Source organism: Adiantum capillus-veneris, chromosome 15 (genome assembly GCF_014529385.1).
Source record: "Adiantum capillus-veneris isolate H3 chromosome 15, ASM1452938v2, whole genome shotgun sequence".
Lineage (NCBI taxonomy): Eukaryota > Viridiplantae > Streptophyta > Polypodiopsida > Polypodiales > Pteridaceae > Adiantum > Adiantum capillus-veneris.
The window spans coordinates 340,553-408,466 of record NC_140945.1 but is presented as its reverse complement, the minus strand read 5'-3'; the positions used below and the strand labels follow the sequence as shown (position 1 = coordinate 408,466).

The 67,914-nt window shown below is 39.2% G+C and overlaps 1 protein-coding gene across 1 annotated transcript; it reads right to left on the bottom strand.

The window, feature by feature from the left end:
* Nucleotides 1-25,660: 25,660 nt before the first annotated feature.
* On the bottom strand, nt 25,661-26,005 carry LOC147440145 (uncharacterized). The gene has a single exon (XM_086483479.1). The coding sequence runs from the start codon at nt 25,916-25,918 to the stop codon at nt 25,661-25,663; it is 258 nt and encodes an 85-aa protein (XP_086339605.1). The 5' UTR covers nt 25,919-26,005.
* Nucleotides 26,006-67,914: the final 41,909 nt, after the last annotated feature.

Sequence of the window (67,914 nt, the reverse complement as noted above, 5' to 3'; positions counted from 1 at the left end):
GAGAGAGGGGGGGAGAAGACGAAAAGAGAGAGGTAAGGGGAGAAAACAAAGAGAGAGAGAGAGAGAGAGAGAGAGAGAGAGAGAGAGAGATAAAGTAGAGAAAATATGAAATGAAATGTTATATTAAGATTTAGGGTTAGGTTATATTTAAAATTAGGTTAGATTAAGATCTAAGATTAAGTTAGATTACATTTAACTATATTTAAAATTTATGGTAAATTTAAAATTAGGTCAAACTTAAGATTAGGCTAAGATTTAAATTAGATTTAAAATTAGGTTAGATTACATTTAGGTTTGAGTTAGATTTAGGTTTATGTTGAGTTTAAGATTAGATTAGATTTAGATTTACGTTATATTTAAAATTAGGGCAAGATTTAAGGTTAGCTAGGTTAGATTTAAGTTAGATTACATTTACGTTTAGTATTTAAGATTGGATTAGATTTAGGTTTATGTTGAGTTTAAGATTAGATTAGATTTAGATTTAAGATTTAAGATTAGATTAGATTTAGATTTAAGATTTAAGATTAGATTAGATTTAGATTGAAGTTGGATTACATTTAGGTTTATGTTAGATTTAAGACTAGATTAGATTTAGATTTATGTTGAGTTTAAGATTAGATTACATCTAGATTTATGTTATATTTAAGATTAGATTTAGGGTAGATTTTATGGCATGTCAATGAAGGCTTTGCCCAAAGAGCAAACACTAGGTACACAACAATATGTATATTCCCATCAGAATCTGACACCTATTAACCACCCACTAACCATGTTCAATTAGCTCAGAATCACCATATGTACAATTAGGTTAGATTTAAGATTAGATTTTGGATTTAGTTTTTATATTAAAGTCTACCTTCGGAATTACGCAAATAATTAGAGTTAGGCAAACGGTGATCCCTCTCTTCCTCTCTACGGATGCGACCTTATGTTGGAAAGCTTTCAATGGCATGATACTCAGATTGGAGGCCAACATGTAATGTGCTAAGTAATCCCTCGAACAAGGATCTGTTGTGAAGAGATGTTAAGATGATGTGAATTTCTACAGCTAGAGAAGAGGCAAAGGGGTTTTCTCCACTACATGCACTATCATGTAGTCGTAGGTGTGTAGATTTCTCATACCCACAAATATAGGCATTGACCAATAAAGACAAGATTATAACCCGATGGTTCTGATCTCCGTGCACCTCTAGACTCAGGTGTGCGAGGATCGGACATGACTAGAGAATGTGAGGTAGTTTATAGTATGAACACACAGAGAGAGAGAGAGAGAGAGAGAGAGAGAGAGAGAGAGAGAGAGAGAGAGAGAGAGAGAGAGAGAGAGAGAGAGAGAGAGAGAGAGGGAGGGAGATAAAAGACGGAGGATGCCAATAGAAGATTAAATTTATTTCTAAGTTATAAGGTTTTTACATTCATTATGAGTAGCGACGAGCATGTGGGCCGTCCAACCGAAACATCTATCTCTCAGCAAGGATCTTATGTCCTTGTAATCAATGCAAGCATGCTGTGCGACGGACAAGGCGCGTTTGTGTGCAGCACGTTTGCAAATTTGGTGAGTTTGATCCATCTATTATAGATCGAGTTGTTGCCAATTATGACTCATCGGACTCTGACGCTGGCCAACAGGCAGCAATCTTGCAACCCAACAGACGTGTTTGTGGGCGCTTTGGTCAAGCAGCATACGTGAGCCTCTGACAGCTCGGAGGATGATCATGTAGACCACATTCCCAACGAGGCAATGTTTGAGCCCGAGATCGATGAAATGAATGAGATGATCATGGATTCAGAAAGGCTTATCTATGATGATATGAAAAGTGAAGCCGATACGCCATTGTATAATGGAGCATGTTTGTCTAGATTGAAGGCGCTCCTGGTTCTTCTCAACATGCAGGCAAAGTTTGGATGAAGTGATACTAGCGTCACAACACTTTTCAGGTGATCTATTACAATGTGTTTACTTCAATAAAAAACTCTAGATGTATAATGATCTGATAGATTACTTACACAAGTGTACCGCATTTTTTTCGCTGTGTAGATTGCTCAAAGAGCACATACTGCCAGCTAATAATGTGATGCCAGATTCTAGAGAGGAAGCAAGAAAGATCTTGCAAAACTTGGGGATGGATTACAATTTGATTCACGCTTGTCCTAACGACTGCATTCTTTTCAGAGGGGAATACATAGACATGGAGAAGTGTCTGAAATGTGATTCCAATAGATATCGAGTAGATCTCCACGGTCAAAAAATTTGACAAAAGGTTTTGCAATATTTTTCTCTGCTTCCTCGCATCAATTATTTCTTTGAATGTAAGTCCATGGCCACCCTAGCATCATGGCACGAGGAGAATAGATCTTCGAATGGTGTGCTATGGATTCTTGCAGATTGCACAGCCTGGAAACATATAGATGATACATGACTGGATTTTACCAGGGAAGCTCAAAATTTGCGCATAGGCCTGGCTATGGATGGTGTAAATCCATTTGGTCAGATATCAACATCTTACAGTGTATGGCCCATTGTCATAGTCAACTACAACATTCCCCCGTGGTTGACTACCAAGAAGAATCACCTGTTTCTTAGCTTGATTGTGTCGGGGCGGCATAAAGTGAAGAATATGGATGTGTATCTTCATCCACTATTGGAAGAGCTACAACAATTGTGGATTAGCATAGAAGTGGTGGATATGAGCCGACACACAGGTCGACGGAATGCTTTGATCAGAGGCATTCTAATGTGAACCATGCATGACTATCCCAAACTAACAGAATGCTCAAGTGATTTACACTCAAACACAAACAATATAAATCTTGGTTTTTCTCAAGCTTATCTATTGTCATGTGTATACATGTAGGGCTTCAAACAAGCGGATACAAAGCATGTGTCACATGTGGACCTAGACTTAATGCACGTCGGGCGCCCTCACTAAAGAAGCAAATCTACGAAGGTCATCAAGTATATCTTCCAGAGAATCAAGAGTTACGCGACATAGCTAAAGATCTGTCGCAAGTAATCAAGAAAACTATGGCAAATAGAAAAGAATTTAATTTATGACCAAGTGTCTTGTCACAGCTACATATAAAAGGCATGTTGTCCAAGACATAGCTTTTACAAGAAACGTAGAATGCACACGGGAGACAAATTCACAAGAACTTCACAAAAATCTCTCTACACAGGAATCCCTCCCCCTTTATGAGTCCTCTCTCTCTCTCTCTCTCTCTCTCTCTCTCTCTCTCTCTCTCTCTCTCTCTCTCTCTCTCTCTACACAGGAATCCCTCTCCCTATTATCTATAGTATGAATTATAACTTGTCCATGTTTTCTTCTCTATTCAATATTACGATAAAATGTTCGTGTATTTAATGCTGGTATGGATGATGATGAGTTTCTTTCTTCTTTGTCACCCCAGCAGAGGAGGTGGTACAAGGAGCGTCATTCCACTCCTTCAGCGTCTCCCTCTGTTTTGGAGCATTCAGCACGCTCCGAAGCTTCGGTGTCAACTAGACAATCTTCACACTCGTCTAGGCACCAACGCTCTAGTGGTGGCGCGGCAGTTGCTGTGGCGATGCCACCGTTGATGCCTTGACATTGCCTTGTGTTTGACGAGGATCCTTACCTTCCCCTTCTTTTCTCGCCCCCACCCTAGCCACGACATCCCCATCTACGCCAGGTTTTGCGCGGCTATTAGCCGTTCCTGGCTACACACCACTAGCTACTTCGTCGGGAATCTCCCCAGCCAACACTCCTTGCTTCAAGGTCCAGACTCTAGTGAGGACACCTGACATCCGTACTCCCATCAAGGTGACTCTAGAGACCCCTGCCGTCGAGACACCCAGGTTCACGCGTCACAGGCGAGAGGGCTTGTCGTACTCAATCAACATTAGCAGTGACATCATCTTGGATGACGAAGGCAAGAACGTGATCTTGTGCATGTGCAGTCTTTGCGCTCAGGTGTTTAGACACTACATACTAAACACCTGAAGTGAAGTGCCAAATGAATTAAAAGACAGAGTCATCAGCATGCTGCATGACAAGTTGCCCGTGTCAAGTCGAGATGAGCGCTTCAATGAAGACCTGATGAAGGTTCAAATGCGCGAATACTGCAAGAACAAGCGTTCTGAAGTACAAAAAGCCATAAATCATGGGTGGAACAGAACAGATTGGTTGGCCACAGAAGATTGGAAGAATGCGAAGCGAGCAGCACGCGAGAATCCTGACAAGTGGAAGCAGCAAAAGGAGGCAGCCAAAGCGTGAGTAGAGGTAGGGAGCTTGCACCACTTGGGGAGAGGCGGGTGGGCATTATTTGAGGCCAATTTTGTAAATGTTTTTGAATTTCTCTTTAGGTTGGTAGTTACATATATTTGTACTTTTAAATTCTAACATAATGCATTCTTTGTTTGTTTTGAACAGTGGTCGATGACAAGACGTCACCCCACACCGTATGAGCACAAGTACGCAGGCAGAAAGGGATTAAACGCCCTGATGGACATTCTAAGTTCTCGCGGTGACATGGTTAGTATTTCACTTTACTCTTTTATATTTGTTGTATTTTAATGATAAGCTAAGAAAATAGATTGTTTTGTAATTATATGTTTATACTTACAGAAAGTCTTATTGTTTTTTTCTGCAGAATTCGACAAATACATCGCTTGGACGTGATGAGATGTCTGATTAGATGACGGCAGTCTAGATAGCATTAGTTTCCTTTTGTCATAGCATGTATAATGAGATGGCGTGTATACGTCTTTTTGTAACTATTCAAAAACCATGTATTTTCTCAATAATGACAATTGTGTTGTAACTATTACATTTAAAGCTTAACAATCAAGTGATTTTTCATATGATGTGTATAATTGTCATTGATTTATTTTTGTCAATTTACTTTCATCCAATTACTTTTGTCAGTTTTGTATTATTATTCTGCAAACAATACTATGCATGATGGAGTTAATGGTTATATTGTCTTATGGGTGACTACTTTGGGTCTATACGTTGCACTTTCTTTCAAAGGTGAATCTGGGCTTATCTTGGATTCATTTAGGTTTACTCTATTCTGGAAACATTCAATATGGTTGATGGGTGGCAGGGCATTCAATGTCCTGCCAAACAAAAAATTTTACTCTCGGGCGTCGCTATAAGCGTCTGTATATAAGGTTCTGCTACGTCGCTACAGAAGGATTGTAATCATCGTTGTAATCACCGTTATATAGTGATGCTTATAGAGACGTTCCCATAGCGATGCTATTAGCGACGTCTTAGCGACACCGGAGAGTATAAAAACCCAATGTATTTCTGTCGCTAAAAGCATCACAAGTGCACATAATCTCTTGTAGTGTATGAATATTGTATATTGTTTTTTCAATATATGATATTTCTAACATAGAATAGTAGTTGTTGTTTTTGACAAGTATGATTTGCATGTTCTTATCTTAGCAATTGAGGCTGGTTGCTTTCTAATGGAGAGGTATGTAATGGAAATTGATATATAATTATTTATTGTAGCTGACGGATGGAGAAGGCATGACCGAGCTATGGGCCATGAGAAAGGATCACATTTATGTATATTTCATTATTCAAATGCTCTTTATGAGGTATGTGTTGGGGTATAAAGCCCAATGTGGTCGCCCAGGTAAGTGGGCAGGTCTCCAGGTATGTACATATATTCTTTTGTAAAAACCTAATAAGAACTCACTATGCTCTACACATTACATTAGAGCGAGTTCACCATATCGTTGTGCTCTTCTTCTCGCACTCTCTCTCGCGTCGCACTTCCGCTCGTACTCCTTTAACTGGTATCAGAGCTCAGATCGAGGCTCGGGGCAGCACTGCAGGAGGCTAGAGTCACCAACTCAGATTGGAGTGAAATTCGACAGGCGAAGACACGGCCCCAAATCTTGTGGGCGAACCCGAAGGGCCTGGTGTTGTCAGAATTTCATTCTGAGGTCATCTCGGCCACAGTTCGGCTTCGAAAAAGGTCTGCGTAGGCCATTTTCGACTACGTGGTCTCGACGAGTGCAGATTCGACTCTGCAAATTTGGGGTTTTCGGCCTACGACTGTAGGTGCTGAGGATATCGACACTCCCAGAGTGTTGATTTGTGGCTGTCTAGACATCGAAGGACGGCTCACAGTTCTTGGAGGCGTGTCACATACGACACGGGCGCATCTACACACAGATTGTAGGCGACATCCACTAGTTCATCAGGTTGATATTGGTTCAGAGGTCAGTTTACAGGGGAAACTCTGCCGAATTTTTCCCAGGAAGATAAACCACTGTGAAGCGTAGCTATGGCTGGATCACAGGACACTGCTCTTTACAATATCAAGAAGTTGGATGGAACCAATTTCCCATTGTGGAAGAAGCAGATTTGGCACGTGTTGGTACAAAAGAAGCAGATAAAACATAAAGCTCAAGGGGATAAAACCAGAAGATATGGACGAAGATGAATGGAGCGAAATGGATGAATCGGCACTTTCTACCATTATGCTAACTTTGGCAGAAAGCGTTTACTTCAATGTAGCAGATGAGATGTCGGCTTATCAAGCATGGTTAAAGGTGAGTGATCTTTATGAGAAGCAGAGTGCAGCTTCATAGGTTGTCATAAAATCGAATATCTAACCAACCCAAATGACTTTCTCATATTAAATTGATCACTTAATGTGGGAGAATAAATGGGAACAAGTGCTAAGATATAGATATGTGATTATAGATCTATCTCAACACGGGGCCAATAGTAAAGGGGCCCAAATGGGAGATGGTCTATCAAGAGCAAGTCTAACCAATGGAGCATAATACCTTAGGGTTAGCTTCATTGAATACCTCCAATAATGTGTGTAAAAGTCCTTTGACCTTAGGTAAGCTAGGGCTGAGCTTGAGGTGGGAACCCGGCCCAAGCTCGAGGTGCTTGACCTGCTTGAGGTGCTTGTCGTGCTTGAGGTGTTTGTCCTGCTTGAGGTGCTTGATTAAGGTGCTTGAGGTGATTGAATTACTCCATGCTTGAGGTGCTTGACTTGCCGCTTGATTAAGGTGCTTGAGGTGCCTTGACATGCTTGCCTGAGATGCTTCTAGGAATACCCCCTAGTCCAAGTGCTTTGTCATGCTTGATGACTAAGGTGCTTGAGCTCCTAAAGTCAAAAGCATCCCTACAAGAGGGGGGGTGAGCACTTTTCCTAGGGATTAGAGAGAGAACACACACTCACACTCACAAGGGAAGCCCCAGCTTGAAGAGGCAGCGAGGACACATGTCAGGTCCCTACCCATGTTACCTTCATGTGTTGCTTGAAGCCTATTGGCTAGTCTTCAAAGGGGTCCAATGATAAATTAATTGAATTATCTAATTGTTTTTGCATTTATCAAGTCCTCTCTCTCAAAGGGGAAATGGGGACACTTGTCCCAAGGCTATCCCTGTTGCTTGTAATGGCTTCTGCTTGTGATTGGCTAGGCCTGGAGGGGTCCAATGAGCTTCAAGCATGAGCTACAAGGGGGGGTCGACCCAACAAAGCTAGGGGGGTGCTTAGGAGGTATACTCACCCACACACACTCACAAGCACTCTAATTGTGTGCTATGAAAAGTGGAAGAGCTCCCTCTCCAAGCAAGAAAAGGTTGAGAGCCTACACCAACACTCTTGGCTATGGAGTGCAAATCCAACCAAGAGCCATGCTTCAATGCTTAAGCTTGCCATCTCCTTCTTCTTCATTACTATGCTATTATGTATGCTAGCAACAAGAGTATGATAAGTGAGGAACTAATTCTTTCTCCTACGAAATGTTTCTTCTTCCTCTTCCCTACCCTCATTCCCTGCTAGCTCTCTCCACCTTCGAAGGTGTTTGAGGTCTTGGGACTTAGGCTTGGTATAGTTAAAGCTTTCTTCAAGTTTAGGTTATGTTATGATGGTGATGCATGAAGCTTTCCATCTTCATTGCTTCACCTAGGTCACAAGGAACACAAAGAATGTATTGTAACAAGTCTCTCTTTATGGGAGAAATCATAATACAAATGCCTATTGGAGGGGGGACCGGCTCCACATAAATCCGGTCCTCAACTGTTGTCATGTTCTCTAAATTCTCTCTCTTGCAAAAGTATTGTCTATGCCAAGTTAACTAATTGCTATAATTATGTTGCTATCTTCAATTATGTCTACCCGCTATGCTCACAAAATCATTTCTTGAAAGTACTCTCATTAAATACAATGGACTCAGCTCTTCTTATAGCATCTGATGGAAATGCACTGAGTGACTGGATTATAGACTCAGGGGCATCACTTCATGTGTCTCCAAACAAGGAGTGGTTTACTTCTTATGTGACCACTAAAGATCATGTTCGGCTAGGCAATGGGCAGACATGTGAGATCTTAGGTGTTGGAGATGTTCAATTGAAGTTTCAGAATGGCTCTTCTTTCACGCTGAAGAATGTGAGACATGTTCCCGAAATTACAAAGAGCTTGATCAGCACAGGTTTACTTGATGATGCTGACTACGTCACCACTTTTGGACAGAACATGTGGAAGATATCCAAGGGTTCTATGACAGTAGCACATGGAGTAAAGTCTGGAGGACTTTACATGATTTATGTATCAAATGTCTCTAAAAATGTAATCAATGTAACCGAGCAGCCGAACGTTTCTTTGTGGCATAGCCGGTTAGGACATATGTCCAAGAAGGGAATGGAAATCTTGTCTCATTCTGGTTATTTGCCTGGCTTTTCATTTAATGATTTTGAATTCTGTGAACATTGTCTGTATGGTAAGCAAACACAGCAGCCACATAAGCATAGAAGCAGTAGAAGAGATACACAGTTGGCACTTGTTCATAGTGATTTGTGTGGACCTATGCCTAACCTATCTCTAGGGGGAGCTTCTTACTTTATGACATTTATAGATGATTACTCGAGGAAAGTATGGGTTTACTTTCTCAAGCACAAGGATAAGCGTTTAGTGTTTTCAAAAAGTTTGTGACACTTGTGGAGAATCAGAGTGGCAAGAAGCTTAAATGCTTACGCACTGACAATGGTGGAGAGTATGTTTCAAAGGCCTTTCAGGACTTTTGTGAGTCAAAAGGTATAAAACGTGAAATTACTGCTCCTTACAATCCTCCTCAAAATGGTGTTGCTGAGAGGATGAATAGGACCATACAAGAGAAGGTCAGAAGTATGTTGTCTAATGCACAACTGTCAAATGGGTTTTGGGCTGAAGCTGTATCAACAGCTGTTCATCTTGTAAATAGATCTCCTAGCAAGGTTTTGCAGAAGGATTCAGTGCCAGAGATGGTATGGTCAGGCAAGGTGCCCTCATACAAGCATCTCAGAGTCTTTGGCTGTGAGGCATATACTCACGTTGCAAAGGAATTTAGGAACAAACTTGAGCCAAAGAATAGAAAGTGCATCTTTCTAGGCTATGGTAATTCTGGTGAGATGGGGTACAGACTTTGGGATCCCGAATCCAGAAAAGTTATCCGCAGCAATGATGTTCACTTTAATGAAGCCAAATATCATTCTAAACCAGAGAAAGTTGAGGAGATTAGAAGAGTTGTCTTCCAAGAAGATGGACCTGCACGTGCAAGACAAAATGTCAGGGCTCAAGAGGAGCAAGGACAGGATAGATTGGAACCACAGGTTGTGGCTGAGCCTGAGCCACCTATTGTGCGTAGATCTGGACGTGTCACGCGACCTCCTGATAGGTTTGTTCCATCTATGAACTATGTCATGTTGACTGATTGCAATGAGCCTTCATGTTACAAGGAAGCAGTGCAAATGAAGGACTCCGGGAATTGGCAATTGGCCATGCACTCAGAGATGAAAGCTCTGCATAAAAACAAGACATGGAAGTTAGTTAAATTACCACAGGGCAAAAAGGCTCTACCTTGTAAATGGGTTTACAGGTATAAGATCACCGCTCATGATAGTCGGCCAAAGTACAAAGCAAGGATTGTTGCCAAGGGCTTTAAGCAAGAACAAGGCATTGACTTCGATGAAGTCTTCTCTCCGGTGGTCAAGATGACTACATTGAGATGCTTTCTTGCATTGGTTGCCATATTAGATTTGGTGTTGCACCAAATGGATGTCAAGACAACGTTCTTGCATGGTGATTTAGATGTGGAAATTTACATGCATCAGCCAGAAGGGTTTGTTGAGAAAGGCAAGGAAGATTGAGTATGCCAGTTGTTAAAGAGTCTTTATGGCTTAAAACAATCACCGAGGGCATGGTACCATAAATTCCACAAGTTTATGCTTTCTCAAGGCTACAAACGTAGTGAGTTCGATCACTGTCTATATACAAAGAAGGCTAAGGATGGTAGTTGGCTGATCCTTATTTTGTATGTGGATGACATGTTGATTGCTGGCAAGCACTTGGAAGAAATTTCAGCTTTGAAGTCAAAGATGGCAAAATCATTTGACATGAAAGACATGGGTGAGGCAAGTCATATACTTGGCATGCGCATTGAGAGAGACAGATCAAAGAAGTTGATTTGGTTATCTCAAACAGAGTATATTGACAAGGTTTTGCAACGTTTCAATATGGAGAAGGGAAAGGCATTGAGTGTTCCATTGCCACCATATGTGAAACTTAGCAAACAAGATTGTCCTGTGTCTGAGGAAGAACAGGCTGAAATGGATAAGATTCCATATGCGTCTGTAGTGGGTAGTTTGATGTATGCAATGATTGCTACTCGCCCAGACATTGTATTTGCAGTGGGAGTAGTAAGTCGATACATGTCAAACCCAGGCAAGAAACATTGGGAGGCAGTGAAAGGAATATTGAGATACCTGAAAGCTACAAAGAGTATGCGTATATGCTATGGGAGTCAGGAGCTAAGTGTAAAGGGTTTTACAAACTCAGATTATGCAGGTGACTTAGACAACCGAAGGTCTACGTCAGGGTATGTCTTTACATTGGCTGGTGGAGCAGTATCATGGCGTTCTAGATTACAAGATTGTGTTACTCAGTCTACTACAGAGGCTGAATATGTTGCAGCATCAGAGGCATGCAAAGAATCAATTTGGCTTAATCGACTAGTAACAGATTTGGGAATCAAAGAAGAGATGCCTGTGTTATATTGTGATAGTGAAAGTGCTATACAATTGGCTCGCAATCTAGTTTATCACTCAAAGACAAAGCATGTGGATGTGAAGTATCATTTCATCAGGGAAATGCTCGAGGATAAGCAACTTAAGCTTGTCAAAGTTCACACCACAGAAAATCTTGCTGATCTACTTACAAAAGGACTTCCCTCAGAGAGATTTGCGCATTTTCGCAAGCAGTTAGGTGTAGGGTAGTACATCACTTCTCTACATCTCTTGTATATTAGCTTGTATAGTAGCTTCTCTCACACTTAAAGTACCACATTGGACTTTAAGTGGGAGGTTGTTGGGGTATAAAGCCCAATGTGGTCGCCCAGGTAAGTGGGTGGGCCGCCAGGTATGTACACATATTCTTTTGTAAAAACCTAATAAGAACTCACTATGCTCTACACATTACAGTAGAGCGAGTTCACCATATCGTCGTGCTCTTCTTCTCGCACTCTCTCTCGCATCGCACTTCCGCTCGTACTCCTTTAGTATGAACATTATTATGTCTGACTGAGTAGTCTGTATCCCTTTTACGCATTTAAAAAATTTATAAATAAATTCGTGAAAGAGGAAAATGCTCTCTTGCACAGGGGGGAGTTGCACCCAGTGCATATGTCCTTCTTCTCTCTTCTCTTCTCTCCTCTCTTTCCATGCGGGTGTAGCACTTCACTCTAGGAGATTAACATGCATGTGCTCCTTTGCTCTCTCTCTCTCTCTCTCTCTCTCTCTCTCTCTCTCTCTCACACACACACACACACACACACACACACACACACACACACTCTCATCATATATCGTGTTGATTACGTGCTTGTGGGATTCACGAGGTATGCATATATGCCTTTTATGGCTTGTATTATATTGTTTTTCTATTTTGCAAGGCTCTCGTCTATAGAAAAAACATAATACAGGCCATAAAAGATAGAATTTCATACTTGGCAAATCCCACAAGCAAGTAATCAACATGATACACTATCTAAGAGAGAGACAGAAGGCAAGATAGAGGGAGGGAGCGTGTGTAGGTGCACCTCCTAGAGCAGAGCGCTTGACCAGCATGGCAAGAGAGGAGAGAAGAGAAGATACAAGAAGGACACAGGCACTGGGTGCAATCTTCCCCCGTGCAAGAGTGAGCATTTTCCTTGCACGTATCTATTTATAGATTTTTTGAATGCTCAAAATGGATACAGACTGCCCAATTGGACATCATAATGTTCATAGCTCATAAATTACTTTTGTTGCTCTAATATTACTGCTATAGGAAAAACGCACAGAGGGCCTACAAAACACCAAAAATAACATACTACAAGCAATAAAACGATAGACATGTATACTTGGCAAGTCGCATATACGCACAATCAAGCATTATGCATGATCTGAGAGAGGTAGATAACAAGAAAAATCATGAGAGCACGTGCAAGTGCACCTCCAAGAGCGGAGTGGTACACTAACAAGGCGAGAGAGAAGAGAGGAGAGAAGAGAAGAATAACATAGGCACTGGGTGCAATATCCCCACGTGCAAGAGTGAGCATTTTTCGCCTACACGTATCTATTTATAGATTTCTTGAATGCTCAAAATGAATATAGACTACTTGGTCAAACATAATAGTGATCATATCTCATAAAGAGAACTTGAATAATAAAATATACATAAATGTGATGTCATTTACCATAGCTTGGTCATGCTTTTTTCACTTGTTAGCTATAGTAAATAACTATAGATCAAATCATATTACATGTGCTATAGGCAGAAAGCATAGAGGGCCTACAAGGCCTACAAAACACCAAAAATAACATACTAAAAGCCATAAACCAATAGATTTTCATATCTTGCAAGTTGCAAATATGCACAATCAAGCATTGTGCATGATTTGAGAGAGGTAAAGTTCAAGATAGAGCATAAGAACATGGGTAGGTGCACCTCTTAGAGCAAAGTGCTACACCAACACAACAAGAGAGAAGAGAGGAGAGGAGAGGAGAATAACATAGGCATTGGGTGATCTCCTCCCATGCAAGAGTGATTATTTTCCTCTTGCACATATTTATTCAAGGATTTCTTTGAATACTAAATGAAAACAGACTGCCCGCTCAGACATAATAATGATCATAGCTCATAAAGAACACTTGAGTAATTAAATATACAAAAATGTGATTTCCTTTCCCATAGCTTGATCATACTTAGAGGTATGTAATGAAAATTGATAAATATACGTTTATTGCAGTTGACAGCAGCTGGAAAAAGATTTCTCAATGTATAGCCTATGTGAAAGGATATCACATTTATGTACATTTTATTATTCAAGTGCTCTTTGAGCTATGATCATTTTTATGTCCAACTAGGCTGCATGTATGCATTTTGATCATTCAAGATATCTACAAAAATACGTGCAAGAGGAAAATTATCACTCTTGCAGGGGAGAGATTGCACGGAGTGCCTATGAATTTCTTCTCTTCTCCCTCTCCTCTCTCGCCGTGCCAATTTCACGCTCCTCTCTAGGAGGTGCATCGACTTGTGCTCTCCTACTCTCTCTCTCTCACACTCTCTCTTGCTCTCTATGTTTGTATCTAGCTTGGATTACATGCTTGTCTGACTCTTGAGGTATGTAGATCTATCAATTTATGGTTTGCATTATGCTAATTGCAATATTTTACAGGACCTTTTACGTTTCCAACTATAACAGTGTATTAACATTGCTAGCACAACACTCGACAAGTGATCATATTTCCAGAAATCAGCTTAACATTGTAATGCTCATAAAATAAATCAAATAATTCATAACAACTTAATAAAAACACCAATTCCATTACATACCCCGGGGTTAAAAGACAATCGTCCTCAATTGTTTTACCAAAACCAAACTAGCATCAATGGTGGCCAGCCACTGGTAGAGTGGTTCAAAAATTGGTGTTATCTATAGTTCGTGGTGCCTAAATCGGTGAATTTACACTAGTGTTTTCTAAATTGATGGATTTTCACTTTGAGTTCATACTGCCTAAATCCGCAAATCTACACTAGTGATACCTAAAGTAACAGATCTGCACTTTGAGTTCGTGTTTCCTAAATCAACAAACCTACATTTAGTGCTGCCTAAATCCATGGACTGCTCTTTAAGTTTTGTGCTACCTAAATCGGCGAGTTTGCACTAATGTTTTCTAGATTGGTGGATGTGCATTTAAAATAGAGGCATTGTCTAAATCGGGGTGAATCTGTGTCTCTAGGTGTATCCTATGTAAGTATTAAGTGATGGTAGTGCCTAGATCAATGAATCTACACTAATGTTGTCTAAATTGATGGATGTGCATTTTAAAGAGAGGCATTGTCTAAATCAATGAATCTGTGTCTCTAGGTGTATGCTATGTAAGTATCAAGTGGTCAGGTCATGGTCTAAAATAATTACGGGATTCAAAATTTCTTCCACATCCTCGAGTAATGGGGGGTCAGTTGTGGAAGGAATATCGGGAATAGGTCCTTTATATGGTCTTACTAAACTCACATGGAAGGAGTTGTGTATTTTCCAGTGTGAGGGAATGTCCAAGAAAACGCATTGTCATTGATCTTTTCAAGGTTTTTGAATGGGCCATAGAATTGGGGGACCAATTTTACTTTGGGATGTTTTTCTTCACTTTTCACGTGTCGTTTTTCTAGTTTGAGCCCAACCAGATCATTTTCTTTGAAAGGTGCGGGTCTTATTTTCTTCTTAGCTTGTGCAGTGTACCTTTGTAGTGCACTTTTGATGCACTTAGTTTCTTCTTGGAAAATATTTGTGTGCCTCTTGCTAAGGTGTCCACTGTTAGGACATCAATGCTAATAGTGTACATAAGGATAGGGAGTTTATTACCATAGACAATCTCAAAGAGTGCTCGATTTGTGGTCCAGTGGGGTGTGCTGTTGTATGCAAATTGCATCATGGGGAGGTGTTGAATGTCCCAATTTGTAGTATTATTTGTCGTGTATAATTTAAGAAGGTCCATGATGGTCTCAGGGGGTGCACTATGTAATCATGCTAATACCATGTGAGTTCAACAAGAGGGGCTTTAAAATGCAAAAATATTAGGCAATTTAATAGAGATACATTAAAGTAAGGGATTTTTATATTCAATTTTGTAAAAATTTCCTAAAATAAGGGTCATTTAATTAATTCAAACATGTTTTAAAAATGGATTTTTTAATTATCCGATGAATGTACGTTATATAAGGCAGTACTAAATATTGCACCCCTTGAGATGATGGTGTTGTTTGTTGCTTATGTTTGGCCATTACTCTCAGGATGAAAGACAGATGTGAAGTCCATTTTAGATCCTAGATTTATGGCTAATGCAACCCAAAAGTGATTGCAAAAGCAGTCATCTTGATCCGCAAGGATGACTTTGGGAAAGCCGTGGTAAGGGAAGATGAGTTTATGGAAAATTTTGCATCCTATGGTGCAGATAGGGTCTTTTTGCAAGGTACAGAATACGTTTACTTGCTAAAATACTAGATCTTATCATTTTGAGAGGAGGTAGTGGGTAGTCCTATGATGAAGTCCATGGAGATTTGCTCCCAAGGACCGCTATGAATGGGTAGGGGCATTAAAAGACCATAAGACTTACGATGATGATGTTTAGCTCTTTGATGTATTAGCATTCATAACAAATTTAGTTACATCATGTTTCATGCCAGGCCCAAAATAATTATCTTTACATGAAGCACAAGTAGATTGTATTCTTGAATGACCCATATAGGCTCGTGCATGCATTTCATCATTGCTAGCATTTTAAAAGGTGATAGTTTTTGTTAAAAATAAAGAAATCCATTTTCCAAACTATAATGTTCAAAAGGAATACCATTATTTTGATGTATTTTAAACCATGCATGTGCAAAATCAGGATCCCTAGCATATGTGTGAGGCATAGAATTGAAGGATTGTACTTCACTTATTGAAATGTGATTCAAATAAATATGCTCGATCTTATCAAAGACACAAGCACGAGTAATAGATATTGCATTCACATGAGGTTTCCTATTGAACACGGTTGCTATTATGTTTGCCTTTTGCGGTTGGTATTGAATCATTGGGAGAAAATTTTGAATAGAGCCAGCCCATTTTATGTGACAGTATGAAATGGTATATTATGTCAATAGATATTTAATTGCATGTTGATCGGTTATAATGAGTACTTCAAATCCCATAAATTAAGTTTCAAAACATCAAGAGGGTGTGGATTACTGCCAGCATTTCTTTGTTGTATGGACTGTATTTGGTTTCAGATGGTTTTAGTTTTCTACTTTCAAACGTACTTCGATTGGGTGCTCATTTTGCATCAAAACAGCTTCTATACCTAAATCACTTGCATTGTTAATAACTACAAAGAAAGGTTGTAAGAAATCGGGCAATTGAAGGATGGACACATGGGTCAAGAGGTATTTCAAAGTGTCAATTGATTTTTGTTGTTCAAGTCCCCATTTGAATAGTGTTTTTTGGTGAAAAAATGCAATCATGAGTGAGGCAATGCGAGAAACTTTTTATACAAATTTACGGTAGATGTTGCTCAAGAGTCAGTGCTGCCAGGAGGGGTGAATCTTCAACCCAATCAAAGGAATTATTGACGTTGAACTCCATTGCGACGGGGAATGTTGATGATTATTATGTTGGTTTGCTACAAATCACGGTCTGGAATGGACGGTTTGCAGCAAATAAATTCAATGATCTTCTTATCGTGCCTTTAGATGGAGTAAAATAGTTTGTAGACCCACCGCCAGGCATCGCGAAGCTCCCTGTACTCAATGGCAAACATGAGTTGTTGATATAGAAGCGTTGCAACTTTTTTGGGCACGTTGTTGGTGCAGGGGTCGACAGTTAATTGCCGATTGCTTATGGATGCAGTATATTGGAGCTCTTGTGTGATAGCAAAAAGCATGGTGAGATCAATTTAGGGCATAACTTCTATGAATAGTGAGCAGGGATGGTGCTCACAAGAGATCAGTTAGAAGGGGTGATAGGTAGCGAGAGTATATACGTGCACGATTGCTTGAGTAGTCATAATGTGAGTGTGTGTGTGTAGCTCTCCTTTGCGAATGTAAGAAGGAGGAGAAGGTGAGAGTCGATTCTCTAGCTTGGTTGCTCCCAAAGGCGTGACAATGTAAAAATTCATATGGGTGCAAAGTTTATTTTTTTCATGGCTATAAGTGAGGTGGGATTAATTGAATTAAAAAGGTGATTGAGAGGTAAAATGAATCTCTATCTCTCGTTTTTAAAGTACGATCTTGGAGTTGGGTTGAAAAGCCCTTTTTGAAGAGTTGGGTGATGAGTTTTTTCTCAATGAAACTGAAATGATGAGGGTTTTGGTTTTTAAAACGGATCTGTGGGTGAAAAGGGGAAAAAAAGTGAGCGTAGGGGTGGTTAAAGGATCTTTTGCGGTGGAATAAAAAGAATGATTAAAAGAATTTTTTTTAAAGAACTCAGGGTTGCATGTTGGTGGCGCCAGTGGTTGACAGTAGTGTGAGGCTTGAGGGGTGGGGGGATGTTGTTGTTTGCAAGCAGGCATCATTGTGCATACAGACGAATGCCACTGTTTGGTAAAAACTTCCACAAGGATGGCGTGGGTAGTTTTAGGTTTGAAGGGAGGAGGTAATGACATTTGCTCTGAGAGCTATTGAAGCTTGGAGAGAGAGAGAGAGAGAGAGAGAGAGAGAGAGAGAGAGAGAGAGAGAGAGAGAGAGTTGCAATACAGTTTAGGTTTGATGGAGGTGGTTGGGTAGTTGTAAGGATGGGTGCTAAGGAAAAGTAGCGAGAAAAAAAAGAGAGGAGAAGGGTTTTGGCACTGTTGGCCATCGTAAGGTTGTGCATAGGTGCTACATGCAATTATGCATGCCGAGGGCGGCAATGGATCGGTTGGGGGTTGTGAAGCCTCGCGAGTAGAGGCAACACCTCATTTCTTGTTGCAAAAAATCTACAACTGCCTAAACTTGCGGATCTACATTTAGTTTCATGCTATCTAGATCGGTAAATCTACACGTGTGCTGCCTAAACCGACGGATCTGCACTGATATCGTTTAAATTGGTAAATCTTTTGTTTGTTGGTGTGCTATCTAAATCAGTGAATCTGCACTAGTGTTGCTTAAACCGACAAATCTACACATATAACTGGTGTTCCCTAAATCAGTGAAATTACACCAAAATGAGCATTTATACACTTCCTAAATCTGTAAATTTGTGTGCACATGACCAATGGACTAAACAAGCCATTTAAAAAAAAACATTTAGTGGGCCTGTTTGGTACCACATTGGAGTAGGTTGGAGTACTATAGTATATAAAAATATTGATGATCATCCCAAATCACTTGAGCTCGTTTGAGTGGTTGTATAGTTTCATGATAAATCATCTCAATAGAAGTTCCAATCAATATAAGTACAAGCCATGATGCTAGAGATGATTGATTTTACAACTTATAAGAGAATTTGCACAAGTAAAAGAGCTATGTCTTCTAAAAGTGTTCGGCAGTATTCTTGCTAATTGCAAAATTGCTTGGGTATAGCCTTGTGGAAATATTCATGAGAGGTAATTGAAATTATCTTGATAGATGTATACTATTAAAGTGCATTGAAAATTTTTATACCTGGAGTTTGTCTGATATGATAGCATTGTACTTAGCATTATCTGCAAAAGTGTTTCCAAAACACAAAGCACGATAATGAATTATTGTTGAATTTAAGAATAATTTAACCACATAGTAAATGCATTAACATTTTAAAATTCATCAAAGATAAAATTGATGCAAAGTTAAGATTGTTTGCCAATAAAAGAGAATGAAGTAGGAAACTTTGAGTACAGTCGAGCGGATAACAAAGATATAAATTTATAGAATGGTTTATTAGGCTGGGATGATCAATGGATATTGGTCTTGCATCAAAGCAGTACTAAGCTTAATCAATAATTGTTAGGATAGGCTAAAAGTTAGTCTCCTAATTGAAGGATGTTGATCGCATAGAAGTGCGTGCCCTACAATAATATTAGCCATCTATACATCATTGGGCCAATGGCTCATGGAAAGATTCTAAATATGGACACAACAAAATAAAAGGGAGATCTTCAAATGGCTTATGAACAACATTCTTATGTTTAGCGGGTCCAAAGTGAAAAATTCTAAACATGAAGCACGTTTGAGCCAATTTGTAAAGAAAAAGGTAGATAGTAGTCCTCCTCCTCATTGAGAACATAGTGACTCAATTGGTCATGATTCATTAGAGTACTATAAAGTCTTAGATGCAACTAAGAAATAATACAAGTTGTGACATCTTGGCTGAACAACAAAGTGAGTTTGAAAAAAGAATCATGGTCTCACACACAAGGATATTATCCATAATCTTGCAAGAACATAACTCTGAGCATACATAAAAACAAAACAATTTTTACTAAATACCACAAAAGGAAATCTAGGAGCCAAGCTTCAATTGTACATTGGTTGAAAATGAAATGAATTCAAAGTAATGCACCCGTATGAATAAGAATGAGATAGGGATGAGAAGCACAAGTTGAGGTTTGTGTCCTTGCCAGGCATGAAGAGGAAGTTCACGATATAACAAATAGCTCAAATTATAGTGATGTAATTAAATGCAAGCATTCTTGCTCATGGATTCTGCTTCTAGGTTGGGCTACATGCATGATTTTCCTGTAGTAGCAAATTATAGGTTTGCAAGAACCTCATGGAATGTGTGAGCAATTGAGAGTAAGAGTTGTCCTTAAGCGGGTGTCAAGGACCTATGTTTCGATTATGAACTTGCATGATTGAAGGAGCAATGCAAGCAACCTTGTATGTGTTGTTGGCTAGAGAGGAAAAGATTGGCTTATGAGAATAGCTCGCACGTTGAAATTTTATTATGTTTTTACAAAATTGAGTATACCCCTGCTCTTTTGGCTTTGGATTAATTTGCCGCCCGGTGTTTTTCCTTCTCCCCCCACCTCTTTCTCTCAAATGCATGGTGGGCCTCTCTATAGGCACTATCTCTTCATGTGTATCCCAACCGCTCCAAGAAGCTATCTTTGGTTGCTCTACCACAAACTAACTCATTCGCCTGCTCAACCCTCTAGACAAAGCGTGCTCTTGTCTGCTGCCCGAATGCGAATTTTTACCCAAACAGAGTGTTTTGGCATGGTGACGCGTACCTTCACAACCAACCCACATCCATGCAGGTTTGTTGGCCTCATGGGAACTTTCTGTCTCGTTGTTGGCAATGGCGACCTTCACAACCAACCCACACTACAGATAGTGAACCAAATGTTTGGTACTCTCGCTGACCTTCTTGGGTTTGCTTTTTTGAGGTAACATGTGACCTTCACCATCTAGATTCTATTTACATTTCTGGAATTAACCTATAATCAAATTGTTTTTGGTTACGTTTCTGGAGTTAACCTTGCCATATTCTTCAAGCGTCAGTTATACTACTACCAGAGTCAGGCTTGAAGTGGGTCGCCAGTGATCAACACCCTCCAAAGATCACCAGCAGCATCTAGGGCGTCTGTAGTCCTTGAAAAAATGTTTACTAATGGTTTCCTTTGCTTTATTTTAGTGGGTTCCAAGGTCGTCCTTCTTGGACCTCTCACATACAAAGTAGCAACCCATACAAGGTAGGGGATGACAGCATGGTAGCACCCCTGTCTTGGAGCAACCCAACTACAACAAAGCACCCTTATAGGCTCCTTGGATGGGCTTTTTGGTATGCAGCACTCCTTGCTAATGTTGCCACATTTTTTCCTGCTCGGTCCACGATCATTTGGAAAGTTGCTTGTTGTATGCTTCCCTGTACTTCCTATCTCCTTTGTTTTCACAAGTTCCCTGTGCAACTGCTCAATACCCCATTTTTATGTAAATTTGTTTTCTCTTTAATAGGCTTGCATCACCTTTCATTTTACCTATTGTTTCATGATCACTCTTCCTCAGGCCACAAGATGCCCTCTTTGCATCATAATCCCTTTTTATTTTTTCTTCTCCGTTACAACCATAGTGGTATCTACCTAACTTTGCTTACCCTCTGAAGCTTTTGGTCGCCACCACCTAGGTTCAACCTTGTGCTTTCCCTTTACTTGTTGCATGCTTTATTCCTACAAAATATCAGGCCTTGATCTAGTGAGCCTTTGCATAGAGTCTACTCAATTTCTTAAACATAATTACAAGCTAAAAGAGTCAATCCCAATATCACACATAGATATTGGCACACAATCTACGCTCACACCTCCTTCTAGTTAATACCCAAATGATCCCATGATGTTTTGCTACTGCTAATAGTACTAGGAATCAATCCAAGCCCCCACCTCAATCTTATTCAGTTCTTAAGCTTCATTTTTCCCAAAGACCTTTGTATTTAATCTCCTCTCAATACTCATCTTTGGAGGCTCCATTCAAGCTTACCAGACCTGCATACAATTCTTAGTAACTCTTGCGCCTACAAATACGAGACACATTGCTCATGCACCTCAAACATAGCTTGGAATCAATCTACTATCTTTTATAAGCTCCCAACTTTCATGACTTAACCATGTCGCATAACCCAACAATTCCTTGCTCATTTCACAAAGCTACTCCATACTATGCAATGTTACCTCTTGGGAACCTTCACTACTTCTCTCACTAGTTCTAGAGAGTTTCTTTTCCGAAGAGGGACTTTCGGACTCTCATAATCATGTGTAATCGTCAAGCAATAGAAGGTTTTCACGCCACTCTTTACCAAGGAGTTTGAAAGTCCCCCAATCCTCCCAAGCCTAATCACTTTTACCTAGTTCTCTGCTCGGCTAGATCCTTCATTCCTTCGATGTTGAGCCCTAACCAAAACACTTATTTCAAGGCACCCCCTCTCAGAGGTGAACCACTACATGCTTGATCCAACTTTGGAATTTGACTCACACTCACACCCACCCACCCCACGTGACTTTGAAGCAATTTCATCGGAAATACCTTTAACCTTTTTGAAAATCCTATCTTTAACATCGTGAATTTTGATCTTCCATTCAATATCTTCACAAATTCTAGGAACCCCTATGTTATTTGAGTATCTTTAGCATTGGGACTGCCTATTAACTCAATTTGATTAGGCTTCCTGGAACAATAATCCAAAAAGGATCTCAAATGAAACCCTAGTTATCGTGAACCAACCCTCTCTCTGAGCAAACCCTTTTGCTTACCCAATACCATACCTCCATTTGGCTCCAAGCCATATTTTGTGCTTGGCTAAAAATCTCTTTAGCCCTCTTATGCCTTGTAATATACAACCTCCTTTTTCACCATTTTGAGGGTAAGCTATTCGTCCTCAACCCTTTTACCTATACGACTTAAATTATCTTTACTTATGAAGATGGAATCATACTTTTTGTAGGGTGCCTCCCCTCTAATATTAGCTGTCCCCTCACCTTTTTTCAATCACCCCACACTCCCTTGGCCCTCCTTTATGCCCCTTCGTGCCAACCTCTGGAAGTCACCGCATCTTAAATCACTTTTCTGACATTGTACCAAGGTTTCACACGAGGAACTCCATAGTTTTGGGCCATCTACTTTAGTGCTGAACCATTTACTATCAATAACAACCCACCATTAAGTGTGCTGCGATGACTCACTCTAAACCTAATACATGCTCAATTCCAAGAGCATACCCTCTCCATTTTAACCTATTAACTTATTAAGTGTGTTGTGACGACTCACTCTAAACCTAATCCATGCCCAATTCCAAGAGCATACCCTCCCCATTTTAACCTAAAGATTTATCGGCTTCTATACATCCCCTGTTAATATTACGATCCCTAAGTTTTTCGTGGTATCGTCTCCTTTTTGTCCCTTAACATATGCAATAAAAAATCTAATCTTGGTGTACCTACAAACTTGTTTAGGATTAAATGCCCACAGAGTTTGTGCCCCACCCCTTGATTGAGGGTACCTCTCATATTCCATTGGTGAATTCCTATCCAACCTTCAAATTTGAAAACTAGTCTCTTAAATCCTTGAAAAGTGATTCCTCTCCTTACTCCACCAAGTTCAATTGCACTACTATGCTCCGTATAATACCACGTGAGTGTACAATAGGGGGTTTTTGTGAAAATGTGCATAAGCGTATACAATAGGGGCTACCTCCCCAAACTTGCATACACATACTGTACATTTAAGGGTGGGGGGGTAGGGGATTGGGCACAAGGCAAATGCAAGGGATGGAGCTGATGAAAACAAAGTCTTTAATGACCATGTGAAAGCTAATTGCATTATGTCATGCATCTGTTTGGTCAATTTAAAAGGTCGGTTCTATTGTTTTTATCTCTATTACGTAAGAACGAAGTAAGTTATGAGTCAAAATATCAATCAAAGATAGTCAAACTATTTTATTTAGAGATGAATTTTTTGCCAATTCTCATATAGATTGTTGCATCTTGTAGGTTGATAAAATTTCTAAATTTGGAGCTTTTTATGACTAAGTAGGAGAATGTTGCAGATTTTTTGGCCTGCCCCAAAGGGGTGAGGTTGGTTACAAACCAATGGGCGGGAACCCATCGTCTTTTTGGGATGGGCGGGGGTGTTTTACAAACCTGTCTGGCCAATTTGAAGTAAGTATTAAATTTACGAGCCCAATTTCAACGAAATGCATTCAGCCTATTCGTTCCGCTTGTCTTCTGTTACTATTGTGATGTGAGATCTATCCCCGCCCAAGCTTAGGAAGGGGAGGTTTGTTGTCCATCCTTTTGGGCTCTGAACCTTTTGTAGGGCGAATAGAAGCTCACCGCATCGAGTCCATGCAAGCGTACCCAACTGTGGGCAAGAGATCTGTAATCGACTTTAGTGCTTGCTTAGAAGCAAAATTCACTTGCTATGTGTCAGATGCATAAAGCATCTTATTTTTTGGGCGTTAATTGTCCTCTAGTATATAGTAAGATAGTAAGATGTGGCCCACCTTTTCTAGTGATTCAAGAAACCATGGCACAAGATGGTGGGTTTATCGAACTAGATGTATAGCAAGTTGATTGACTTGAACCAATTTACAATATCCAAACATTTCATAGTTCACTACATTCCCCTTTAGGTAGAGACACATCATACATACCTACATTACAGGTCCTACTATCGAACATGTTGAAAGATTTACGATTATCCTTGACTTTGAAAGATTTATGATTATCTGAATGTGAATTGCATATTAATAACCCAATTGTCTTTTTTTAAAGTTTCCACAAGGAGTCACTTGGTGTAATTACATCATTTTCCTTTTCTGTTGCTTCATCTTCTTGAAGGCATGCCTTGTGATTTTATCACTTGGTAACATTGGAAAGACTATTCTTTTGAATTGGTGTGACATGATTGATTTTATAAAATTGTACTTTGCAATTCTCTATTAAGCATCTCATTTACTATGTAATTTTCACATGTATGGTTCACTTATGGTTATTGTTCATCTCTAACTCTAGATTTGAAGCGATATGATGTGGTCTCTTTTTTCTTTTTAAATCAAAGCACTAATTTGAATTTTGCAATGTATTTATCGAAAGATTTTGGGTACTCTTTAATTAACAAAGCCTTAAATCCCGTGTAGGAACTCTACAAAGTAAGTGGCACATAAAAATTTTCTTTCTATTTAGGTGACCTCTGGCAAAATGTTTTCATGGACTTCTTGGAAATTTCTTTAAGCTATTGAATTGTTTGTACATATAAGGTAGGGGGTTATATTAATACTACGGAGATTGTATATAGGGGGTTATATTACCACTTCAATCTCAATACATAGGGGGTGGGGTTACCATGTAAGAGACCGTATATATATGGGGTTTTTCCTGATGGGATGCACGCAGGTGGCATCTCTTCCCCAATATCAGTGAATCCCTTGTGTGCCTATATAAGCTTAAAAGAATGTATCAAGTGCCCTCACGAGACCCAATAAGGGTCGAAACGTGTTGGCCTCATTAATATATTTTCTCTTTGCAAGGCTTCCTCCTCCCTTACCCTTATTTGTGGAATAGTTTGCATGTTGAAATTTTATTAGGTTTTTGTTAGAGATCAACGGAATATCCTCAAGTAGATGATTATATGTATGCCGGTTTTCTTTTAATAGCACGTGCATCTTGATGGAGACTATGGACACATGTTTTTGATGGCTAGCATATAGGGCTCCTTTATTTATGATGTGAAGTTCTCTGTATGCAATGGCTAGGGATGTAAATAATAGAGGCATCGGAGTCGATATGCATACTACCTTTGGTGGCGGTGTTGGGGTCGATGTTGAAAAGGTTTTGGACTAGGATATTGAGTAAGCTTGATCCATTGACATTGATGCCCCTTAATTTGAGAAAGTATACTAATGGGCCAGGTGGTTGATGAGCAGATGTAGGCTTAATTTGGCTCAAACATGAGTGTGGATCACTAAGAATTAGTGCTGGGTTGATCGGCCCAGTGTGATCATGTGGCCAATAGATGGAAGTTGATGTCCACCTGGCTATGGATGACATCAACATTGCAGGTACATCTGTGGCTGAAGTCGAAGGCACTAAAGTGGACCTCCGAGATTTGCTGGTAGTGCTCTAGTTTGGGAGCTCCACAAGCATTGTTTTTTTTTTTTTTTTTTCATATGTATATTACAAAGAAAAAGAGGAGTTGAAGGTCATGTCGAGGCCTGCATCAGTTCATTTTTAGCTGACATCAGCAGCTGGAATCGCAGAGGCCCGTGTAGAGAGAAGCGTGAGAGGTAGAGGGCATAATGGTCGGTGGAGGAGGAGGAGGAGGTGGTGGCGATGTTGTGGCCTTGTTTGGCAAAAGCGGCCAACGCAGTTTTGATGAGGCCTTTCACTGTCTTCAACTCGCTCACCACCACGCGCACCTCCAGTATGATGTTGTCCATCCAGCTCGTCGGCATTAGCATCCTGATACTGCCTCTTGTGCTCGTCAACTTAATAGCACTCAGCAGCTGCACTAGAGGAGATAAAGCTCTTCAAGTCTGGCCTGCCATGGCCAAATAATGGCAAGCCCAAATAAATGATGGACTGCTCCAAAGCAATATCATAGATCGTTTTGCAAAAGAAATCGAGGACGTTGCATGCATGTTTGAACCAATGGTGGAGTTTCAAATATAGGGGAGTGTGTGTGTGTGTGTGTGTGTGTGTTTTCTGGTCCCCCCCCCCCCCCCCCCAAATATAATTGTAACCAGAGAAAGTGGTGGTGGATAGCCAAAGAGAAAAAAGGATGGGTGGAGGTTACACTGGCTGGAGGTTAGATTTGCATCCAATGGCCAACGCTGCGAGAAAAGCAGGAAGTGCGAGAAGTTCGTGGGTGTGTAGCACAAAATGAGGGGCAAAGAGCCAACCAACCAACGACCTTAGCGTTGTGTGCAGCTCCCATACAGCACGACTGCGCAATTGTGGCTACTCGTTATTGGAGCGAACTAGCTGGTTGTGGGAGGAGCGGTGAAATGCGCTATCCACGTCTCAGGACTAAGTAACACGAGGTATTGAATGATGTGGGATCGACGAGGGAGAAGTGAGACACGAATATGATAAAAGCGCTCAGCCGTTCGATGTGTCCGAGTTTACATTTTATGTCCTAGTTTACTTTACAACATTTTTGTTTACTTTATATATTTTTGTTTTCCCTACTTCAATAACCAAATGCACACGTGCTCGTGCTTAGGGCACCAACCTCTCATCGTGGCCGCCTGGGTTCAAAACCCATTTCGTGCACCCGTCGTTGACATTTTACCTACTATCCGTCACCCTCGAGATTCCCCCTTTCAATGCCGCCCGTTGATCCCATCGCTCGGGGTCATTAAAGACCCCGTGCAACTTAGTCGTGTGGCTATCCACGGGCTGTTGTACACTCGTAGATGAAAGCTGCAAGAGCCTCACAAGCAAGGCTCTCCCGGTACAACACAGAGTGAAAGAGAGGTGTCGAGAGCCAATATTGAGTAATCTCACCCCATGAATTCTCAAACCTTGCTATCATTTCCTAAGAGAGCCTTCACACGATGAGTTCTAAAACTACTCCCAAACTTTCCTTGAAGGAGACAAAAGGAACATTTGAGCATTCACATGCAAGTCTTTCATGTTCCAAAGACTTGCAAGTATAGGTCTCTTTATTGCACCCATAAAATATGGGCTCCTTGATTAGAATGTTTTGCCATGATCTCAAGTTACGTTTGTGCAAAAGGATGTTCCTTTTTGCAAAATAGCAAAAGTTTATGAAAAGAGACCAATCTCCCTACATTTTAGGTGAACTATTCCAAACTCTTTTGAACACACTATGTGAATGTGAAAATTCCAAAAGAACCCTCTATCTTCCTTTTCAAAACTCATTGTGTGAAGAGCCTCTAAGTCCCCTTGCTAGGCTACGTAGCAGTAGAAGACGACAACAAAAAGACTAGTCATTTTTTTTGAGACCTTTGGAGTTTCGTAGGGCTCTATCCCATGGCCAAGGAGAGCTTCCTTTATGTCAAATTTCAGATACACTTAGCACAGTCCCTTGGGGTTATTCCTACGACATTAAAAATGCCTCTAATTCTTATTCTTTTGCTACTTTTTCAAACTCGGATACATTCTCAAAGGTCTCATGGGATTAGTTCGACGAACTTAAATTATCCCTTATTCTTTTTCTTTCTTCTTACAGGAGGCATAGATGCTGCAACCCTATTTTCTTATACACTCTTTGTGTATGCATACTATCCTTATTACTATGAATGAAACTCCCAAACAAGTAATTTGTCACAATTTTTCAAGAAATCTTCTCCTACTTAGTGGTATGCTTCTTCTTCTACTACTACTGCTCTAATCCCTACTAGTGCAGGAAATCAGATAGCTATATAAATCCTTTAATCAACACTCCAACTCATCGAACGACTCACAAGCGGCAACAATTATCTACATTAGCTCAAAGGAGCGTGAGCTTGACGCTGCGATGAAACTGGTCGCCATAAACCATTTTTCCCTTGTGCAAATGATGGCCTTGCTACCATATATTTTCTTTTCACATTTTTTAGCAAAAAGTGTAGCTTTAGTGACTTATTAACCTTATGGTTGGCCATGCGCCTAGGCCCACGTTCACAAGGCTTCATTCAGACCTCTTTTGTGTCATGCTCACAATAGCCATTGATTACTAGCTGAGGAACGGATTTTTATTCACCCCTATATAACATGTTTATCATGGTAGCCCTTGATATTGATAACCATGATTCTTCCCAGAAGATTCAAAACTAGGGACGTATACGTACTTAATTCTACTAGCTTTTCTAAGTGGGGCACAAATTGTGAGGTAAAAAGATGATAATGCACATATCAACCCCGAAACACTAAGACAACAAAAAGTATGGATCTCTCTTCACCACGCTTGTGCATGTCATGGGATCCTCTATACCTTCAACTATGCAGGCAGTCTTGGACAAACAACTAGAGAACCTCTAGGTAATGAAATTTCTAAATGCCTTCTAATAATATACATCTAGCAAGATCATTTCAATTATCTCACCTGAGCAAACTCTCTCTCTCTCTCTCTCTCTCTCTCTCTCTCTATATATATATATATATATATAATACACCACCCTACTGCTTACTCTACCTCCTTTCTTATCCTAAGATCTCCATATTCTCCACCACCTATTACAGCAACTTGTTATATAACAACCCCCCAGTTTAAAGTTATAACTTAATAAATGCTCATTCTACTAAATTCTCTTTAAGTGACTCTCTTTGCAGATATTTTGACGAGGGTACACTCTTGCAACAAGCAAGAATACTGCCATATACTTTAAGGAAACGAAGCCTTTTTTATTGTCCACATTGTGTTATAAGCTGTAAAATCAATTATCACTAATGTCATGAAACTATATAACTACTCACACAAGCTCAGTTGATTTGGTATGATCGATAAAATTTAGTACATACTTTGGCATTCCAACCTACTCCAATTTGGTACCAAATAGGTAGTAAATATTTTGTTTTTATGCATTTTCTAGTTCATTGATTAGTACACACAAATTTATCGTTTTAGGCAGTGTGTAAATTCTCAATTTGATGTAGATTTACCGATTTAAGCAACATCAAATATCCATGCAAATTTGTCGGTATTCATCAATTTAGACAACACATCTCATGGCTGTTGATTTGCCGATCTAGGCAATCAAAAACATATTATAGCAATCTATCCTTAGTATTATTTTATTACCGCGGTATGTAAAGGAAGTGATTTTGGATTTGAATTTGTTATATGATGATTTTGTGTCGCGATAGTATTTATGAAATTGGACTTAAAATTTATGAGAATTGATTTTTGAACAATAAGTCTGACCAATGATATCCTGATACATCAGGATATGACATATACTGCTTATTCGAGTGGTATGAGACACTAGAATATATAGTGTGGATGACAACATACATAAGCAATGCTATTTAGTTCTATGAGTTTTTCTTTTAATATATAATATTTCTCACGGAGAATACTAACCATTGTTTTTGACACGTATGAGTTGTAGATTCTTATCTTTGCAAAAATTGAAGATAGTTTCTTTCTAACGGAGAGGTATCTAATGAAAATTGATATATAATTATTTATTGTAGCTGACAGGTGAAAAAAGCATGATGGAACTATGGAAAAGGGCATCACATTTACATATATTTTATTATTAAGTACACTTTATGAGCTAAAATAATTATTATGTTCGATCGGGTAGTCTGTATTCATTTTTAGCATTCAAGAAATCTATAAATAAATACGTACACTAAAAAAATGTTCACTCTTGTAACGGGAGAGATTGCACTGAGTGTCGTGTGATTCTACTCTCCTCTCTTCTCTTTTCTCTTGCCATGTATTGGTATAGCACTCTGCTCTACGAGGTGCATATGCATGTACTCTCATGCTCTATCTTGCTCTCTATCTTTCTTTGATCACGCATGATGCTTCATTATGCATATATATGACTTTCCAAGTATACAGATCTATTGATTTATGGCTCGTAGTCTATTATTTTGGGTGTTTTGCAAGCCCTCTGTGTTTTCCACTTGTAGTAGTGACAACTTTGTGCACACATTTCTTGAATACACTATACAAAATTTTTTTATCACTTCAAACAGAAATTGTGTGTCACAAAACCATTTCGTATTTTACTCATTGAAGAATTGCATAAACCACCCTATGCTAGATATAGACGATTTGTTGCTACCTTTCAAGATTTACGTCGTGAATTTTATTGGCCTGCTATGAAAAGTAATATTAAACAGTATGTTTCATCTTTTTTGGTTTGTCAAAATATCAAAGTAGCAATAGGTAAGAAATTAGATCTTTTACACCCTCTCCCCATTCATGAAAGACCTTGGGAGTATGGACTTTGTTACTAATTTCCCACTTAATTTTCACAAGCATGACATGATTTGGGTTGTTATCGATCGTTTTTCTAAGTGAGCATATTTCACTACAAGAGGTTCTTCACACGTGACAGTTGTAGCGACAAAAATACACGGGGATATTTTTCCCTCTGGCATCATTATAAGTGTCCGTAAAAACATCGCAAATAAGACGTCGCTATAATAGTCGCTATATAGCAACGTTGCAGTTTCCAATTTAGTGATGCATATAGAGACGTTGTAGGACCAAAAATAGAGACACATATAGCGACGCCCGAGAATAAAAAAATTTAATTGGCAAGACATGCATTGCCTTGCCACCCCTAAACCATATTGAACATAAAGTTTCTAGAATAAAGATGCAAAACTGACAAAAGTATCTTGATGAAAGTGAATTGACCAAAGTAATACAATGGCAAAATTATACACATCATAGGCAAAATCACTTGATTGTTAAGCTTTGGCTAAAATGTAATAGTTACAGTATAATTGTCACTATTGAGAAAATACATCATTGACCAATAGTTACAAAAATGACGTACACATGTCATCTCATTATATATGCCATGAGAAAAGAAAACTAGTGCTATCTGGCTATGGCTAGATTGACATCGACTAATTTGATATCTCATCGCGTCCAAGCAGCATATTTGTCGGATTCTGCAGAAGAAAACAATAAGACTTTCTGTAAGTATAAACATATAATTACAAAACAATCTATTTTTAGTTTATTATTAAAATACAACAAATGTAAGAGAGTAAAGCTATATACTATCCAAGCCGGAGCGAGAATTGAGAATGTCCAAGGGCGTAAAAGCCCTTTCTGCCTGCATACTCGCGCTCGTACGGTGTGGGGCGCCGTGTCATCGACCACTGCTCAAAATATACAAAGAATACGTTATGTTAGAATTTAAAAGTGCAAATACCCATAACTACCAAACCTAAAGGGCAATGCAAAAACACTTACAAAGTCGGCCTTAAATGATATCTATCCGCCGCTCCCCAAGTGGTGCGAGCTCCCTGCCTCTACTCGTGCTTTGGATGCCTCCTTTTGTTGCTTCCACTTGTCAAGATTCTCGCACGTTGCTTGCTTTGCATTCTTCTAATCTTCTTTGACTAGCCAATGTGGCATGTTCCACCCATGCTTTATTACTTTTTGTACTTTAGAATGCTTGTGCTTGCAGTACTCGTGCATCCGCACCTTCATCATTCTTCATTGAAGCACTAATCCCGACTGGACATGGGGAACTCTTCATGCAGCATGCTGATGACTCTGTCTTTTAATTCATTTGGGACTTCACTCCAGGTGTTTAGTATGTAGTGTTGAAACACTTGAGAGAAAAGGTCGCGCATGTGCAAGATCACCTTCTTGCCGTCGTCACCCAAAATGATGTTGTCACTGATGTCGATCGATTATGAAAATCCCTCTTGCCTATCATGCGTGAACCTGGGTGTGTTGAGAGGAGTCTCGAGTGGTGTCTTGAGTGGCGTCTTGATGGGGGTACGGACGACACGGGTCTCCATTGGAGTTTGGGCCCCGAAGCGAGGAGTATCGAGTGGGGTGACTCTTGGAGGAGTAGGGAGTGGTGTGTAGCCAGGAACGGCCGTTAGTCGTGCAAAACCTGGAGTAGATGGTGATGTCGTGGTTGGTGTGGGGGTGGGCAAAGAAGGGGAAGGTAAGGAGCCTCGATGACTACGAGGTGGTGTGGAAGCATCAACGGCGCCTCCTCCACAGCAAGCGCGGCCAGCACTAGAGCATCGGTGCCTAGAGCAGTATGTAGATTGTCTAGTTGACACCGAACTATCGGAGCATGTTGATCGCTTCAAAGCAGACGGAGACTTTGAAGGAGTGGAACAACGCGACTATGCTCCGGAGCGATGGCGGTCCTCGTACCACTTCCTCTTCTCAAGGTCCAAGGAAGAAAGAAATTGATCATCATCCATACTTGCATTAAATACGTGAACATTAAATCTTAATTGTGAATGGAGAAGAAAATATGAATAAGTTATAATTTGATTCAAAGTTTAGATTTCACAAGTTTAGCATAGAGACAAGAATGGAAAAAACTCCACGTGAATACAATATATATTATAAAAAGGAGAAAAATTTCTCAGATACAATGTCTATGGCTTTAAGAGATCTCTATCTCTCTCTAATCTTCGCATAACTCAACATAACTCCCTATGTCTATACAGAGCTCTCCGTTTAGGCAGATGTCCTTTGTTTCATTTTGTAGGTCCTTCGCATGCATCCCATAGAGAGTAGCAGCACCAAGCTCGTCTCGTACCACCTCAGTGGCTTTCATCAGCATCCTCTTTGATCTCCACTGATGCCAAGGTGATTGGCACATTGTAGCCCTCATATGTCCGTGCACTATGAGGGGCTACCTCTATGACATTGATGCAGACTTTGTAGGATGGAATACCACCTGAAAGGGCCACATAACTTACATGAGTGCTTCCAGACCACCAGTTCTCTAAAGTTGGATGTTAAATATCTATAGGTTTACTTGTTCACAATGCTCGGGTAGTACAAAAGTGTCTCGAAGGTCGGTCCACTTTTTGGTTGAGTCCCCCTCAAGGAAACATGACTCTCCTCTTTGCGCACAGTAGAGTTGCGATCCTCCATGTTTATCTTGAACCATTGCATGTCGAACAAATCCACAAAAAATCCTCTATAATCTATCCTCAAAATTTTGTGTAGCGTGTGAAGTAAGTGATTTCCTCCACCACAGGATCTGCATCAGAGGATCGTCGTCGATTAGGTTGTTCAAATTTTGCCATGATTCCACAATCTTGTGTAAAATGCTTTCTGTCGATTCATTCATCTTAAAATATCGACATTTACACCATGCTGCCGTGTATGACTCACCTCACTCCTCACTCACCTGTTCACTACACTATTGTGCACTTTTCAATTGATTGTGCAACCATCTTAAGCTCATGAATTTTGGTAGGCTCTCAAGACCGGCCATATAATGCATCGGTGGTTGTCTTCCCCGTCTCAAACTCGATTCGTGCCCTTTGTTGCTCTTGCTTTGCATCCTCATACTGTGAAATCCCCTTTGGAATCGCTGGATTGTGAAGCATGCAGATTAATTGATCTTACTCTCTAGATCTTTCGTTATTTTCTTTTCAACACCAAGATTTTTAGATCACAATCCCAGATATGCACTCATCATCTATGGTGTGCCAAAGCATACCTTGGGCACAATCAAATCCATATAGCCAGTCTCAAATGTAAATTAGGGACTTTGATATCAACCAACCCTCTCCCATGCTATCCTCGTGACGTGCCTTTTGACGCACATATCCCTTGAGGGTTTTCACGAAACGTTCTAAAAAGAACATCCATTTGGAATGCAGTGTGCTTGCTATTTCTCATCAACTATGTGAACAAGAAGATACACTTGAATGGTTAGCATGGTAGTAGGAAAGTGTTTCTCGAATATGCATACAACCTCCACAACGTTTAGTTTGGTGGATGGTATGGAGCGTACATGGATCTCCTTTTGGGGATCCATTGCACCGACTTTGGGAGTTTGTAGATTTTGGTACGGACGCTAGGAGACAAACAACCCTCAATGGCCACTGGTAAAATAAACTGCAAAATACATCTAGCAATGGTATTAAAGTCCACACATGGATATGCTACACAACTCCCACTATGATCTATTTCACTTCAAACATACCTAACACATTTTATGCCAGTCGTGTGACTTCAAACCAGTAAGCTTCCCTTCCTTAGTGAAACATGTTTGTAGCAAGTGTATTACACCAATGGGTGTCCGTACATATTCAATGATCTCTTTTACTTTGCGTTCTTGGACTCGTGTCAAAATCCATGGTGCTTTAGGGAGTTTTATCTATCCATCGGGTGCTGTCTGCAGCCAGTATTTCTCCATACAATCCGCATTTCTAAGGTCAATTCTGGCTCCCAAAATATCTTTCTTACCAATGAGATGGTCCCATAGCAGATTACCCACATTCTTGAATATGTGTATTGGATTGAGCAAGTGATTGATCATGAGTCTGGGCCAATATGGTAACTCGTACCATAGAGAAAATCTCTTCATCTCTGGGGACAAACCATCATCACACATCTCCTTCTGCTCTAACCATGCTCGAGCAGACATCCTCGATGGCTCTCTTCCCAAAAAACTGTTGTGTAACTTGTGATCTTCTGGAAGATGTGCTTGATGACCTTCGTATATTTGCTTCTTGAGTGAGGACGTCGGACGTGCATTAAGTCTAGGTCCACATGTGATGCATGCTCTATATCCACTTGTTTGGAGCCATGCATGTATACAAATGACAATAGATAAGCCTGAGAAAAAAAAAGGTTTATATTGTTTGAGTTTGAGTATATATCACCTGAGCATTTTGTTAGTCCGGGATAGTCATGCATGGTCCACATCAGAATGCCTCTCATCAAAGCATTACGTTGACCTGTGTGTCGGCTCATATCCACCACTTCTATGCCAATCCACAATTGTTGTAGCTCTTCCAATAGTGGAAGAAGATACACATCCATATTCTTCACTTTATACCGGTCTGCCACAATCAAGATTAGAAATAGGTGGCCCTTGTTGGTAGTCAACCACAAGGGAATGTTTTAGTTGACAATGACAATTGGCCATACAATGTAAGATTTTGACCTCTGAACAAATTGATTTATGCCATCCATAGCCAGGCCGAGGTGCAAATTTCAAGCTTCCCTAACAAAATCCGGCCATGTGTTGCATGCACGCACACACACACACACACACACACACACACACACACACACACACACAAAAGCCAATTTGATACTTTGTGAAAGTCTTGAGTTATCCATTTTCCTCTTCCATCACTCAAGCTCAACAGAAAGAGAATTCTTTCAGTAGCTAGTGTTGATGCCTACCCTTTGAACATCCCAAAGCTAACTAGCTTCAAACACCTTTAAGCTCTACAAAAAAGTGAGAGATGGTTGGGCCTCTTATTCAGCTATAAACCTTGAATATAGAGTTAAATGCTAAACCTAACCCCAAAGCTCTAATATAAAATTTAAATATAAAATCTAACTTAAACTCCAACTTAAATATAAAAACTAAATCCTAAACCTATGTCGACTCTCTCTCTCTCTCTCTCTCTCTCTCTCTCTCTATCTCGTTATCTATATATGTCATAGTACGTCTCTTTACAAAGACATACATTGACGAAGCTCTTCACCAACCGATGTACTTCTTTCTTGGACAATGCAGACATTAGATTAGATCCACAAGGAGTTTATTGAATTGGTCTTATAAATCATTTTGACATTTTGAATCTCTCTCTCTCTATTAGCGAGTGGCCGTGACGGACATCTGTAGCATAGCTATTGGGCACAAATATAATGTCAATACTTAGGGAAGTGACTCAGATGGGGCACGGAGACTCTCAAGAAGTGAACTTTAACAAGCAAGCATACCAACTCAACAAGAAAACCAACACTCAATGATCAGGGAAATATGCCTATGTCCTTTTTCACAGCTCTAGGTCATCACGCCATTTCGGCACTCGAACAGACTTGAAATGCAACAAAACTTTAGGAGGAGGTCTAGGACACCTAGGGGCACAATCCTACTAAGTCTGGCCGCAATCCAACAAGGTACCAAAATCAAAATCCATCATGAAAAAGGTCTTGAAAAATGCAGCAGAACTATCCATGAAGGTCTCCCTATGGTCTAAGAACACTCTCCTATGGTCAAAATGACTAAAAACAACGATCTAAGCACTCAAATTTGCAAGTAAGGCTCACAAATGTGTAATCACAAACCACACAAAATTGACAATGCTTACACTTAATTGAAAGAGAAAAGAGAGAGGAACACAATGCAAGCTCAAAATTGAAAATGGATTACCCAATCATTAGTTGCCATGATTACAAATTGGAGTTTCTTTGTAGCTTGAGCGTACGTTTTCAGAGCTCTTTTCTTCTTCTAAAGATAAGCCCTCCTTTCACATTAAGGTTATTGATCTTGACACCTAGGGATTTATAAATGGCTAGTGGCCGACTCACATGGATCTTTACAAATATCATTACAGCATTAAAACTCAAGGAATCGATTCACTACGCTAGAGTCAGGATTTACACATAGTATTACTACACTAGCTCGGAGAACTAATAGAAAACAAATATGGTTTCCAGCTACGTGTCCGGCCAGGTGGACGCCTGTTCGGTCAATGCTCAAACATTCCCCCCTTCCTAGCTCCCGTCGTCCCTTGACACGACCTTGTGCAGTCTTGTCATTGGATTGTCTTTAGTTGTGGCTTCAAGGTTGGCCTTTTGTTTGGGAAGCGCTTTGTCATTAATGACGCTCCCCCCTTCCTTGAGTTCTTCATATCTGATGTGTTCTTTTTTATGTGTGTGTTGGACATCAATTGTCGAGATAATTTTGCATCTGTTGCCATTCTTCTTCTTGTGGCCACTTTTGGCCGTGAAGAGTTCTTTTGATGTTTTGTCTTTGTCATTGACTTGCAATATTTGACTAGCTTCAGCATTGAACTCCTTATGTTCTGTTGTTGAGAGCTTTTTTGCTAAAGTTATCATTGTTTTTCCGTTGTCTTTGTATGACATTCTTTGCCTTTTCATTGATTATTGAAGCTTTGTCTTCAAGGTTGGTCTTTAACTTTGGAAGAGCTTTGGCGTTGAGATGACACTCCCCCCTTCCTTGAGTGATTCATATCTACCAGAGAATGATAATTGTAACCAGAGAAAGTGGTGGTGGATAGCCAAAGAGAAAAAAGGATGGGTGGAGGTTACAGTGGCTGGAGGTTAGATTTGCATGCAATGGCCAACGTTGCGAGAAAATCAGGAAGTGCGAGAAGTTCGTGGGTGTGAATCACAAAATGAGGGGCAAAGAGCCAACCAACCAACGACCTTTACGGCGTTGTGTGAAGCTCCCATACAGCATGATTGCGCAATTGTGGCTACTCGTTATTGGAGCAAACCATCTAGTTGTGGGAGGAGCGGTGAACTGAGCTATCTACGTCTCAGGACTAAGTAACACGGGGTATTAAATGATGTAAGATCGATGTAAGGTCTCTACTTTCAAATTGCACACAAGTTCTATTACGCATTTGTATTTTTTTGAACCATCACTCCTTATTTAAGATATTCGAATTCAAATTATGAATTGTAGGTTGAGAAAACCTAGAAATTAAAATTTACGCTACAAAATTCTGACATGTTTAGCTATATGAATCACTAACTAACTTATTGCAAGACTTATTTAATGATTGTAGAATTTTCTTTTACTACCGTAAAGTTAATATAAGACTATAAAGTTTAACTTAAAAATGTAAAATAAATTATCATTAAGAAAATAAATAAAATAATACCCAGGGATGACAAATGAAGGCACATGGACTCACATAGGAGGGGACAAAGTGGGACACCCTGTCACATGAAAAAGGAGAGGCTACTTCTGACTAATCTTAATGAGGGGGGGGGGGACCTGTGTGGCCTTATCTTTTGATGATAATGACAAAGTGGTCAAACTCATGGGTACCACAAGGATACCAAAAACGCGGGTATGATTTTTTGGGGAAAAAATAAAAATAAAAAATAAAAAAAATTTATTTTTTTAAAAAAAAATAAAAAAATAAAAATATATATATATATTTTTTTTTGGAAAAAAAAGTTGGACGTTTTCTTTTCTATTGTAAATAGAGCATCCATGCTCACACTTTAGACATAGAGATTGCCTCTATAGCGCTCACGAAGTGCTGCCACTTCTCTTAGAGAGAAGGCATCCACAAACCACTAAGAGAGCAAAAACTCTAGTGGACTAATAAGGTGTGTATTTATTGAGGATTCAATTAGTTTTAAGAAAGATATGTGTGTATGTGTGCTATCTCTTACTCTAATCTCTCTAATAGATTAGTAAGATTCAATTAGTTTTAAGAAGGATATGTGTGTATGTGTGCTATCTCCTACTCTAATCTCTCTAATAGATTAATAAGATTTAAGTAGATATGTGTGTGTGTGTGCTATCTATTACTCTAATCTCTAATGGATTAGTAAGATTCAATTAGCTTTAAGAAGGATATGTGTGTGTGTGTGTATGTGTGTTATCTTTTACTCTAATCTCTCTAATAGATTAGTAAGTTTCAATTAGTTTTAAGAAGGATATGTGTGTATGTGTGCTATCTCTTACTCTAATAGATTAGTAAGATTCTATTAGTTATGTGTGTGTGTGTGATATCTATTACTCTAATCTTCTAATAGATTAGTAAGATTCAATTAGCTTTAAGAAGGATATGTGTGTGTGTGTGTGTGTGTGTTATCTTTTACTCTAATCTCTCTAATAGATTGGTGAGATTCAATTAGCTTTAGAAAAGTATGTGTGTGTGTTCTCTTTTACTCTAATCTTTCTAATGGATAGTAAGATTCAATTAACTTTACAAAAGATGTGTGTGTATGTTTTCTCTTACTCTAGTCTCTTTAAGTATACCTACTCTCTCTAGTTAGTAGATCTTACTCTAATCTCTTTAAGTATACCTACTCTCTCTAGTTAGTAGATCTTCACTATTAACTTATGTATAGTTAATTGAAAGTTAATACCTAAGAGAACTCATCATATTCTTATTATACATGATGAAATTCTCATTCACCAATGTCATTATCAATTAGGTTAAATAGAATTTTGAATAATACTAAAAATTGATTTAGTTGAAGTATAGAATGGAAGTTAGAATTGGATTAGAAATGTCATGCATAAAAGTAATGCATTCCTAAACTTTCACTCGTAATTTACACACTTAATTTTTGATTCATTAAGATTAGTAAATATTTGATGTATAGAAATTAGATGTAGAACAACAACACTAAGTGTGAATCCGAGTTGGCGAGGGTTCAAATTACAGACTCTCTTTGAAAACAAGGAGATTACTAGAAAAATTGACCAATTTAAAGTTCTAAGTGTATAACATAAGTGTAGTACAAAAAAATGGCTCCAAAGCGTGCTCGAACCCAAGGCGCTAATGATCATGAAGCTGGTAATGGTAACGGTGGAATCCCTGCGAAAAATGCTATGTCTCCACCAATCGTACCAATCGGAGCTATGGTACATCTTAGCATTGCAGTTTCAAGTTATGTATCATTGCATATGAGAGACCATAGGAATATATTATTTACCTTATGAAAAGAAAACACGGATCGAAACCACGGGGCTTAACCCCAAGAAACTCGTTATATGTTGACAAGTAGGAAAGATTGTTTGGTTAAACTGGTTGCTATAGGAAAGAATGTTTGTCCAAAACCTTCGGTATGGTTTCTCTCAAGTCTCTCTACTTATTAGCGCTGGTATTATGTGGCAGTTGCCGAGGCATGAGATGACGCCCAGGAAGGCACCGCTGATGCTGTGGTGGGAGTACACCCAGATTAGCCCAGCTGGATACTGCAGTTTTGTTTTGCCGTGGCGTGAGGATGACGCCCAGATTGACACCGTTGTTGCTATGACGGGAGTACGTCCAGATTAGCAAAACGAGTACTTGTCGAGCGGTATGGGACGCTCATGAGGACAAGGGTTTTTATGAATAATGTATACACCGATCGGACATAATAGCGCCAGTAGAGATTCTTGAGTGAACTTAATCCAAGGGTTGTTGGTTTAAAATTGGACGACTTCTTGTTTGACTATTGTTTGTAATACTGTTTGAAGGGCTGTTTTAACGAACCAGTATCATAAATAAAGTAAAGGAACATGTATGTTTAAACAGCGTGGTAGTAATTAAATAACAAAAGAAGGGTGAGTGTGGTGTGGAAAGTGGGAGAATGATATCCCGACGGTATCATTCTATGGACGGGTGGACCCGATGAGTCGAGTAACTTTCCAACGCTAGGATTTTTTTTATTAGTCATAAATCTTAAAAGAGACAAACCTTGGCGGTTGTGCTTTTGAAACATGGAGAAAAAAGCGCAAAGCTTGGTCACTCTAAGATTTATACTTTTAAGTATAATTGGTTATAGATAGTTTTTAGATAGGGTTATGGTGGTCACGCTTCGCCATAGCGAGATAGGACCAATCCTTCACTAACGGTTCATGCCCGTGGCTACGTAGTAGCTAAGGCAATGTCCGTTGGTTTTTCCTTCTCAGGATTGGAGACCTATCAAAGGTACTCCGCTCCTATCGACAAAGGGCAGGGACCTCACACTGGTATCAGAGCCTAGGTTAAAGCTTGGGGAGATTTTTAGATTGATGTTTGGATGTTGAAGGATACGAATGTTTGAAAAAAAAGAAGAACCTAGAAAAATTGTTTTGAGTTTTTATATAGTATTGAAGACTGAACTTTCCTGGTACAGGAAAATGTTCATTCAGCCTACCAGAAGTTCCACGTGTTCACCATCATGTTTGAAAATGCATGCCAATCACCAAATTATCAGTTTCGAAAAAGGGTGATGATGATTTTGGATAGGGTGTTTGCACCACCTATTCCAAGGGTGCATAGAGGATGGGGCATCAACTGGAGTCCATCTGGAGGAATCTATACCATCGATGCTGACAAGATATGGTGCATGGATACCAACCTCAAGAAACTTCAATGGGCAGAGGAGTTAAAAGTCATCGAAGTTATCTTTTCATTGGTACTAAGAATCCGGATGCTACCATTACCTTGGGAGGAGAAAAGATATCTCAGACTCAATGGGTCTATAACCAAGTTACAAAAGTTATCCATGGTGGTAGGATTCGACCTACATGTGTATCTCGTAGCTTTCAGGGGTCAAAAGAAACTTATTATTTTGATCGTTTAGCCTATCCTTTTGTAGTCACTAAACTCAAAATATAGAGACATTACAATACTTGTACCTAAAGACTACCAACCTTGGTAGTAAATAATGTGTATATAAATAAAGTTTGGATTAATATTATCTTTTGTTTGTATTATTGTCTAATCAAGTCTTGCCTTAAAGTGGATTAAAGTTAGAGTATCCAATAAAGTTTCACTTAATCTATATTGCAGAGAGTGCGGTGTACACATCTCTTCAAGAGAAAAAGCTACTTCTCAAGCAAGCTAAACTTCCCTCTTTCAAAGGGGAAGGAGCCCTAGTTGAGCGCGATGCTGAAGTGTGGCTCGAAGAGATGGAGGATTATTTTGCTGCTGCTGGTACTACTCCCGATAACCAGGCAATGTTGGCTATGTTTTGTCTCACGGGGGATGCCAAGCTTTGGTGGAAACAACACTACAAAGATAATCAAGTACCTCAAAACACTCAAACTTGGGAAGACATTAAGTATGCTGTCAAAGGACGTTATCTTCCACCTGCACACGAATCCCTTAAGATGAATGAATTCTTCAACTTACGTCAGTTTCATCTTAGAGTGGAAGAATACTACTCCAAATTTGTAACTCTTAGGCGCTATGCTCCGCCAATGACCGTAGATCAACAAGTAGCCCATTTCTGCCAAGGGCTAAATTCTCCTTTAAATACTCGTCTAGAAGCCATGAGGCCTGTAAATTTGCAAGATGCTCTTTTAAGAGCTAAACCCTTAGCTAAAGAGATGTCAAACTCTCAAAGGGTACGAAATGGAAATTTAAGGAATGCTGGAAGGAGAGGACGGTCTATGATGTGGAACCAAAGGCAAGTTCACCCAGTTCACCAAACTCATCCAATAGTTGCAGCTTCAGCAAATGGAGCTCAAAATGCAGATCTTAGATGCTATGAATGCAACGAGCTAGGTTATTTAAGGAATGTATGTCCTAGGCCAGTCTCCGCAACAAATACACCTACTCGAGCTAGAGGACGAGGCCAAATAATAAATCGTGGAGGAAGAAATGGAGGATGAGGTTGAGGGCGCAGAATGGCTGCCAGAGTCAATACTATCATGGGAGCACCAACATTGGGAGAGGAACAAGAGGAAAGAGCAACTCTACATGCTGCAATTGATAACCCAAGAGTGCATTAGGAGGAGTCCTTACTCAAGAAGGAAGGCCTATAGCTTATACTTCTCGGAAGCTTAGGATTCATGAAGTGAATTATGCTACACATGATTTAGAATTGCTACCAGTTATTCATGCTCTCAAGCTATGGAGACATTATCTATTGGGACGCAAATTCCAGTTGGTAACAGATCACAAGAGCCTTAAGTGGATTTTTACCCAACCTAACCTTAACATGATACAGAGGAGATGGATAGAGCTCATGCACAAATATGATTTTGATATTAAATTTAGACCAGGTAAGGATAATGTTGTGGCAGATGCCCTAAGCCGTAAAGCTTTTCTGGGGGCAATTTCCATGGCTAACAACCCTATTCTAGACAAGGTCTTGGATGCTGCTGTCAGAGATACAGATTACCAGATGCTTGCTAGCATCCTACGTGAAGAGAGGGTATCATCAAATCAGCCTAAACCTCTACATTACTCCTTAGAAGATGGGAAAATTTACTATAGGAATTGATTATGCATACCTAAGGATTCCACCCTAAGGAATGCTATCCTATATGAAGCACATGATGGCCCAGCTTGAGGACATCCAGGTTATGCCAAAACCATCAATGCAATTTGCAGAAGTTACTATTGGCAAGGTATGAAGGGTGATGTCCTTCGCTATGTCAAGCAGTGTTTGTCTTGTCAAAGGATTAAGGCAGAGAGACTAAAGATGCCAGGTAAATTACATCCTTTAGATATTCCCCAAATGAAATGGGAATGTATTAGCATGGACTTTATCACCGGGTTTCCTTCTGTCCAAGCTGGATATGATTCAATCATGGTCATAGTCGACTTGCTTACTAAAGTGGCTCACTTAATCCCAGTCAAGACAACCTTTACAGCTTCAGATATTGCTCGTCTGTTTGTGAAGGAGGTTTTCAAAATTCATGGTTTACCCAAGAGGATTGCTAGCGATCGTGATGCCAAGTTTACTTCAAAGTTTTGGGTATCATTGTTTCAAGCTATTGGAACCCAGTTATGTTTTAGTACTTCTTATCATCCTCAAACTGAAAGAGTTAATCAAGTAATTGAAGACATCCTCAGAGCCTACTGCAATAGAGAACCTCGCAAGTGGATTCAATACCTACCCTTGGTAGAGTATGCATACAATTCCTCTACTCATAGAAGTATTGGAATGACACCTTTTAATGCTCTTTATGGTCAAGAATGTTTATCACCTCTTAACTTTTCTGACCCCACTATAAGGGTAGAAGCCTCAAAGAAAATGCTTGAAGAAATGGAAGCTCAAACCAAAGCTATTCGAAGGGATATTCAAGCGGCTCAAGATCGACAAAAGAAGTACGCCGACTTAAAAAGATCTGATCGGATTTTCAAAGAAGGTGACAAAGTTTTCTTACGAGTAAAGCCCAAAAAGAGCAATCTGTCTCTCGGAAGGTATAAGAAGCTTAGCTACCGATATTGTGGACCTTAAGAAATAATCAAGGTTGTAAGTGATCAAGCTTATAGACTAAAACTCCCTTCTCATGTTAAAGTGCATGATGTATTTCATGTAAGTCTGTTAAAACCTTATGTATATAACCCTGACCATGTCCTTGATGATGAGCAAATCATTTTACCTGCTCAAGATATTCTACAACTCCAACCTGATACTATCCTAGAAACTCGAGAGAGAAAGCTTAGGAATAGATCCATCAAAGAACATCTTATCTTATGGAAGGATTTCGCTATAGAAGATGCTACTTGGTAAGATGAGACATCCCTTCTTAAGGATTACCCTTCACCGTTCTTGAGATGAGGGCATCTCAAATTCTAAGTTGGGAAGATTGTAAGGTCTCTACTTTCAAATTGCACACAAGTTCTATTACGCATTTGTATTTTTTTGAACCATCACTCCTTATTTAAGATATTCGAGTTCAAATTATGAATCGTAGGTTGAGAAAACCTAGAAATTAAAATTTACGCTACAAAATTCTGACATGTTTAGCTATATGAATCACTAACTAACTTATTTACTGATTATAGAATTTTCTTTTACTATCGTAAAGTTAATATAAGACTGTAAAGTTTAACTTAAAAATGTAAAGTAAATTATCATTAAGAAAATCAATAAAATAATACACAGGGATGACAAATGAAGGTACATGGACTCACATAGGAGGGGACAAAGTGGGACACACTGTCACATGAAAAAGGAGAGGCTACTCTCGACTAATCTTAATGAGGGGGGGGGGGGACCTGTGTGGCCTTATCTTTTGATGATAATGACAAAGTGGTCAAGCTCATGGGTACCACAAGGGTACCAAAAACCCTGGTATGATTTTTGGGAAAAAATATAAATAAATAAAAGAAATATATATATATATATATATATAAAAGAATAAACTATTTAAAAATAAAAATAAAAATTATTATTATTATTATTTTTGTTTGGGAAAAAAAAGCTGGACGTTTTCTTTTCTGCTATAAATAGAGCATCCATGCTCACACTTTAGACATAGAGATTGCCTCTATAGCGCTCATGAAGTGCTGCCACTTCTCTTAGAGAGAAAGCGTCCACAAACCACTAAGAGAGCAAAAACTCTAGTGGACTAATAAGGTGTGTATTAATTGAGCATTCAATTAGTTTTATGAAGGATATGTGTGTATGTGTGCTATCTCTTACTTTGATCTCTCTAATAGATTAGTAAGATTCAATTAGTTTTAAGAAGGATATGTGTGTATGTGTGCTATCTCCTACTCTAATCTCTCTAATAGATTAGTAAGATTTAAGTAGATATCAGTGTGTGTGCGTTATCTATTACTTTAATCTCTAATGGATTAGTAAGATTCAATTAGCTTTAAGAAGGATATGTGTGTGTGTGTGTATGTGTGTTATCTTTTACTCTAATCTCTCTAATAGATTAGTAAGTTTCAATTAGTTTTAAGAAGGATATGTGTGTATGTGTGCTATCTCTTACTCTAATCTCTCTAATAGATTAGTAAGATTCAATTAGTTATATGTGTGTGTGTGCTATCTATTACTCTAATCTTCTAATAGATTAGTAAGATTCAATTAGCCTTAAGAAGGATATGTGTGTGTGTGTGTGTGTGTTATCTTTTACTCTAATCTCTCTAATAGATTGGTGAGATTCAATTAGCTTTAGAAAAGTATGTGTGTGTTCTCTTTTACTCTAATCTTTCTAATGGATAGTAAGATTCAATTAACTTTGGAAAAGATGTATGTGTGTGTGTTCTCTTTTACTCTAATCTTTCTAATGGATAGTAAGATTCAATTAACTTTAGAAAAGATGTGTGTGTATGTTTTCTCTTACTCTAATCTCTTTAAGTATACCTACTCTCTCTAGTTAGTAGATCTTCACTATTAACTTATGTATAGTTAATTGAAAGTTAATACCTAAGAGAACTAATCATATTCTTATTATACATGATGAAATTCTCATTCACCAATGTTATTATAAATTAGGTTAAATAGAATTTTGAATAATACTAAAAATTGATTTAGTTGAAGTATAGAATGGAAGTTAGAATTGGATTAGAAATGTCATGCATAAAAGTAATGCATTCCTAAACTTTCACTCGTAATTTACACACTTAATTTTTGATTCATTAAGATTAGTAAATATTTGATGTATAGAAATTAGATGTAGAACAATAACACTAAGTGTGAATCCGAGTTGGCGAGGGTTCAAATTACAGACTCTCTTTGAAAACAAGGAGATTACTAGGGAAATTGACCAATTTAAAGTTCTAAGTGTATAACATAAGTGTAGTACAAAAAAATGGCTCCAAAGCGTGCTCGAACCCAAGGCGCTAATGATCATGAAGCTGGTAATGGTAACGGTGGAATCCCTGCGAAAAATGCTATGTCTCCACCAATCGTACCAATCGGAGCTATGGTACATCTTAGCATTGCAGTTTCAAGTTATGTATCATTGCATATGAGAGACCATAGGAATATATTATTTACCTTATGAAAAGAAAACACGGATCGAAACCACGGGGCTTAACCCCAAGAAACTCGTTATATGTTGACAAGTAGGAAAGATTGTTTGGTTAAACTGGTTGCTATAGGAAAGAATGTTTGTCCAAAACCTTCGGTATGGTTTCTCTCAAGTCTCTCTACTTATTAGCGCTGGTATTATGTGGCAGTTGCCGAGGCATGAGATGACGCCCAGGATGGCACCGCTGATGCTGTGGTGGGAGTACACCCAGATTAGCCCAGCTGGATACTGCAGTTTTGTTTTGCCGTGGCGTGAGGATGACGCCCAGATTGACACTGTTGTTGCTGTGACGGGAGTACGTCCAGATTAGCACAACGAGTACTTGTCGAGCGGTATGGGACGCTAATGAGGACAAGGGTTTTTATGAATAATGTATACACCGATCGGACATAATAGCGCAAGTAGATATTCTTGAGTGAACTTAATCCAAGGGTTGTTGGTTTAAAATTGGACGACTTCTTGTTTGACTATTGTTTGTAATACTGTTTGAAGGGTTGTTTTAACGAACCAGTATCATAAATAAAGTAAAGGAACATGTATGTTTAAACAGTGTGGTAGTAATTAAATAACAAAAGAAGGGTGAGTGTGGTGTGAAAAGTGGGAGAATGATACCCCGACGGTATCATTCTATGGACGGGTGGACCCGATGAGTCGGGTAACTTTCCAACGCTAGGATTTTTTTTATTAGTCATAAATCTTAAAAGAGACAAACCTTGGCGGCTGTGCTTTTGAAACATGGGGAAAAAAGCGCAAAGCTTGGTCACTCTAAGATTTATACTTTTAGGTATAATTGATTATAGATAGTTTTTAGATAGGGTTATGGTGGTCACGCTCCGCCATAGCGAGATAGGACCAATCCTTCACTAACGGTTCATGCCCGTGGCTACGTAGTAGCTAAGGCAATGTCCGTTGGTTTTTCCTTCTCAGGATTGGAGACCTATCCAAGGTACTCCGCTCCTATCGACAAGGGGCAGGGACCTCACACTGGTATCAGAGCCTAGGTTAAAGCTTGGGGAGATTTTTAGATTGATGTTTGGATGTTGAAGGATACGAATGTTTGAAAAAATAGAAGAACCTAGAAAAATTGTTTTGAGTTTTTATATAGTATTGAAGACTGAACTTTCCTGGTACAGGAAAATGTTCATTCAGCCTACCAGAAGTTCCACGTGTTCACCATCATGTTTGAAAATGCATGCCAATCACCAAATTATCAGTTTCAAAAAAGGGTGATGATGATTTTGGATAGGGTGTTTGCACCACCTATTCCAAGGGTGCATAGAGGATGGGGCATCAACTGGAGTCCATCTGGAGGAATCTATACCATCGATGCTGACAAGATATGGTGCATGGATACCAACCTCAAGAAACTTCAATGGGCGGAGGAGTTAAAAGTCATTGAAGTTTATCTTTTCATTGGTACTAGGCATCCGGATGCTACCATTACCTTGGGAGGAGAAAAGATATCTCAGACTCAATGGGTCTATAACCAAGTTACAAAAGTTATCCATGGTGGTAGGATTCGACCTACATGTGTATCTCGTAGCTTTCAGGGGTCAAAAGAAACTTATTATTTTGATCGTTTAGCCTATCCTTTTGTAGTCACTAAACTCAAAATATAGAGACATTACAATACTTGTACCTAAAGACTACCAACCTTGGTAGTAAATAATGTGTATATAAATAAAGTTTGGATTAATATTATCTTTTGTTTGTATTATTGTCTGATCAAGTCTTGCCTTAAAGTGGATTAAAGTTAGAGTATCCAATAAAGTTTCACTTAATCTATATTGCACAGAGTGCGGTGTACACATCTCTTCAAGAGAAAAAGCTACTTCTCAAGCAAGCTAAACTTCCCTCTTTCAAAGGGGAAGGAGCCCTAGTTGAGCGCGATGCTGAAGTGTGGCTCGAAGAGATGGAGGATTATTTTGCTGCTGCTAGTACTACTCCTGATAACCAGGCAATGTTGGTTATGTTTTGTGTCACGGGGGATGCCAAGCTTTGGTGGAAACAACACTACAAAGATAATCAAGTAGCTCAAAACACTCAAACTTGGGAAGACATTAAGTATGCTGTCAAAGGACGTTATCTTCCACCTGCACACGAATCCCTTAAGATGAATGAATTCTTCAACTTACCTCAGTTTCATCTTAGAGTGGAAGAATACTACTCCAAATTTGTAAGTCTTAGGCGCCATGCTCTGCCAATGACCGTAGATCAACAAGTAGCCCATTTCTGCCAAGGGCTAAATTCTCCTTTAAATACTCGTCTAGAAGCCATGAGGCCTGTAAATTTGCAAGATGCTCTTTTAAGAGCTAAACCCTTAGCTAAAGAGATGTCAAACTCTCAAAGGGTACGAAATGGAAATTTAAGGAATGCTGGAAGGAGAGGACGGTCTATGATGTGGAACCAAAGGCAAGTTCACCCAGTTCACCAAACTCATCCAATAGTTGCAGCTTCAGCAAATGGAGCTCAAAATGCAGATCTTAGATGCTATGAATGCAACGAGCTAGGTTATTTAAGGAATGTATGTCCTAGGTGAGTCTCCGCAACAAATACACCTACTCGAGCTAGAGGACGAGGCCAAATAATAAATCGTGGAGGAAGAAATGGAGGACGAGGTCGAGGGCGCAGAATGGCTGCCAGAGTCAATACTATCATAGGAGCACCAACATTGGGAGAAGAACAAGAGGAAAGAGCAACTCTACATGCTGCAATTGATAACCCAAGAGTGCATTAGGAGGAGTCCTTACTCAAGAAGGAAGGCCTATAGCTTATACTTCTCGGAAGCTTAGGATTCATGAAGTGAATTATGCTACACATGATTTAGAATTGCTACCAGTTATTCATGCTCTCAAGCTATGGAGACATTATCTATTGGGACGCAAATTCCAGTTGGTAACAGATCACAAGAGCCTTAAGTGGATTTTTACCCAACCTAACCTTAACATGATACAGAGGAGATGGATAGAGCTCATGCACAAATATGATTTTGATATTAAATTTAGACCAGGTAAGGATAATGTTGTGGCAGATGCCCTAAGCCGTAAAGCTTTTCTGGGGGCAATTTCCATGGCTAACAACCCTATTCTAGACAAGGTCTTGGATGCTACTGTCAGAGATACAGATTACCAGATGCTTGCTAGCATCCTACGTGAAGAGAGGGTATCATCAAATCAGCCTAAACCTCTACATTACTCCTTAGAAGATGGGAAAATTTACTATAGGAATCGATTATGCATACCTAAGGATTCCACCCTAAGGAATGCTATCCTATATGAAGCACATGATGGCCCAGCTTGAGGACATCCAGGTTATGCCAAAACCATCAATGCAATTTGCAGAAGTTACTATTGGCAAGGTATGAAGGGTGATGTCCTTCGCTATGTCAAGCAGTGTTTGTCTTGTCAAAGGATTAAGGCAGAGAGACTAAAGATGCCAGGTAAATTTCATCCTTTAGATATTCCCCAAATGAAATGGGAATGTATTAGCATGGACTTTATCACCGGGTTTCCTTCTGTCCAAGCTGGATACGATTCAATCATGGTCATAGTCGACTTGCTTACTAAAGTGGCTCACTTAATCCCAGTCAAGACAACCTTTACAGCTTCAGATATTGCTCGTCTGTTTGTCAAAGAGGTTTTCAAAATTCATGGTTTACCCAAGAGGATTGCTAGCGATCGTGATGCCAAGTTTACTTCAAAGTTTTGGGTATCATTGTTTCAAGCTATTGGAACCCAGTTATGTTTTAGTACTTCTTATCATCCTCAAACTGAAAGAGTTAATCAAGTAATTGAAGACATCCTCAGAGCCTACTGCAATAGAGAACCTCGCAAGTGGATTCAATACCTACCCTTGGTAGAGTATGCATACAATTCCTCTACTCATAGAAGTATTGGAATGACACCTTTTAATGCTCTTTATGGTCAAGAATTTTTATCACCTCTTAACTTTTCTGACCCCACTATAAGGGTAGAAGCCTCAAAGAAAATGCTTGAAGAAATGGAAGCTCAAACCAAAGCTATTCGAAGGGATATTCAAGCGGCTCAAGATCGACAAAAGAAGTACGCCGACTTAAAAAGATCTGATCGGATTTTCAAGGAAGGTGACAAAGTTTTCTTACGAGTAAAGCCCAAAAAGAGCAATCTGTCTCTCGGAAGGTATAAGAAGCTTAGCTACCAATATTGTGGACCTTACGAAATAATCAAGGTTGTAAGTGATCAAGCTTATAGACTAAAACTCCCTTCTCATCTCAAAGTGCATGATGTATTTCATGTAAGTCTGTTAAAACCTTATGTATATAACCCTGACCATGTCCTTGATGATGAGCAAATCATTTTACCTGCTCAAGATGTTCTACAACTCCAACCTGATACTATCCTAGAAACTCGAGAGAGAAAGCTTAGGAATAGATCCATCAAAGAACAGCTTATCTTATGGAAGGATTTCCCTATAGAAGATGCTACTTGGGAAGATGAGACATCCCTTCTTAAGGATTACCCTTCACTGTTCTTGAGATGAGGGCATCTCAAATTCTAAGTTGGGAAGATTGTAAGGTCTCTACTTTCAAATTGCACACAAGTTCTATTACGCATTTGTATTTTTTTGAACCATCACTCCTTATTTAAGATATTCGAGTTCAAATTATGAATCGTAGGTTGACAAAACTTAGAAATTAAAATTTACGCTACAAAATTCTGACATGTTTAGCTATATGAATCACTAACTAACTTATTGCAAGACTTATTTACCGATTGTATAATTTTCTTTTACTACCATAAAGTTAATATAAGACTGTAAAGTTTAACTTAAAAATGTAAAGTAAATTATCATTAAGAAAATAAATAAAATAATACACAGGGATGACAAATGAAGGTACATGGACGCACATAGGAGGGGACAAAGTGGGACACACTGTCACATGAAAAAGGAGAGGCTACTCTTGACTAATCTTAATGAGGGGAGGGGGGGACCTATGTGGCCTTATCTTTTGATGATAATGACAAAGTGGTCAAGCTCATGGGTACCACAAGGGTACCAAAAACGCGGGTATGATTTTTGGGGGAAAATAAAATAAAAAATAAAATAAAAATAATATATATATATATATATATATATATATATATATAATTTAAAAAAAAAGAAGAAAATTATTATTATTAATTTTTTTTTGGAAAAAAAAAGTTGGACGTTTTCTTTTCTGCTATAAATAGAGCATCCATGCTCACACTTTAAACATAGAGATTGCCTCTATAGCTCTCACGAAGTGCTGCCACTTCTCTTAGAGAGAAGGCGTCCACAACCACTAAGAGAGCAAAAACTCTAGTGGACTAATAAGGTGTGTATTAATGGAGCATTCAATTAGTTTTAAGAAAGATATGTGTGTATGTGTGCTATCTCTTACTCTAATCTCTCTAATAGATTAGTAAGATGCAATTAGTTTTAAGAAGGATATGTGTGTATGTGTGCTATCTCCTACTCTAATCTCTCTAATAGATTAGTAAGATTTAAGTAGATATGTGTGTGTGTGCGCTATCTATTACTCTAATCTCTAATGGATTAGTAAGATTCAATTAGCTTTAAGAAGGATATGTGTGTGTGTGTGTATGTGTGTTATCTTTTACTCTAATCTCTCTAATAGATTAGTAAGATTCAATTAGTTTTAAGAAGGATATGTGTGTATGTGTGCTATCTCTTACTCTAATCTCTCTAATAGATTAGTAAGATTCAATTAGTTATGTGTGTGTGTGTGCTATCTATTACTCTAATCTTCTAATAGATTAGTAAGATTCAATTAGCCTTAAGAAGGATATGTGTGTGTGTGTGTGTTATCTTTTACTCTAATCTCTCTAATACATTGGTGAGATTCAATTAGCTTTAGAAAAGTACGTGTGTGTGTTCGCTTTTACTCTAATCTTTCTAATGGATAGTAAGATTCAATTAACTTTAGAAAAGATGTGTGTGTATGTTTTCTCTTACTCTAATCTCTTTAAGTATACCTACTCTCTGTAGTTAGTAGATCTTCACTATTAACTTATGTATAATTAATTGAAAGTGAATACCTAAGAGAACTCATCATGTTCTTATTATACATGATGAAATTCTCATTCACCAATGTTATTATAAATTAGGTTAAATAGAGTTTTGAATAATACTAAAAATTGATTTAGTTGAAGTATAGAATGGAAGTTAGAATTGGATTAGAAATGTCATGCATAAAAGTAATGCATTCCTAAACTTTCACTCGTAATTTGCACACTTAATTTTTGATTAATTAAGATTAGTAAATATTTGATGTATAGAAATTAGATGTAGAACAATAACACTAAGTGTGAATCCGAGTTGGCGAGGGTTCAAATTACAGACTCTCTTTGAAAACAAGGAGATTACTAGGGAAATTGACCAATTTAAAGTGCTAAGTGTATAACATAAGTGTAGTACAAAAAAATGGCTCCAAAGCGTGCTCGAATCCATGGCGTTAATGATCATGAAGCTGGTACAAGTAACGGTGGAATCCCTGCGGAAAATGCTATGTCTCCACCAATCGGACCAATCGGAGCTATGGTACAGGTTAGTATTGCAGTTTCAAGTTATGCATCATTGCATATGCGAGACCATAGGAATATATTATTTACCTTATGAAAAGAAAACACGGACTGAAACCACGGGGCTTAACCCCAAGAAACTCGTCATATGTTGACATGTAGGAAAGATTGTCTGGTTAAACTGGTTGCTATAGGAAATAATGTTTGTCCAAAACCTTCGGTATGGTTTCTCTCAAGTCTCTCTACTTATTAGCGTTGGTATTATGTGGCAGTTGCCGAGGAGTGAGATGACGCCCAGGATGGCACGGCTGATGCTGTGGTCGGAGTACACCCAGATTAGCCCAGCTGGATACTGCAGTTTTGTTTTGCCATGGCGTGAGGATGACGCCCAGATTGGCACCGTTGTTGCTGTGACGGGAGTACGTCCAAATTAGCACAACGAGTACTTGTCGAGCGGTATGGGACGCTCATGAGGACAAGGGTTTTTATGAATAATGTATACACCGATCGGACATAATAGCGCCAGTAGAGATTCTTGAGTGAACTTAATCCAAGGGTTGTTGGTTTAAAATTGGACGACTTCTTGTTTGACTATTGTTTGTAATACTATTTAAAGGGTTGTTTTAACGAACCAGTATCATACATAAAGTAAAGGAACATGTATATTTAAACAGTGTGGTAGTAATTAAATAACAAAGGAAGGGTGAGTGTGGTGTGGAAAGTGGGAGAATGATACCCCGACGGTATCATTCTATGGACGGGTGGACCCGATGAGTCGGGTAACTTTCCAACGCTAGGATTGTTTTTATTAGTCATAAATCTTAAAAGAGACAAACCTTGGCGGCTGTGCTTTTGAAACATGGGGAAAAAAGCGCAAAGCTTGGTCACTCTAAGATTTATACTTTTAGGTATAATTGATTATAGATAGTTTTTAGATAGGGTTATGGTGGTCACGCTCCGCCATAGCGAGATAGGACCAATCCTTCACTAACGGTTCATGCCCGTGGCTACGTAGTAGCTAAGGCAATGTCCGTTGGTTTTTCCTTCTCAGGATTGGAGACCTATCAAAGGTACTCCGCTCCTATCGACAAGGGGCAGGGACCTCACACTGGTATCAGAGCCTAGGTTAAAGCTTGGGGAGATTTTTAGATTGATGTTTGGATGTTGAAGGATACTAATGTTTGAAAAAATAGAAGAACCTAGAAAAATTGTTTTGAGTTTTTATATGGTATTGAAGACTGAACTTTCCTGGTATAGGAAAATGTTCATTCAGCCTACCAGAAATTCCAGGTGTTCACCATCATGTTTGAAAATGCATGCCAATCACCAAATTATCAGTTTCGAAAAAGGGTGATGATGATTTTGGATAGGGTGTTTGCACCACCTATTCCAAGGGTGCATAGAGGATGGGGCATCAACTGGAGTCCATCTGGAGGAATCTATACCATCGATGCTGACAAGATATGGTGCATGGATACCAACCTTAAGAAACTTCGATGGGCAGAGGAGTTAAAAGTCATTGAAGTTTATCTTTTCATTGGTACTAAGAATCCGGATGCTACCATTACCTTGGGAGGAGAAAAGATATCTCAGACTCAATGGGTCTATAACCAAGTTACAAAAGTTATCCATGGTGGTAGGATTCGACCCATATGTGTATCTCGTAGCTTTCAGGGGTCAAAAGAAACTTATTATTTTGATCCTTTAGCTTATCCTTTTGTAGTCACTAAACTCAAAATATAGAGACATTACAATCCGTGTACCTAAAGACTACCAACCTTGGTAGTAAATAATGTGTATATAAATAAAGTTTGGATTAATATTATCTTTTGTTTGTATTATTGTCTGATCAAGTCTTGCCTTAAAGTGGATTAAAGTTAGAGTATCCAATAAAGTTTCACTTAATCTATATTGCACAGAGTTCGGTGTACACATCTCTTCAAGAGAAAAAGCTACTTCTCAAGCAAGCTAAACTTCCCTCTTTCAAAGGGGAGGGAGCCCTAGTTGAGCGCGATGCTGAAGTGTGGCTCGAAGAGATGGAGGATTATTTTGCTGCTGCTGGTACTACTCTCGATAACCAGGTAATGTTGGCTATGTTTCGTCTCACGGGGGATGCCAAGCTTTGGTGAGAAGACATTAAGTATGTTGTCAAAGGACGTTATCTTCCACCTGCACACGAATCCCTTAAGATGAATGAATTCTTCAACTTACGTCAGTTTCATCTTACAGTGGAAGAATACTACTCCAAATTTGTAACTCTTAGGCGCTTTGCTCCGCCAATGACCGCAGATCAACAAGTAGCCCATTTCTGCCAAGGGCTAAATTCTCCTTTAAATATTCGTCTAGAAGCCATGAGGCCTGTAAATTTGCAAGATGCTCTTTTAAGAGCTAAACCCTTAGCTAAAGAGATGTCAAACTCTCAAAGGGTACGAAATGGAAATTTAAGGAATGCTGGAAGGAGAGGACGGTCTATGATGTGGAACCAAAGGCAAGTTCACCCAGTTCACCAAACTCATCCAATAGTTGCAGCTTCAGCAAATGGAGCTCAAAATGCAGATCTTAGATGCTATGAATGCAACGAGCTAGGACATTTCAGGAATGTATGTCCTAGGCGAGTCTCCGCAACAAATACACCTACTCGAGCTAGAGGACGAGGCCAAATAATAAATCATGGAGGAAGAAATGGAGGACAAGGTCGAGGGCGCAGAATGGCTGCTAGAGTCAATACTATCATAGGAGCACCAACATAGGAGTATCATAAATAAAGTAAAGGAACATGTACGTTGAAACAGTGTGGTAGTTATTAAATAACAAAAGAAGAGTGAGTGTGTGTAGAAAGTGGGAAAATGATACCCCGACGGTATCATTCTATGGACGGGTGGACTCGATGAGTTGGGTAACTTTCCAACACTAGGATTTTTTTTATTAGTCATAAATCTTAAAAGAGACAAACCTTGGCGTCTGTGCTTCTGAACATGGGAAAAAAAGCGCAAAGGTTGGTCACTCTAAGATTTATACTTTTATGTATAATTGATTATAGATATTTTTTAGATAGGGTTATGGTGGTCACGCTCCGCCATAGCAAGATAGGACCAATCCTTCACTAACGGTTCATGCCCGTGGCTACGTAGTAGCTAAGGCAATGTCCGTTGGTTTTTCCTTCTCAGGATTGGAGACCTATCAAAGGTACTCCGCTCCTCTCGACAAGGAGCAGGGACCTCACAATCGACGAGCAAGAAGTGAGACAGGGATATCAAAAAAGCGGTCAGCACTTCGATGTGTCCGAGTTTACATTTTATGTCCTAGTTTACTTTACAACATTTTTGTTTACTTTATATATTTTTGTGTACTTTATATACTTTTTTTTTCCCTACTTCAATAACCAAAAGCACACGTGCTCGTGGTTAGGGCACCAACCTCTCATTGTGGTGGCCAGGGTTCAAAACCCATTTCGTGCACCCGACATTGACCTTTTACCTACCATCCATCACCCTCGAGATTCCCCCCTTCCATGCCACCCGTTGATCCCACCGCTCGGGGTCATTAAAAACCCCGTGCAACTTAGTCATTTGGCTATCCACGGGCTATTGTACGCTCGTAGATGAAAGTTGCAAGAGCCTCACAAGCGAGGCTCTCCCGGTACAACACAAAGTGAAGGAGAGGTGTCGAGAGCTAGTATTGAGTAATATCACCCCATACATTCTCAAACCTTGCTATCATCTCCTAAGAGGGCCTTCACACGGGGAGTTCTGTAACTACTCCCAAAATTTCCTTAAGGAGACAAAAGGAACATTTGAGCATTCACATGCAAGTCTTTCATGTTCCAAAGACTTGCAAGTATAGGTCACTTTATTGCATGCATGAAATATGGACTCCTTGATTAGAATGTTAGCCATGATATCAAGTTACGTATGCCATGATATCAAGTTACGTATGCCATGATATCAAGTTATGTTTGTAAAAAAGGATGTTCCTTTTCATAAAATTTCGCAAAATAGAAAAAGTTTATGAAAAGGAACCAATCTCCCTACGTTTTAGGTGAACTATTCCAAACTCTTTTGAACACACTGTGTGAATGTGAAAATATGAAAAGAACCCTCTATTTTCCTTTTCAAAACTCACCGTGTGAAGAGCCTCTAAGTCCCCTTGCTAGGCTACGTAGCAGTAGAAGACGACAACAAAAAGACTAGCCTTTTTTCTTTAGACCTTTGGAGTTTCGTAGGGCTCTATCCCACGGCCAAGGAGAGCTCCCTTTATGTCAAACTTCAGATACACTTAGCACAATCCCTTGGGGTTATTCCTATGACATTAAAAATGCCTCTAATTCTTATTCTTTTGCTACTTTTTCAAACTCGGATATATTCTCAAAGGTCTCATGGGATTAGTTCGACGAACTTAAATTATCCCTTATTCTTTTTCCTTCTTCTTACAGGAGTCATAGAATGTGAACCCTATTTTTTGATACACTCTTTGTGTATGCATACTATCCGTATTACTATGAATGAAACTCTCAAACAAGTAATGTGTCACAATCTTTAATGAAACGTTCTCCTACATGCTTGTATGCTTCTTCTTCTACTACTACTACTGCTCTAAGTCCTACTAGTGCAGGCAATCAGATAGCTATATAAATCCTTTAATCAACACTCCAACTCATGGAACGACTCACAAGCGGCAACAAGTATCTACATTAGCTCAAACGAGCGTGAGCTTGACGCTGCGATGAAACTGGGCACCATCAGCCACTTTCACCTTGTGCAAATGATGGCCTTGCTACCATATACTTTCTTTTCACATTTTTTTAGCAAAAAGTGTAGCTTTAGTGACTTATTAACCTTATGGTTGGCCACGCGCCTAGGCCCACATTCACAAGGCTTCATTCAGACCTCTTTTGTGTCATGCTCACAATAGCCATTGATTACTAGCAGAGGGATGGATTTTTATTCACCCCCTATATAACATGTTTATCATGATAGCCCTTGATATTGATAACCATGATTCTTCCTAGAAGATTCAAAACTAGGGACATATACGTACTTAATTCTACTAGCTTTTCTAAGTGGGGCACAAATTGTGAGGCAAAAAGATGATAATGCACATATCAACCCCGAAGCACTAAGTGAACAAAGAGTATGCATCTCCTCTTCACCACGCTTGTGCATGTCATGGGATCCTCTATGCCTTCAACTATGCAGGCAGTATTGGACAAACAACCAGAGAACCTCTAGGTAAAGAAATTTCTAAATGGCTTCTAATAATATACATCTAGCAAGATCATTTCAATTATCTCACCTGAGTAAGCTCAAGCTCTCTCTCTCTCTCTCTCTCTCTCTCTCTCTCTCTCTCTCTCTCTCTCTCTCTCTCTCTCTCTCTATGTATGTATGTATGTTTAGACCCAGATACCATATATATATATATATATAAATATAAATATAAATATAAATATAAATATAAATATAAGTATAAGTATAAATATAAATATAAATATAAGTATAAGTATAAATATAAAAATATATATATATATATATATATACGTATATATATATATGTATATATATATGTGTGTGTCTGTATATATATATATATATATATATATATATATATATATATATATATATATATATATATATATATATATATATATATATATATGTATGTATGTATATAATACACCACCCTACTACTTACTCTACCTTCTTTCTTATCCTAAGATATCCATATTCTCCACCACCTGTTACAGCAACTTGTTATACAACAACCCCCCAGTTTAAAGTTATAACTTAATAAATGCTCATTCTACTAAATTCTCTTTAAGTGACTCTCTTTGCAGATATTTTGACAAGGGTACACTCTTGCAAAAAGCAAGAATACCGCCATATACTTTTAGGAAACGGAGCCTTTTTTTTTGTCCACATTGTGCTATAAGCTGTAAAATCAATTATCACTAATGTCATGAATTGTACTTACATTGATTGGAGCTTCTACCAAGATAATTTGTCATGAAACTATATAACTACTCACACTGCAAGCTCAATTGATTTGGTATGATCGATAAAATTTAGTACATACTTTGGCATTCCAACCTACTCCAATTTGGTACCAAACAAATAGTAAATATTTTGTTTTTTATGCATTTTCTAGTTCATTGATTAGTACACACAAATTTATCAATTTAGGCAGTGTGTAAATTCTCATCTTGATGTAGATTTTCCGATTTAGGCAGCATCAATTATCCATGCAAATTCGTCGGTATTCATCAATTTAAACAACACATCTCATCGTTGTTGATTTGCCGATCTAGGCAATCAAAATCATATTACAACAATCTATCCTTAGTATTATTTTATTATCGCGGTATGTAATGGAAGTGATTTTGGATTTGGATTTGTTATATGATGATTTTGTGTCATGATAGTATTTATGAAATTGGACTTAAAATTTATGAGAATTGATTTTTGAACAATAAGTCTGACCAATGATATCCTGATACATTAGGATATGACATATACTGGTTATTCGAGTGGTATGAGACACTAGAATATATAGTGTGGATGACAGCATACATAAGCAATGCTGTTTAATTCTATGAGTTTTTCTTTCAATATTATAATATTTCTCACAGAGAATACTAACCATTGTTTTTGACAAGTATGAGTTGTAGATTCCTATCTTTGCAAAAACTGAAGATAGTTTCTTTCTAACGGAGAGGTATCTAATGAAAATTGATATATAATTATTTATTGTAGCTGACAGGAGAAAAAAGCATGATGGAACTATGGAAAAGGGCATCACATTTACATATATTTTATTATTAAGTACACTTTATGAGCTAAAATAATTATTATGTTCGATCGGGTAGTCTGTATTCATTTTTAGCATTCAAGAAATCTATAAATAAATACGTACACTAAAAAAATGTTCACTCTTGTAACGGGAGAGATTGCACTGAGTGTATGTGTGATTCTACTCTCCTCTCTTCTCTTTTCTCTTGCCATGTATTGGTATAGCACTCTGCTCTACGAGGTGCATATGCACGTACTCTCATGCTCTATCTTGCTCTCTATCTTTCTCTGATCACGCACGATGCTTCATTATGCATATATATGACTTTCTAAGTATACAAATCTATTGATTTATGGCTTGTAGTCTATTATTTTGGGTGTTTTGCAAGCCCTCTGTGTTTTCCACCTGTAGTAGTGACAACTTTGTGCACACATTTCTTGAATACACGATACAAAAAAAAATTATTTACTTCAAACAAAAATTGTGTGTCACAAAACCATTTCGTATTTTACTCATTGAAGAATTGCATAAACCACCCTATGCTAGATATAGACGATTTGCTGCTACCTTTCAAGATTTACGTCGTGAATTTTATTGGCCTGTTATGAAAAGTAATATTAAATAGTATGTTTCATCTTTTTTGATTTGTCAAAATATTAAAGTAGCAATAGGTAAGAAATTAGATCTTTTACACCCTCTCCCCATTCATGAAAGACCTTGGGAGTATGGACTTTGTTACTAATTTCCCACTTAATTTTCACAAGCATGACATGATTTGGGTTGTTATCGATCGTATTTCTAAGTGAGCATATTTCACTACAAGAGGTTCTTCACACGTGACAGTTGTAGTGACAAAAATAAACGGGGATATTTTTCCCTCCGGCATCACTATAAGTGTCACTAAAAACATCACAAGTAAGATGTCGCTATAATAGTCGTTATATAGCGACGTTGCAGTTTCCAATTTAGCGAATATAGAGACGTTGTAGGACCAAAAATAGAGACACCTATAGCGACGCTTGAGAATAAAAAAATTTCGCTGGCAAAACTTCATTGCCCTGCCACTCCATCAACCATATTGAGCATAAAGTTTCTAGAATAAAGATGCAAAAAGTGACAAAAGTATCTTTATGAAAGTGAATTGACAAAAGTAATACAATGGCAAAATTATGCACATCATAGGCAAAATCACTTGATTGTTAAGCTTTGGCCAAAATGTAATAGTTACAGCATAATTGTCACTATTGAGAAAATACATCGTTGACAAATAGTTACAAAAATGACGTACACATGTCATCTCATTATACATCCCATGAGAAAAGAAAACTAGTGCTATCTGGCTATGGCTAGATTGATATCGACTAATTTGATGTCTCATCACGTCCAAGCAGCATATTTGTCGGATTCTGCAGAAAAAAACAATAAGACTTTCTGTAAGTATAAACATATAATTACAAAAAAATCTATTTTTAGATTATTATTAAAATACAACAAATATAAGAGAGTAAATCTAAATACTAACCAAGCCGGAGCGAGAACTCAGAATGTCCAACAGCTTAAACGCCCTTTGTGAATGCATACTCGTGCACGTACGGTGTGGGGTCACATCCTTTCATCGACCACTGTTCAAAATATACAAAGATGCCTCCTTATGTTGCTTCGGATGCCTCCTTATGTTGCTTCCGCTTGTCAGGATTCTCACGTGCTGCTCGCTTTGCATTCTTCCAATCTTCTTTGACTAGCCAATGTGGCATGTACCACCCATGCTTTATTTCTTTTGTAGTTTACAATGCTTGTGCTTGTAGTACTCATGCATCTGCACCTTCATCATGTCTTCATTGAAGTGCTAATCCCGTTTGGACACGGGAAACTCTTCATGCAGCATGTTGATGACTCTGTCTTTTAATTCATTTGGGACTTCACTCGAGGTGTATGTAGTGTTGAAACACTTGAGAGAAAAGGTCGCACATGTGCAAGATCACCTTCTTGCCGTCGTCATCCAAAATGATGTTGTCACTGATTTCGATCGATTATGAAAATCCCTCTTGCCTATCATGCGTGAACCTGGGTGTGTTGAGAGGAGTCTCGAGTAGTGTCTTGAGTGGCGTCTTGATGGGGGTACGGACGACACGGGTCTTCATTGGAGTTTGGGCGCCGAAGCGAGGAGTATCGAGTGGGGTGACTCTTGGAGGAGTAGGGAGTGGTGTGTAGCCAGGAATGGCCGTTAGTCGTGCAAAACTTGGAGTAGATGGTGATGTCGTGGTTGGTGTGGGGGTGGGCAAAGAAGGGGAAGTTAAGGAGCCTCGATGACTACGAGGTGGTGTGGAAGCATCAACGGTGCCTCCTCCACAGCAAGCGCAGCCAGCACTAGAGCGTCGGTGCCTAGAGCAGTATGTAGATTGTCTAGTTGACACCGAACTATCGGAGCATGTTGATCGCTTCAAAGCAGACGGAGACTCTGAAGGAGTGGAACAACGCGACTGTGCTCCGGAGCGATGGCGGTCCTCGTACCACTTCCTCTTCTCAAGGTCCAAGGAAGAAAGAAATTGATCATCATCCATACTTGCATTAAATACGTGAACATTAAATCTTAATTGTGAATGGAGAAGAAAATATGAATAAGTTATAATTTGATTCAAAGTTTAGATTTCACAAGTTTAGCATAGAGACAAGAATGGAAAAAACTCCACGTGAATACAATATATATTATAAAAAGGAGCAAAATTGCTCAGATATAATGTCTATGGCTTTAAGAGGTCTCTCGCTCTCTCTCATCCTCGCATAACTAAGCATAATACCCTATGTCTATATAGAGCTCTCCGTTTAGGGAAATGTCCTTTGTTTCATTTTGTACGTCCTTCACATACATCCCATAGAGAGTACCAGCAGCAGGCTCGTCTCGCACCCCCTCAGTGGCTTTCAAATCAGCATCCTCTTCGATGTCCACTGATGCCAAGGTGATTGGCACATAGTAGACCTCATATGTTCATGCACTATGAGGGGCTATCTCTATGACATTGGTGCAGACTTTGTAGGATGGAATACCACCTGCAAGGGCCACATAACTTACATGAGTGCTTCCAGACCACCAGTTCTCTAAAGTTGGATGTTAAATATCTATAGGCTTACTTGTTCACAATGCTCAGGTAGTACGAAAGTGTCTCAAAGGTCGGTCCATTTTTTGGTTGAGTCCACCTCAAGGAAACGTGACTCTCCTCTGTGCGCACAGTAGCGTTGCGACCCTCCATGTTTATCTTCAACCATTGCACGTCGAATAAATCCACAAAAAATCCTCTATAATCTATCCTCAAAATTTCTTGTAACGTGCCGAAGTAAGTGATCTCCTCCACCACAGGATCTGCATCAGAGGATCGTCGTCGATTAGGTTGTTCAAATTTTGCCATGATTCCACAATCTTGTGTAAAATGCTTTTTATCGATTCATTCATCCTAAGATGTCAACATTTACACCATGCTGCCATGTATGACTCACCTCACTCCTCACTCACCTATTCACTACACTGTTGTGCACTTTTCAATTGATTGTGCAACCATCTTAAGCTCATGAATGTTGGTAGGCTCTCAAGGCCGGCCGGATAATGCATCGGTGGTTGTCTTCCCCGTCTCAAACTCGATTAGTGCCCTTTGTCGCTCTTGCTTTGCATCCTCGTACTGTGAAAACCCCTTTGGAATCACTGGATTGTGAAGCATGCAAAATTAATTGATCTTAGTCTCTAGATCTTTCATCATTTTCTTTTCAACACCGAGATTTTCACATCACAATCTGAGATATGCGCTCATCATCTATGGTGTGCCAAATCATTCCTTGGGCACAATCAAATCCATATAGACACTCTCCAATGTAAATTAGGGACTTTTATAATAGCCAACCCTCTCCCATGCTACCCTTCGAACGTGCCTTCTGACGCACATATCCCTTGAGCGTTTTCCCGAAACGTTCTAAAAAGAACATCCATTTGGAATGCAGTGTGCTTGCTATTTCTCATAACTATGTGAACAAGAAGATACACTTGAATGGTTAGCATGGTAGTAGGAAAGTGTTTCTTGAATATGCATACAACCTCCACAACGTTTAGTTTGGTGGATGGTATGGAACCTACATGGATGTCTTTTTGGGAGAACCATTGCACTGACTTTGGGAGTTTGTAGATTCTGATACCAACACTAGGAGACAAAAAACCCTCAATGGTCACTGGTAAAATAAACTGCAAAATACATCTAGCAATGGTATTAACGTCCACACACGGATATGCTACACAATTCCCACTATGATCTATTTCACTTCAAACATACCTGACACATTTTATTCCAGTCGTGTGACTACAAACCAGTAAGCTTCCCTTCCTTAGTGAAACATGTTCGTAGCAAGTGCATTACACCAATGGGTGTCCATACGGATCAAATGATCTCTTTTATTTTGGGTTCTTGGCCTCCTGTCAAAATTCATGGTGCTTTAGGGAGTTTTATCGATCCATCGGGTGCTGTCTATAGCCAGTATTTCTCCATACGATCCACATTTCTAAGGTCAATTCTGGCTCCCAAAGTATATTTCTTAGTGATGAGATGGTCCCATAGCAGATTACCCACATTCTAGAATATGTGCATTGGATTGAGCAAGTGAATGATCATGAGTCAGGGCCAATATGGTAACTCATACCATAGAAAAAATCTCTTCATCTCTGGGGACAAACCATCATCACACATCTCCTTCTTCTCTAACCATGCTTGAGCAGACATCCTCGATGGCTCTCTTCCCAAAAAATTGTTGTGTAACTCGTGACCCTCTGGAAGATGCGCTTGATGACCTTCGTAGATTTGCTTCTTGAGTGAGGACGCCGGACGTGCATTTAGTCTAGGTCCACATGTGATGCATGCTCTATGTCCACTTGTTTGGAGCCATGCATGTATACAGATGACAATAGATAAGCCTGAGAAAAAAAAAGGTTTATAGTGTTTGAGTTTGAGTATATATCACCTGAGCCTTCTGTTAGTCTGGGATAGTCATGCATGGTCCACATCAGAATGCCTCTGATCAAAGCATTACGTGGACCTGTGTGTCGGCTCATATCCACCACTTCTATGCCAATCCACAATTGTTGTAGCTCTTCCAATAGTGGAAGAAGATACACATCCATATTCTTCACTTTATACCGGTCCGGCACAATCAAGATTAGAAATAGGTGCCCCTTCTTGGTAGTCAACCACGGGGGAATGTTTTAGGATACAATGACAATTGGCCATACAATGTACGATGTTGACCTCTGAACAAATGCATTTATGCCATCCATAGCTAGGCCATGACACAAATTTCAAGCTTCCCTAGCAAAATCCGGCCATGTGTTGCACACACACACACACACACACACACATAAAAGCCAACTTGATACTTTTGAAAGTCTTGAGTTATCCATTTTCCTCTTCCATCACTCAAGCTCAAAAGAAAGAGAATGCTTTCAACAGCTAGTGTTGATGCCTACCCTTTGAACATTCCAAAGCTAACTAGCTTCAAACACTTTTAAGCTCTACAAAAAAGAGAGAGATGGTTGGGCCTCTTGTTCAGCTATAAACCTTGAATATAGAGTTAAATACTAAACCTTACCCCAAAGCTTAAACTAAATCCTAAACCCATGTCGAATCTCTCTCTCTATCTCTCTTTATCTATATATGTCATAGTACGTCTCTTTACAAAGACAAACATTGATGAAGCTCTTCACCAACCGATGTACTTCTTTTTTGGACAATGCAGAGATTAGATTAGATCCACAAGGAGTTTATTGGATTGGTTTCATAAATTGTTTTGACATTTTGAAGACGTTTAATATAACATTTTATTTCATATTCTCTCTCTCTTTGCTTTATTTCTTTATCTCTCTCCCTCTTTGCTCTCTCTCTCTCTCTCTCTCTCTCTCTCTCTCTCTCTCTCTCTCTCTCTCTCTCTCTCTCTCTCTCTCTCTCTCTCTCTCTCTCCCTTAGCGAGTTGCCGCGACAGACGTCTGTAGCATAGCTATCGGGTACTAACATAATGTCAATACTCAGGGAAGTGACTCGGATGGGGCACGTGTTGGGATTAAAGCCCAAGTGGCCTTTTATACGGATATGGCCACCCGCCCGCCTAACTCACTTATCACTAACTCTTTGTATATACTCACTTATACTTTTGTGGATAATAAGGTTTTGGGAGATAACCCTTAAAAACAGAATTCCCTGCGTACTGTGTAAGCTCTGTGTGTATCTTTGTGTGTGTGAGAGTCGATCCATGCTCCGCTCCGCGACTTCAATTGGTATCAGAGTTTGGTTCAGTGCGTATTTTTGTAATCGCGCGTGCGTGCACTTCTCAAGAAGATTCTAGATTCGGAGCTCAAAAATTCACACTCGGCGTTTCGGGAGCGTTCCCAGTAGGTAACCTGATGCTTTACCCCCCTTTCGAATCCGTTTATGCCCTTAGAATTTCGTTCTGAGCACTATAGCAGAAGATAGATTTCAGCCACAAAGAAATCCGTCTTGTGTAGATTGGCAAGCAGGAGGTGGTCGGCATCGATATCGACATCGACATACATCACTCATTCGTCTTCAAATCATCATCTATAGACCAGGTACACATATATATCATCAGATATATATATTGCAGTCTGCATTGCTACTTCTTGTGCTTGCCAGGTTCCAGGGGAGGTGTGGCCATACGACGGCTTGACACCACTGGCATGTATTGCAGATTGATGTACTGTGATTGTGGGTCTGCTAGTTGTGAGTCACGCTAGCAGATAGACCGCCGTAGCGGTCATAGGACAGTGATTGGTCTATTGTAGGATGTATGCTAGTTCTTGAGAGTTTGCTGAGCCATCTGTGAGGGTTGTGTGTGAGGTTTTTTGAAGCCAAGCAATGGGGGCTGGGTTACCCATTGTGAGGTGGATTAGGTTGCTGGAGTTCCCCTCTACACGCATCCTCTTTGGCTACTTTTATCCCATTGGATGTATGACTTTGTGTAGACACTGGATTGCATCTTATGTGTCAGGCCGTTGAGGCATTGTTCAGGGTTTAGTCTTGAGACAGATACAGGTTCTGTCATCGCCCAGACAGGAGACAGTACATGCGTACAGGATAGCATATTACAGATATTTTCAGATTTGTCACTGGTTAGCTATTTATGGTTGTTTTTTGAGCTATCTTTTGGTTTCCAGAGCTCAGTTTTTACAGGGGAGACTCTGTCAAAATTTTTCAAAATACTGACAGTTCCTGAGGAGAGGTGTTCATCTTGTTGTTTACTATGTACAGAGTCCATTTTACAGGGGAAATTCTGCCGGATTTTTCCCAGAAGTAACCAGTTTGGTAGATATGGCATCTTCTCAAAGTGAGACTCTTTACAACATAAAGAAGCTGGATGGCACAAACTTTCCATTCTGGAAGAAGCAGATTTGGCAGGTTTTGGTTCAGAAAAAACAAGTGAAGCCATTGAAGCTCAAAGGGGAGAGACCAGAAGGTATGGCTGAAGATGAGTGGGAAGAGTTGACGAATTATCTTGTTCCACAATCATGCTGACACTGGCAGAAAATGTTTACTTCAACGTAGCAGAAGAGACTACATCGTATGGCGTATGGCAAAAGCTATGTGGTATGTACGAGAACAAAGTGCTGCTTCTCAGATTTATTGGCTCAAGAAAGTGGTGGATTTGAAGATGAAGGAAGGGACAACCATGTAAAATCATCTCAATGAATTTCACACAATTTTCAGCCAGTTAACAACACAGGAGATAGTCTTTCCAGATTCAGTGAATGCTATGTTTCTCTTAATCACTTTGCCAGACAATTGGGATACTTTTCGTACAGCGTTAAGTAATTCTGTCGCGCCAGAAGGTCTTACAAGTGCCAATGTAGGAGGCAGCTTGCTCACAGAGGATGTGAATAGGAAGAACATTGACAAAGGCAAAGGCAATAGTGCTTTGGTCGTTTGAGGGAGACAACACTCTAAAGAGAAGAAGGGTAAGAAGGCACAAAACCGAAGTAACTCTTGTGACTCGAAGTCAAAGGATGACATAGAATGCTACCATTGTGGCAAGAAGGGTCACACGAAGAGAGACTGTACGAAGTGGAAACAAGAAAAAGGAAAAACAAAGAGTTCTGAGCAAGATGAAAAGAAGAGTTCAGTGAAGATTGAAGAGGTGAATGTCACAGGATCTGGTTCAGACAGTGATTCTGGTATAGCAGTTGGTGACATCTTCCTCACAAGCAATCTTGATTCTGTTTTCTTGACTGCAGAGGATGGACATGCTATG

What these genes read in the sequence shown, in the direction of transcription:
- LOC147440145 (XM_086483479.1), bottom strand. Translation starts at nt 25,918, where the DNA reads ATGCTAATGCCGACGAGCTGGATGGACAACATCATACTGGAGGTGCGC.